This window comes from Strix aluco, chromosome 5, assembly GCF_031877795.1.
Source record: "Strix aluco isolate bStrAlu1 chromosome 5, bStrAlu1.hap1, whole genome shotgun sequence".
Lineage (NCBI taxonomy): Eukaryota > Metazoa > Chordata > Aves > Strigiformes > Strigidae > Strix > Strix aluco.
In genome coordinates, this window is record NC_133935.1 from 36,981,129 (window position 1) to 37,052,515 (window position 71,387).

Genomic DNA, 71,387 nt, shown 5'->3' on the forward strand with positions numbered 1-71,387 from the left:
TGGCACACGGGAAGATTAGCTGGTTCCCCTTCATTCCTGCTTGTCCAGAATGGATGGTAAGAAGAGAGGTAGAGAGAAAGGAAAAAAAAAAAGAACAAACTCAAAATGCCTGGAGCTGTGGCTTGTGGATAAAAACCAGCTGCACGCGATAAATAATTGATGTGGTTTTCAAGCTGCTACAGTTTGGAGAATAAAACACCAACTCACCCCTTACTTCCAGAAAGATGGCAGAACCTTTAAAAAGTATTGTTGAAAACAGGGTTCTGGGTTGGTTATTTTTAGCAGTGGATGCCCAGAAGCTAATGCACCTGGATCCAGCCCTGTGTGCTGCCAGGCAATCCCCTGAAGGCATTTTGGTGCTGTTAGTCAGGGAAGTGTAGCAACTATTGGACCTCCCGGACACCTGAACGAGCCATAACCCTCTTGTCCCTCCCATGAATCCCAAGAAAGGACTGTAAGTGGAAGCGATACCTGATTTCATGACCAGGTGATGAACCCTTGCTGGAGCACAGGGGCCCCTTTGAGTGGTGTGGGGAGACCCTTTTGTGTACTAAAAGGACCGATGCTATAACCAGAGGGAAAAGGATTCAAATCTTTACCAGCCTACATAGTAAATGGGTTTGTCTGTGCTCAATAAAGGGATTTATCATTATGTGCAATGTGCAGAAGTCTACCCAAAGACTGCAATGGTCTCAGCTTTGCCCCCATATAAAATGAATCACAGTGAGTAACCCCAGGGTTTCTTCTTCCTTTCTTTTCCAGGTTCCCTACCGACCTTTTGCATTTTTCCCTGTGGTGGGCAGAAATAAGGTCCTTTCCACCCTCATTACAGACTTCTGAAGAGCAGCGCTATCATTGCCATAATGCTTCCGTGACTTGACTTCCAATTACTAAATCCCATGAAAGGGCTCCCATTCTTGTATGCACACTGGTCCAGCATGCAAAATACTTGGCTCCAAAAAGTTGATCACTGACTACTGGGAAAAGTAAGGGCACTTTGGTTCCTTCATTTTCTCCAGTTGTCTGTAGGGTGATGCCTTATAACAGAACTCAGCTCTAACAAGAGCTTGAACAAGGAAATGTGAAGCTTTAATCAGTAATTATTGCTCCGGATTATCCTTTGGTTTATTTTCATACAGAAAACTTAGGAATCAAGCTGTTTCAAAATACAGTGAGTCAGGGAAATGTTTTCATTGCTCATTTGATGACGGTTGGAAGATTTTCAGTGATTTGCAGAAAAATGGAAAAGTGCAAGACTTAACAAGGGGTTTTAATAGAAAGGATTAAAGACGTACCAAAACAGACAAGAGGAAGGTGGCTTCAGACCCCATCCAAAATCCACTGATCAGATGTCAAGTGCCATTGACTTCGGTGCACTTTGAATCAAGACCATATTTTTTGTTGAAACAAATCTCTATTCCTTTCCACAAAGCCCCTTTAATGTGCTTAAATTTGTATCTGGTCCATTAACCTATGTTTGTGGCTGGAGGAGTGGGTTATCTTCTGAGAACACCCACCAAATTTTCTCTGAAGTCAAAAGGACACTTTCTGCTGATCCAGTAGACCCCTCGTAGACACAGTAGCATCACCATCTCCCACACGGTAGAGCAAAGGACCAGTACCATATCCCTTGATATTTTATGTTGATCACCCAAAATATTGGGAAAAAGCAAAATAGGTCAGTGAAAACAATACAGAGCAAGGCGCAGCTTCCATGGGGAAGGACTCTACACAGCACAACACAACACACTTTGCACTAGTGTGTGTGTGGGGGGATCGTTTTGTCCCCTGTCTCTCCCACCAGCAACCTACTGCTGAGCTGTGTGTGAGACACATCCAGTCCTGCCCAGAGGACACCTGAAAGGCCCCCTCAATAACTAACAAACTAAAAACAAGCGTCTCTAGAGCTAAAGCATGTAGGTAACTGTTCAGCTGGAATTGCTGCCCTGCAGTTATGCTGCTTGGCAGGGAGCGCTCCGATCTGGCCTCTCATCTTCCCACCAAAGTGTGATGCTCCATTTGGGTATCACCTCAGCTCCCCACACAGAACGAGCAGGCCATGCCCAGTCTGTGGAGGAGCAGTGAGCGCATGGGCAGGCGCAAGATGGCACATGTGACACCACTTAAAATAGTCAGCTGTGTCTGTAAGACTGCATCGGCCCCAAGGGCCTCCTGTTAAACTGTAACAGGAGTTCTGCATACTTAGACGGATGCCAATAGAGAAAACGGTGATCTTTGAACAAGCCTCTAGTTAAAAGTAAATCTGATCTTTTGAATTTTTGAGATTTTTATGACAAAAGTCTAAGCCACACGGCTCTGACTGGGTGGTAGGTGAGGTTTCCTTCTAAAATTAGCTTCACACACTGACTTGAAAATTTTATTCCCAACTCATCCCTACCCTTGGCAGGGGGCTTGGGAGAAGGGATTTGCAGAGGACCCCATCTGAAGGGCTTCTGCTGCCTCTCCCCAGGGACGGCATCACGCCCTTAGTGACCTCTGCCAAAGCAGCAGGCCCTGATCCAGGTTACCTCCTCAGAACCTCTGAGGCCATCGCCTGGGCCTGTCACCCCTGCTTATTCCCCTCTAACTTACTGGGACACATACATTCAGGGAACATCATCACTCTGTAAAGACTTCTTAAGTGTAATCAAGAAATGCAAACACCAGACAAAGACAGGTGATCTTCACATTTCTGGGCCTTTTCGTCTACCTGGCTACCTACAACCATTCTGCAGGAATGACAGCTGGAAGCATCTCTTGCTCTTCCTTAACCATCAGTACAGTATGAACCCAAAAGCCATTGATCCTGAAGAAAGTTTGGGGAGAGGTGAACACTCTCTTCCTCGTAACTACGTGATTTTCTCCTCCAGCACATCAAGAGGCAACGCTGACAGACAAAGAAAATAAAACTGTGCTGAAATGTCGCTCCATTTCCTACTCTCTGCTGAACTCCCACCAGCCCTGCGAAGCAGCAGGTAGCCACGCCTGTCATGGGAAGACACCCACAGCTTGTGGTCGTGCACAGCTCTGCAGGGAGTATTCACCGAGCCACTGCGTTGGGTGCACTCATGACTGCATGTCTGTGCAGGTCCCATGGGGCAGCCAAGAGCCAGGAAGGGGGTGTCAGGAGGATCTGAGCTACCCGTGGCCAGAGTGGCAGATTGTGTGGCCTCCAACAATTAAAACAAATTAATCTAGGAAGAGGAAACAGGTTTTATCAGGATGCAGAACTGCTAGGCAGGAAAGAAAATTAAACTCAATTATTTGTCTTACAAGGACCAAGGCATGTGAGCCAGCAGCATCTCGAAGAAGCAGGCTTATGCTACCAAGGTGAGGGCAGTTCATCAGCTCTCTCAAATTTTTGGATACTCAGGATAACTTTTAAATGTCCTACCTGGAGTTATCTGGAAATTGTCCTTTATTTTCTCCAGTTTCCTATGCAATGGATCAGTTTCAGCAATATCAGACCTTCTGCCCCTGTCACTGGTGTAAGTATGTCCTTTCCACACACTCTTTCTCTCTCTTATACCTGCCATTCCATACCCACTGTGGAACCTCCCTCCTCCCATTTTCCCTCGCTGGCCAGTGCTCTTCCCTCTCATTTCTAGCTCAAGCCTGAGCCTGGTTGCACTATCCCTCTCCAGCCATTGATACCACTGTCCATCTCCCTCAAGATTTTGTTCTGCAGTATTTCAGTTCAGATCATCTTCCCTCCTGCCCCAGGGATTTCTCCAGAGCCATCCTCTGCCCCAGTCTGCCCTGTCTTCTCCTTTCAGGACAATTAATTACTCCTCCTGCTCATGGACCTCAACCTGCCCTATGCTCCTGACGCCAAATGGGTTGACACAGTAGTGCGAGCTCTTGCTCAGGTCCGCCCAGATTTACCACCCTACAGCAGACTTATCACCTGGCAATTTTGACGTAGGAGGAACTATGAAGGATGAGTTACAATGGAGATAAATTCCTCACCTGTGGCTTGCACTTTTCCTTTCCCAGCCCTGCATGATGTGACTGCTGCAACCTGGCTGTAACACCACAAACCCCCATGTGATTCCTCAAAAACACATCACCCTTTAGCGAGACATGAAGCAGAAACCCTCCAGAACATCTTTTCCTCCACGGCCACCACCGTGAGGAGGCTCAGAAGGGTGCGTGCAGCCCTCGCCGTGACAGGCAGGCTGCAGGACAAGCCCCTGAGCAGCTCGCAAGCAGCCGGGGGGCAAACAGGTGCCCAGGGGCTGGAAGTCCCTGTCCAGATGCGCTCATCTGGAGGACAGAGAAAATGGCAGCGGCAACATGATCAAAATGCTTCTCTGTGGTATGTAAGTCAGAACTGAAAAATGAGAAAGATGACAAAGATCAGCCCACCTGTACCTTTTAAGGTATAGATACAGAGATAACACCGCCCCGTGAGTCAGATGTTTGACTGCGATCGGTCAATTAGGGACTAAATACCTCTCAGGGAGCATTTCTGGTGACGATATAACCCTGAGCAGTCCCAAATGTGCAGCATTTTTGGAACGCATTGCAGAAGGCAGGATGGTGGTCTTAAGATATCATCATGCTGGTTTTTAAAACAGAGTTGTTCTTAAGCTATCCAAGTTCAAAGTGCAGAGAAAGAAGTACGAAACATTTTGAAACGCTTGCAACACGCTCACCTCCAGGTTAGGTTCAGGTAAGTAAAAAAGTGATTGCTCAGAAGCGCTCTACCCTTGTTCTCCTAATGTCCCTCTGCTGGGACCCGAGAAGGTAATGGTCTGGGGGTGAAAAATAGATGGAACTGTGCCCTTTCCTATTTTCAGAGCCCGACACTTCTGTTGAGGTACGCTGGCCGGTGCTGTTGAACCGATCAGACTATATGGGACTTTACGGCTCTTTAAAACTGTGAGCTAAACCACGGATTGCCAAGTCCTGCGAAAGAAGGGAAAACCCCTTACGGTTACGTGGCTCCATCGCTCAGTCCTTCAGAGAAGAGCCCGTAAGCCAAGGAACGTCTCCAAAGTTTTGAGCCACTCGGGTTTAGTTCGCGGCGAGTTGGGTCGCTCCGTTACAATCGAGCCCGGCCGGCGGAGGGCTGGTGCCGCTCAGGGCTTAGCTCCCACCCGCCCCGCCCTGGCAGCGCGACCGGGCTCGGGAGCCGGCGCCCCCGGGGGCTGATGCGGGGCAGGGCCCTGCCCCGGGGCGCCGGTCGCTCTCCCGGGCACCGGCCCTCCCGCCTCGGGCTGCCGCGGCGGGGCTTGGGGGGTGCCCTCCGCTGCAGTACCGCGCCTCGCCGCGCACCGGCAACCGCCCCCCGCGGCGTGGGCCGCCCCGGCGGGAGGGGGGGCGGGGGGGGGCGCAGAGCGGCGGGACGGGGCGGGGCGCGGGGGGCGGGCGGCGGCGGGGCGCTGCGCGGCGCGGCGCGGGGCGGCGCGGGCGCGGCGGGCGGCGGGGCGGCGCGCGCCCGCCGGTGCCGCGCGGGGCGCTGATGCCGCGCGGGGCCGGTCGCGCCGCGGGGCGGCGGGGCGCGCCGGGCGGGCGGCGGGGCGCGCGGCCATGGGGCGCGGGATGCGGCTGGCGCCGCCGCTGCCGCTGCTGCCGCCGCTGCTGCCGCCGCTGCCGGTGCTGCTGGTGCTGCTGGTGCTGGGCGCCGCTGCCGCCGCAGGTGGGTCGCGCCCGCCCGGCGCTCGGCGCTCGCCGTCCTCCGCAGGCGTACGAGGTAGATACGGGGCCGTCTGCGCGTCCGGACGCGTGTGTGTACGTACCCGTGTGCCCGCGGGCGCGCGTGTGTACGCGGGCGCGCGCGTGCATCGGGCGTCCCGTCCGCGTGTGCGCGCTGTATACGGACGGCTGCGGCTGTGCATGCGCGTATATGTCTGCACGCACTTACGCACGTACATATGCGTGTATGTAGGTACGTGCTGTGCCCGCGTGTGTCCGCACACGCCGCGCGTGTGGGTACGGGGTGTGAGCGGAAGGGCAGGAGCGCTGGTAGGGGCCGGGGCTGCGCTCCCAGCCCCTCGCCGCAGACAAAGAGGGGTCCGGGCGCGCCGCGCTGCGCGGGGCCGCCTCTGCCCGCCGGGGCTCCGCCGGGGCCGGGCGGGCTCGGCCCGGGGGCTCGGCGCGGGGTGGGGGGGGGGGGGATGCCGCGGGAGCGGGGCCCGGCTGCGAGGGGCAGCGGCGGGACGCGGAGGAGAGAGAGGCTCTGGAATCCGTCGGCGCTTGCGGGCGGCGATGCCCCGAGCCGTCGGGGGGCGGGCAGGGTAGGCAAAGCGGGCAGCGCAGGTAAGGTGGGCAGCGCAGGCAAGGCGGGCAGGGTAGGCAAAGCGGGCAGCGCAGGCAAAGCGGGCAGCGCAGGCCAGGCGGGCGGGGTTTTCAAAGCCCCTTCCCGTAGCATAAACACTTTGCGCTCAGATCTGCCCGCAGCGGGGTCCTGCCGCGCCGCAGCAGAGACAATTGGGCATAAACAGTTTGCATAACGCTTCCTCGGCCGGTCGCAAGCCGAGTGCCAATTTTGTTCTTTAAAAAGAAGTAAAAGCCCCGATGGGAAACAAACATTTAATCAGGCACAAGATATAAATGAAACATCACAAGGCAAGTGTTGCTAAAATGCTTAAGCAGGAAGCATATGATTTTCCATGGATGTTTTACAGGTGAGTCATGGTATTCGCTGCATGCTCTTACTCAATTACTGAAGATCCCAGCCCGGTGGCATGTGCAGTATATAGAATGGGAGTATTTCCTTGGGCAGATGCATTAAATGCAAGAAAGGAAAAGCACCTTTTCCAGGGCTGTGGCAGAGCAGCCATGAGCTTGTGGCTGACAGCGTGGAAATCTTTATGCTCTCATTTGTCCTTTTACTGAATCCTTGTGGCAGCCAGCATTACACTAGAAAGCTGTCACTTTTCATAACATGCAGTGCTCCGCATCCGTCATGCAACGCTTTCCAATTCAAGTGAAAACAAACACCCTTTCAAAGGGGGTTTCCTCTCCCCCCTTCCCACCCCTGGGATGGGAAATGGGGTATGTGTGCCAGCAGCACTTCTCAAATCCTACTGAAGCCAAAGTCCCTGGCCCCAGGTGAGGAAAGGACCCTCCATGCCTGGCCCAAAGACAAATGCAGTCAGTGACCATCTGTGACCGGGACTGGAGCATACTAGGAGCTGAGAGCAACTGAATGCACTCAGCTCCCAGGGTCTCACATGGGAATTTGGTAGTCAACTCCTCCTGGCTAGGCTCAGGCAGAGCCTCCCCCCGCCCCAGGGACAGCTACGCAGAGCCCTGCCGTCACCACCACAGTCACCAGTCACTGGGAAACCTCCCACTGACCAGGTCCTCCTCCACTACCTCCCCGGGGACAGTAATTGGTGGTGCACAAAAAACAAAAGGACTTGATGAACACAGACAGTAATTTCGACCTGTCTCAGGGTGCTGACTGAGCCCCGCTCTTTTTACCTCTTCCCGAATCTGCTTTGAAATCCTGTAACTGAGGGAACCGCAGTAAATGTTCATCTATTTGTTTAGCGACTCACTGCACTGTGTTACATGTAGCCAAAGAATCCAGGAAAGCAGCCAAAGACATAAATTAGGCCAACTTGCGGCAAGCCTAACTGATAATATGATAATAGCAGTTACTTACCTACCCCTCAGGAGAGCTGTGTAGGTTAGTTAATGTTTATACAACGCTTTGAAAAGGATGTTCAGGAGACATAAGTGATATTACATTAATTTTACAGTGATATTTGTTTACTTTTCTAGAGTAAACGTGTTCTGCAGTTAGTATAGATCATCTCAGACACAGTTTTACCAGGTCCCTTGAGGAAGCTACTTGACTGAACATTTCTTTTCCACTAAAAATTTCCCAAGACTGTTTACCCCGTGAAATCCAGAGAGTACATTCAGAAGTGCTTTGTAAGGGGTGCATAACAAGCAGTCGTCCACATCTGTTCTGAATAATCGGTATAGAATACTTGCATAGACCTTTGGAGGTAGAAATTATTTCTTTCCAGGGGTGTTTCTTGAGGAGCAGGAGGAGTGGGGAACACTGTCAGGTTCTGAAGGCTCAGCCTCTGCTAGTGTGTAATATAGCTTAATTGCAACTATGATACTGTAGACAAAAGCTGAAAAAAACCCAGATAAAGGATTTATTGGATGCTAAGCTGGAACAAGCTTTGGACATAATGAAAATGCCAAGAATAAGCCATATTGGTGCACAACGCTGACTATGTATGACTGGCCTGGTGATAAAGATGTTTTGGCCTTCCCCCATCCAAGTCATCAGAGCTTTTTTTTTAATGTTAAACAGTTATGGTTCGTCAAATACAGCCTTGACCTACTGTTACATTTATTAATAAAGAGGTGGAGAGCCCCTAATCAAACATTCCTGCAGCAGGAGGGTTACATTGCAGATGGTTTCACACCAAACCCCATGGTGATTTTATTTTTCTTTGACACTTTAACTGTGGATTTTTAAATCGACAAGGCTTCCAGAGAAACTTGAACAAAAACCACAGAGCCTCAGCTGCGAGGCAGCTTGCCAGCATCATTTCAACCAAGTATTATTTATTTTTTTTCCCCCTTTACACACATCAGTGACAGCCTTCCCAAAATTAAGCATTGCTTTGATTGAACCCTGACCTCAGCAGTAGTTTGGGACTGTGGGGAGATCTGGGGTACGGATGGAGGGGTGGGAAAGGAGGTGAAGATTTGAGGTTACTGGTGGCAGGAGATATTCCTACCAGCTCTCACACCCCTGACACCCAATCTACCGCATGGTGATCTGGGATGCAGCGAGGCTGTCCCCTGTGGCCATCTAGCCTCCTGCCAACATGCCGCCTTGGCTGCCCAATGTCGACGGCAGCCCGTCTTTCTTGTGCTTTTCCCCCCTTCCCCAGGACCACCTGAATCCCCTTGGAGGCCTCAGGACAGGGGTGGCATGGCCACCATCACTGCCCCCTAAGCCTCAGTCCTCTCTGGCTCCCTCAGGGCTGGAGGGTGAGGTGGAGCCATCTCTCTGCCTGCCTGCTGCCTGCTCTGCTCTACAGCTCTTGGTAGGGATTTTCCCAAGTGCAGGGAAGCCCTGAGGGGTTTTTGGTGTGTTTTGCTCTTATAGACACACTGAGCTCCGTGGAGAGGAGCGCTGAGCATCACGCCGTGCTCTCCCTCGGCCCCTCTGGGGCTTGGCGGGTATCAGCAGCCCACGGTCTCGGCAGGGGCAGTGTCCCCAAAAAGCGTGTGCGAGCCACATCTGCTTCCGACAGGGTGGGGTGCACCCACCTCAGGAGCTGGCTTCATCTCCCCACTCTCTGCCTTACAGGTCTGGGCGGTGTGGTGGGAGCGGGCAGCCCCTGCGAAAAGGCCTGCAACCCCCGGATGGGCAACCTGGCGCACGGGCGGGTGCTGCGGACGGAGACGGCCTGTGGGCGCCATGTCACCGAGTCCTTCTGTGCCTACACCGAGGATGCCCAGCGCCGCTGCAAGCGCCCCGCCTGCGGCCAGTGCAGCGCAGCCCATGCGGGGCTGGCCCACCCCCCTGCCGCCATGGCCGACTCGCCGTTCCGCCTGCCCCGAACCTGGTGGCAGGCGGCCCAGGATGCCCCCCACGAGACCATCCAGCTGGACCTGGAAGCTGCCTTCTACTTCACTCACTTGATTTTGGTCTTCAAGTCACCCAGGCCAGCCGCCATGGTGCTGGAGCGCTCCCAGGACTTTGGCGAGACATGGAAGCCTTACAAATACTTTGCTGCTAACTGCTCAGCCACCTTTGGGCTGGAGGATGATGTGAGGCAGAGAGGAGCCATTTGCACTTCCAGATATTCAAGTCCCTTCCCCTGCACTGGAGGAGAGGTAGGTCTGCCAGGGTCAAGAAGAGAAAGCCCTCGCTCCAGCCCCCTTTCCCTCTGCAATCTCTGCTCCAGTGTTTATGCCTCTTATTTTACTGCACTGGCATCCCTTGCCATCACATTTATATCACAAGGTGAATTAACACAATTCATTCCTAGGTGATGTAGGCACCACCCTGCCCCTCTCTTTGCTGAGCTCGTAATCCCCCTCTTTTCCAAAAACTCCTCTTCCCTCACCCAGTGAAACACCCCTGCACAACTGCTGCTAATTCCTCAGGAAAACCAAAGGGAACATGGCTCTTGACGGTCTTCTCCAGATCTGGCAGTCGTGTGGTTTTGGGGTGATGCAAATCAGTCCAACTTAGACCAAAATGCAACTACATTAAAATTAATGGTCACCAAATTCACTTTTAATAGGGACCACCTTCACTGAGAAGTAAGCGTGTAACCATTCAAAATAGCTACACTGAAGTACTATTCCCATAGGCCGCATTAGCCAGGCAATTAAGAAACCTTATACGGCATCTTTTTTTCCTCTGTGCACACTTATTCTCATGTGAAATGAGCATGAAAAAATTAAGAAAAACATCACGTTTGCTAAGAAAAATATATGTGAACAATAGATGTGAAAAAGATTTTCAGTATCAGAAACAGCAGATCATGCACTTGGAGGTGCTACCAATAATACTCTTCCCTTTGGTGCCTAAGCCTGTCCCATTGCGCTGGAGACCCTCTGCTGGGAGCCACGGCTGCAGGGCTGCCTCCAGGGTCCCCACCCGTGGGGATGTGTCCCCAGTGGCCAGCTCTGGACTTTAAAGGCTGCTCCCTCTAGTGGCCTAATTTAATGAGCTTGCCTGAAAGTTTAATTAAAATTCCCCCTTGACCTAACACAGAGAAAGGAGCAAATCTGATTAGTGAATCAGAGGGTCAGTTATACCATTGTAGTTTCTGCTGAGAACTGACTTTGAGGTGAAAGCCTGGTCCTTGGAGACCAGCATTCATGTCAGAGAAGAATCACCTGTTCAGACCTCTTTGCAGTCATTCAGGGTCACCTCTAGCCATGCTCTGTCTAGGAAGCCACTCTCTGCAGAAATACCGAGAGCTGTTTGTTCACCAAAGTGCAACTCTTAGCTGTGTCTTGGGAGGCAGCCCGTGTCCTGCTCTAGGGGAAGCTGCTCCATGCTCTTGTCAGCTCAGAAGCAAGGATCTCCAGACCTGCCAGACAGACCCAGGATGGTTATTTCATTAGCCCAGCAAAGGGTTTAGCTCAGATGGCTGGTGAGAGAAACTGCTACCTTCCTCTCTTCTCCTGCCTTCCTTTGCTCATGCCCTCAAAAAGCTGCCTGAACTTCCTTTCACAGTGAAATATGTAAAGGGGCTTTTAAGAAAGATGGAGAAATACATTTCACCAGGGCCTGTTCTGACAGGACAAGCGGCAATGGTTTTAAACTGAAATTGATTTAGATTGGGTATAAGGAAGACATATTTTACAATGCAGGTGGTGAGACACTGGAACAGGTTGCCCAGAGAAGTTGTGGCTGCCCCCTCCCTGGAAGTGTTCAAGGCCAGGTTGGACAGGGCTTTGAGCAACCTGGTCTAGTGAAAGGTGTCCCTGCCCATGGCAGGGGAGTTGGAACTAGGTGATCTTTGAAAGTCTCTTCCAACCCAGACCATTCTGTGGTTCTGAATCAGGGCTAACTACAAGGTGGGACCTACAAAAGAAAGGATGGATGTACCCCACTGGGAATTTTCCAGGCCCTCAGCACTTCTGCCAGCCTCTGCGTCCCACTGCCTGAATCATAAAGGTATGCCAGCCTGTGATACAGGGCATGGACTGAAATCTGTAGCTCTCAGGCCAGCCAGCAGGACATGTCTGGGTACTCTGACTTGCGTGCTCCTTTTTCAGCTTTGCCAGGGATCGTTCTCGGGGATGAGAAATGCAGGGTGTCATTCGGGGCAGTATCTGCCCTGTTTGTGCTGTGTCCCATGTAGGTAGCACCCCGGTGCAGTTTTCACTGTGGTCATGCCAGTGATGCACCAGGGTGGGGGCTGTGCCTGGCGAGAACCTGTGCAAATCCCAACCTCGGGCCAGCTCCTCTGCAGGTTGGTGCAATGCGTGGGGACAGTAGGATCGAGGTCTTGTAGAAACCAATGCCCATCTCAAGAAGAAGAGGAATGTGGTGGTGTTTGATGCATCTGCAGTAGCATGCTGCAGAAACAGGCTATTTACTGAGCTTGCTCCTGTGGGATCTCTTCTTTTGGCATTGCTTCAGTCTGCGTTGTTGCAAAGAAGGTGTAAAAGTCAAGATCATCTAATTATTCCAGGGTTTAAACAAACGTTGAGTCCAAGGTGCTGGAGCTTATAAGATTTTATTTATATGGCAAACTTCAGTTCCCTGCACTTAAACACCACTTTTTACCTGCAAAGTAATAACAGCAGCTCTCTGGTGACCAGATGGCAAGTCTGCATGCTTAGCAAATATCACATTTAATTTATTACAGTGTGCTACATTCCAGCAATTACTTGTAACTGCCAATAGCAGCATGTATCTCACCTAAAGAAACATCAGAGTTTTGTGTTCTGTTTGGAGTTATGTTGTGCTTTACTCCACTTCTGGTAGCACCTAATTTCAGACATATGGAAACAGTAATTTCACTTGAAACAGTGGTTTCAAATATGCAGTCATCTGAAATGTCCAAGTCTGAAGGGTGTTATTTAATTGGAGCTCAGCTGCCGCAGTTTTCTTTAAAGCACAAACATAAATTCTGCGAGTGCTACTGGATTTCTTTTTTAACTTTTTAGAGTTTTTTAACTGCAGTGTAACAACTGTAACTGTAACAAACTGTGTATCAATCACACCGTCTGTATACCACTTTCTCCCACTTCAAACATTTCAAGGCCACATGTGCATTTCCAGACACAGTCAGGGCTTGCAGGATTTTGTGTGGAGTCTCTGCACACCGCTGGCAGCTCGGTCACTGCCGCCCATCCCCTTGGATAAGCAATTTGCCTCAGAGGAAGCCTCAAGAGATGGCAGCTCACACCAAACAGCATCGGAGCTTGTCACAGACCTGCGGCTGTTTGGGTTGGTGGTTTCTGGCTTTAGCCCTCTGCAAAGAGCAGGTGGTGCTGATCCACCTGCATTTCTGCTGATCGTTACGGTGCCTGCAAGCCCTGTTTCAAGGCACTGGCATACAGAAGCTCATAGTACTTAGGGGCTTATGGCCTCTTTTTAATAAAACACCTGTTTTAATTTGGAACAAAGGTGTATTTGCTTCAGTTTTTATTGAAAAGAAAGATAAATCTTTTTACATTTCTTCTGCCCTCATCATCATGAGTCATTCCTTAGATGCCTAGTTCAACTCTTGTGACAAAAATACTCCCTCATCACAACTTGCCATGATGTTGATCTTGAGAAGATTTATAATAGCACAGAAAGCAAGCTGCCAAGAATCTGGGTTCATTTCAAAGATCCAGAGCTCAGAGCTGCTGGAGAAATGAGAGATGCTGAAATGGCTCTGGGAGACGCCTTTCATCTTTCTTCTGTAGTAGAGCGGCTCTGGGCTTCCCTTTGGGGTGGTGGTACTGGACTGGTGGAGAGCACTGGGAGACCAATCTGTGCTCAGAGGGTGGCACCGTGCTGCAGTCACCCAAGCGGTGGGAGCCAGAACAGGTAATGTCACATGCCATGTGTGACACTTGGCAGGTCAACTGCTGGGTAGAGTCACCTCAGCAGGGACTTGGTATGTCTCTGCTCTTCTTTGCTACCAGTCCCTGATGCTGCAAAACCACCAGGTATGGTTATCCTCTGCTTTGGATGCATGAGTCCTCCCCTCTGAAGCAGGCATGAGCTGGAGGATCAACAGCCCAATGGTGGGATTAGGAAGGAAAGGACAGAACTAGACAAAACTGTAGAAGAAAGAGGTTGAAGGCTGCATGACATGGTAGTGATGCCAAGAACACTGCACTGATGCCCTGGGTTTAGTCTTAAAGACTTTCTTGGTGGAAGTAAGCATGAGTTCACAGGTCAGCACGTGCTCAGAGACTTTGCCCAGCTGAGCCCCATGCCGGAGCAGCCTGGCTGTAGTCTGGGCTCATGCAAAGAAGAACCACCCTTTCAGCAGCCAGGAAAGCAATGACTTATCTGCAAGGATCCAAGAGCCAAACAAAACAACTGAGCCCTTTCCCGGTAGGGAACAGAGGAAAAGAGGCAAGTGGTGGGTACCCACCTCCTGCCCTGGCACCCGCAGGCACTCACTGCATCCTGTGTAGAAATCCACCGGCAGGCTGGCACTGCTTTCAGGGTCCTAGGGCCAGGCTGTCCCCCATCATAGGGCCTGTCCAGTACAGGTGAAGGAGAAGTTGGAAGGAGGTGGAAGCCTCAGTACAACCAACCCGGATTTCCAGCAAGCTTCAAGCATCTGCCAATTTGAGGGGTTGGATTTGCAACACTGTGAAGGGGACAAGAAGCTCCTTCCCTGTCAGGGAATAATTTCAGATCAGCTGCAGGCAGAAGGGTCACAAAAGACTTTCCACATTCTTAATTTAGTGAATTAATTGTTTCACAGCAGCAGTTTATTTAGCATAGGCAGAAACCTCTAAATGCTGGCCTTATATCATCAGTGTTTTAAGAGAAAGGCTAAGGCCAAGTTTTAGCCTGGATCATACAAATGTGCTACAAATCCAGAGTATTTCCACTTTTTTCCAGGGTGTAACCCTTCAGCCACATTATTGCAAGGGAAATCAGAACTGGATTCACCAGCCAAATGTAATTCAATCTAAGTAAACAAGATGCAGAAATAAACTCTTTCAGCTTCATGCTCAGACAGGAATGCCAATTTTATTAGTATGCATAAAAGGCTATCTTCCCTCCCATAATTCAGATCATAATAATATTTCTTCTTTTACACTCTAATCTTAAAATTGTCCTCGGCTGGAGATCACTGTTAAGGGCTCATTGACACGGGGCCCTTAGCAGATGTTAATTCTTTAACTGTGAGTGAGAGTGACTGTCCACTCTGCAATGCCATTATGTCATTCACTTTACATTCCCATCTGTGGTCAATTCAGATTAGCTTACCTGAGTGTCCCCATTTAGACAAGCTCCAGGATAAAAGGACTTACTGAAGCAGAGTCTCCTTGACAAGATTTTAGTAAATTAGTAACTTATTTGAGTGTTCATCTCTTCAGAATACTGCTAATAAATCACTTGGACACCTCAGCTATTGTTGCTGCTTGCTATTAATAAGAGAGGCGTATTTGCAGCTTGACTATATTCCAGCAACAAATTCTAACGTGCTTTTAACTTTTGAAACATCACATACCACTGTTTTACTGTGGGGTGTGTGTCTTACTGAGCATTTTATTGATCTCATATGTCTTCTCTAGCAGAAGAACCTTCAAATGTTTGCCTTGCATGGTTACTGCAGCAGCCTGCCTCTGTTCCTTAAGGATTTGGACACCAGTCCTACTGGTTGTACCTGAAATTAGCAGTGTAGAGGAGAAGTAAGTTGTGTCCTGCTACTCACAAGTTTGGCCCTGATAAACAGTGAGGAATTGTAACACTTGCTGACATAAACAGGAGTTAAACATGCTCAGTGATTTTTGTCTTGGAGCCCTAATTTTGAGTTGTAGAAACACTCTGTTGCAGCCTAGAAGATTTTGCCCACTTTTTGCCTGACTTTTAGGCCTCAACAAGCTTAGTTTTTAAGCTTATCATTGCTGTCCTTAACAGAAGCTACATCTTTATTGCTCCAAGATCCTCCAAAGACCTTGTGGGTTAGGGGAGATTTGAGTTGCAGGACTTGGGATTCTGCTAAGAACCTGGGCAAATATGTAAGAAAAACCTCAAAACAACCTGGGACATGAGCCCATTAGAGAGGTGCAAATGGCTTTTTTAATTGTCCTGTGCCACTGATGTCTGCACAGAGAGAAAACAAAGGCCCAAACTGACCAGAAGGAAAGAGAGATTCTGGCTGGTGTTCAGCAGTGCTCAGGACATGTGAGGACATGGCTAGGGAAGTATGTCTTCAAGTCCCATCTTAACACTTTGTAGAAGTGCATTTTGTAGAACAAAAACCTCTTTAACAGCATCTTCCTGATCATTCTGTCTTTGGGAAAATGCAAACTGTCAGGCTCTGTACAGAAATACCACATGCAAAGGAGGGTCTGTTCAGCTAGGGGACAGGGGTGATGGGGGTGATGGCCAAATCCAGCCCAGCTCTTTGCATTGTATCAGTGAATTTAGCAAGACATGGGGGGCATTATTTCATGAGCACAAGAATAATGATTTCTAGGGGAATAGTTAATGAGATGAAGTAAATGAAGTCAGGCTGGTGACAATGAAATTATGTAGAAACGTAGAAATCCCAGGCTGTGGCAGATGGCCATTCAGCGTGGGGTGGCTGGGGAGGGTTTATGAGAGCCAAGGGGGATGCGTGCCTGCCGGCCAGTGCGCACAGGCAATGATGGCAGCAGTGGCACACCAGTGGGACACCATCCCCCCACTGGCCATCTTGCTGACAGCTGTGGTGAGGTGCATGTCTTGGCTTTGCCCCTGAGCTTTCCCTCCTGTCAGGGAAGCCCATCTTCCCAAGCCCTGTGTGGGGTTTCCACTGGTTTTAACATAGTGGGGTAGGGGGAAGCTTCTCCCTTTAAATAATGGGGCAGCAAAAAGAGGATTCAGGGAAAAAGGGGAAACCCGTGCTGATTTTTTAGCTGTGCCTGGGAGGACAGCAGATGAGAGCTGTTCTGGGCACATGCGGAGACAAACCTTTGGTCTCCAAAGAATTTTACCATGAAAGATACTTTCCCTCTAGAGTTCAGTCACCATCAGGGCTGAGCAATAGAACCGCTGTTTTCTGGGCACCGGGACCTGTTTTTTAAGTTTTCCGTACGTGGAGTACCAGCGATGATACTGCCAGATCTCTGGGCCTGATTGTGACTAATCCCTCCCTCTCTCCTGCGGGCAGTCCTGGAGGAGTGACGTGTCCCTTTGCTGGGCCTCCCAGGTGCTCAGCATCTCTGGAGGACCAGGGCAAGTGAGGAGTAAGATGCTTCTCCAACCTGCCTGGTGATCCTCCACATGATTTCCCCCATTGCAGCTAGCCCACAGAAAGGCCTCATCGTCTCCTTTTCTCCCTGGCTTTCCCAGTGCTTTTGGCACTTGGAGGTTAGCCCTCTGCTTGGCCAGCTCTTGAAATGCAGCCGCCTCTGGGATGGAGCATAGCCAGTGTTTAACTGTGCGTATCGACAGTCCCCCATTTAGAACAGCAAGTTTCTAACAACTGTGGATCAGGGCTTCTGGAGTGGCCTCCAGTTATGGCTAAAACAAATTATTCCTCAGAGGGAGCTTGACCAGTGTGTGAAAGGAGGTATATTGTAGGCTGCCAACAACTGGAGGGAAGGGGTCCCAGGGCTCCAGGAGACCCTTTCCAAACTTCTTATGTAGGAAGTGAAGAGCACTGTATCCACATGAAACAAGAGGAATTTGGGTAGGCAGAATTTAATTCTCTAAATTGGCATCTGGCCTTGTTAGTGGGACTATTGCTTCCCTTGAGAAAAGTGCCACAGCATTTTAGTGGTGCAGCCAGAGCCTCTCTTCAGGCACTGCACCCCACTGCTTCATTTCACAGTTCATTTCTGGCATGAAGGGAGGACTGGCTCACTTATTCAGCTCCCAGTTCACTGTCTGGAAAGTAGGGCTGCCATGTTCTCTTTGGGATTCCTGGATACAACCAGTTACACGGGAAGTGTGTAACCTAAAGCAGTGAATTGACACATCTCAGAACTTTTGTATCAAAAGCTCATGGGGACTTAATCTGAGATTAATCTCCATGCACAATGGGTGTCAGTGTGAGATATCCAGTCTACCAGCATTCAAAATCCTACACAAATGGTGAAGTCCTCAAATTCTCCCTGGGCAACATTTCCAGGAAGAAAAGAAGTTAATGTCCAAAAACAAACTTACTAGACACAAATGCCATTCCTCTCTATCACTAGTCTCTCTGCAGTGTCCCTCATTGCTGTGGTCAAAATCTATAGCCATGGTTTGAAAGGGTGGTGCTGTTTCTCATGACCTTTTGACGGTGCGTATTTGCATATAATTCAGACAGGTGTTCTTTTTCCTAAAATTAAGTTTAGCTCGTGGTAACTAGATGGTTTAAGCAGGCAGTTCTATAGACACAAAGCCTTTTCACTATAGACAACTGAAAAATATTCATGAAATCGGGTTACTCTTAGGCTGAAAGAAATCCCCTTGATCCTTAGTACTGTTGCAGTTACTGAAATGCTAACCTGCTGCCTTGCAGGCTTTTGCAGTGGTGCGTCGCACTCAGAAACTGTGAAAGGGGTTATTCTGCAGCTCTGGGGAGTGAGCCAGCTTTTCTTACAGCCCTGCCTATGAACAAGCAAGTCCAGTTCTCTGTCTGGCTCTTTGGAGGTAGCTCCAGGTTTTCTTGGTCTTCCATACGCACAACAGGTACTGCCATCAGGCCAGGGCTGAGAACATAAATCTTTGTGGGGATAGGGAAAGGAGGGAAATTGCTGGAGGGAAGAGTATTTAAATACCATCTTTCTTGCTGATGGGTCAAAGGACATCATATCATCAGCTGAAATGTGTTGGTTCATTTTCCTACGCAGGATAGCACAGCCTGGGAAATGTGATTCTGAAGATGAGAAAAAAACAGTAATTATTTTCCTTGATAGTGCATAGCTGTTGATATTATGCATCTGGATGATGCTTTGTGAGCCAAGAAACGATGTTTCCATCTATTTGATGAGTGAAAGTAGTGATTAGGCAAAAGAAAGCCATTGTGGAATAAACTATCTATTCTTGGAGGAGCACTGTTAGCTGGAGGTGAAGAAATCCAAATGCTTTGAGCTGTTTTGAACTGGAGAGAAATTTTTCTGGTAAGAATATTAATTCTGTGATCATTGTCTGCATGAAGGCGGGCATGACCTAGCAGTGTTTCATTTTCATCTAATGAAATTGTGAGGCAGAATGTTGAAGGGAAGCTGAGAAGATGGCTCTTGTCTGATTGATTATTGCCAGAGATGTCAAGGATCCTGGAGAAATCCTGAGGCTCTTGCCTAGCTTTCCTCGTGCCTTTTCCAGCCCACCACCAGCCAGCTGCTTCATGTGAGTAGGAGTGCTTCCCATATACTTCTTGCTTTTGAGAATGGCAGAATGCCATGAGTTTCCCAAAAGATAAAAGTTGTCCTGGTATAAATTAATTTGCCAAGGCCCCCGCAAGGGCCAATTATTTGAAATAGCTGGATTTTCCTCCTGAAATCTTTGTAAGACTGTGTAACTTGTGGATGGTGAGACAAGACACTGTGGCATGTTGACATTATAGATAGTCCCAGTGGGCACACACTGTTGCATCATTATTATTATTTTTTCGTTTACTCATTTCTACAAATCAGCCTTATTGCCCCCTGTGAGCTTTCTGTAATGCTTACCAAGTGAAATTACTACTTTTGACTTTTACATCTACTGAGAAGGAAAGCTTAATTGGCCTAATAAAATTTCCCAGCTAAGATTCTCTGAACAAGACCAACCAAGGCTGAAAGCAGTTGCCACTTTTGGGTAGTCCCTATGGGAGAGGGCCTGGGCTGTTGGACAGGCTGGGCTGGCTATGGAGGGAGGCATGGAGGAATGGGGCACAGGCATGCAGTGGCTGGGGGTGGCAGAGGTGTACTGGGCAGCAGATATAGCACCAAGCACCTCAGCTTCCTCTGCAGCTGTGTGCAGCTGTGAGCAACAGCTGGAGCCTGTGGGCACAAGCAGATGTGCTAGGTGATGCTGGGCACACAGCTGGAAATCCCGGAGCTGGGAAGTGGGAGACGAGGGCTCCCCTTCACCTTAGCTCCAGTGCCAGGCAGGCAGTGCCTAACCTTGGTTGCTTGCTGGGCTCAAGGGGAATTTTTCAGGAGGCAAAGGGATGAGGTCCTGGATGTGCTGGCAGAGCTCCACCACCGCCTTAACTGACTACATTTTCAGAGCATTGTCCAGGCACTAAATAAACCAGATCGCTTCCAGTGATGTGGAGATTCAGCAGGGCCCCATAATACAGGCCAATTAGCCACATTTATTTAGTGCCTGCATACCAAGAGACACTGCAGACTCCTAGTGCAAACCTTAAATTTTTGTTAAACACTTACCTAGACATCACATGCCCTTTTGTAAGGTGGTGCATGTACCCTGTTGCTTTCGCTGTCTCTCTATTTGGAGAAGACAGCAAACCTTACATTCTTTTTATTCTTATTTTTTCCTGTGTTCCTGTAAAATACATTGAAAGGAATAAAATCACCAGCAAAAACCAAATAAATCAGTACTGAATTTATGAAATGCCCATAAGCCGAACAGGTGAATCACTAATACGGATAGGTCATTATTCTAGAGTGCTTATAGATAGATTTTCATGCATCCAGGTTGAATGATTCAGGTAAAGTCCATCAATCTCTTTTGGAAAGAAACCACAGACCACTTCATGCAGTGTTACCATCTTGGTTTTCATTTACAACCCAATAAAAATGTAGTTATGTTTTTAATATTTGTTTATTGCTTTTATTTCTGCTGTATTCCCATTTGTTGGCTTGTTCCCATGTGTATACACTTCTTGAGTCTCCCATACATTTATTCCCTCTGTTTATAATTTTCTGGTGTTGTCATTTTGTGAACCATCTTCTAATGCCTTCCAGTCTCAGGGAGAGAAACTCTGGCTGAGGCCAGGCTCCCCGTTGGAGGTTGGAGCATGTCACCTCTAGCCGGGTGTGGGGACCCAGGGAAGGGTCACATGCATGGGAGCTGCGGGTCCCTGTCCATGGCCTCTGTAGCTGTGCCTATTTCTGAAGGTCTGTGAGGCAGAAGCTTTTTGTAGATCAAGCATGTCTCTTCAATGTCATGGGCATTTGCATCCCAAAGGGCACCATTTTATTGCTGTTGACACTTGTATCTTGACAAAGGTCCGGGCCCTTACAGCTGTGGTGAGTGGAGGCTGCAGTGGTCCAAGATGCACCATGAGTCATTGAGAAGGCTTTGCTGGTGGCAAATCTTTCACTGGTTTTGTTGACTTCCTCAGGCAACTTTGACTTCAGAGCCTATTTTGTTGCTCTCAGCATCATTCATTAGCATTTTCCTTCCTACTGTGGAGATATATATAAAGATGTCCTTTCACTGCCTCTTGCGTGTAAACATACTAGGGTACTTCTTGCAAAGGGACTTTTATGTATTTATAAATTGAGGTCATTGTGGTGCAGGCGGTTACTTGAGTGCACCATGTTCATGGCTGCTGCTTTATTTATATACAGGGCTACATTACTGCATCTGCGGAATGGCAAGTAGCTGAGGCTTCTTGTGCCGCTAAGACAAAAAACATGTGAAGTAATCAGCAGAGCAAGAGTTGCTCATGGCAGCCCATAAGGAAATAGAAATGCTGTGGAAATTTATTAGAGGGTGTCTATGTAATTATGTGCCCAAACTGCAGACATCCAGAGCGGTTTGGCTGAAGAGCAGAGTATTTTTACCCCATGGCATGTGCAAGGCATTGCAGAGCAGCTTCTCCACTCCTGCACCCCTGGGAGCAGAGTGGGCTCCCTCCTGCCACTGCCAGGCATCCCACTGGGAGGATCAGGTGAACCCAACCCTCTCAAGGCATAGCAGTGACATTCCTCACTCAGGGATTGCAGTCTACAGTTCCTATTTGGCTGTGTAGGGAGACTTCTCCCCCACCAAAAAAAAAATCCCTGTGCAACTTTTAAGTCACTCCTCTATTGATATTGCTTCATGCAAATGTTGCATTTATAGGACATTGGATCCAATAGCATAATTCCCTGTGACATGGAAGGAACATTACCCCAAATACTAGACATTTTGTTTTAAAGACAGAGGTTCTTTTTATTTGCCTCTTGGTTAGTCACATTTGCTGCTCAGATATGAGATATTGCTAGATACTTAGTTTTAAAAGGAAGCTGAGATAAAGATTCAGTTCCTGGGACTGTGTTTAAGAAGAATCCTAAATATCATAAAATTTATAGTGAGCTAGCAACACTGGGAATGGAAACATCTTTCTGATAGGATATATTATGGCATGTCTAGCATAGAAGTGCCATGGGTTTTCAATTTATTACTTCCTACTTGTTCTACAAAATAGAAAATTTGGATTAGTGCATGCACTAAAGAGCTGCTGATGTAAAGATCCAGGCCTCCCACTCTTTGCTGTCATACATGGTGCTGACTACTGGGGAAGTCACATTGTCTGCCCAACACTGTATCTCTGGGTTTTGACATATTGTCAGTGAGACGCCTCCGTGCAGACAGACGAGTGGGAAAGCCAGAGGTCTGGTCACTGTGGTGTGCTTTCTGGTGAGTCTCGCTGCAGGAGAAATGGCCAGATTTTGCTGCCGTTGCTCCTTTACCAAGGGGCTGGGTGCATTCCTCTGCATGTGGTGGAGCTTTCTCCTGGCAGAGGCCATGCTCTGTGAAAACAGAAACGGCATCATCCATCAAAAAGTATGTTCTCCCTTACCTCACATTTATCTCCCTTGTGTAATGACAACACAGCTCTCTTTGGCAGGACCCTTGGGCACGATTTCTTCCAGTGTTTTTGGGATAGGAAGACTAACGGTCTTGATTGCTCTGCAGGCAGCGATTTCTCTGGGGGCTGGGAGGGAACAGCCATCCGCCAGTTGTGTCTGGCAGAGGGACTGCCCCAACAGCTAGAAAGCTGACATGACATATGCCCGTGTCAGCCAAGACCATGACTGTGGTGGCAGAGCCACCGGGGAGAGTTTCTGTCCCTGAGTTGAGCCAGGCATGCATGTTTTCTATGTGGCTTTAGCAGGATAAACCTGGAGGGCTACCGGAATCTGTTGGGAAGAGAAAATGATGGCTGTGGATTGGGCACATCACCATGAGTGTCCCAGGGTGGCTGGGGAGCACTGGTTCAACAAAGGCCATCAGAGGAGCCAGCAGCGCCCAGCTGGGCAGTGGGACTGAAGTCCTGCTTGTTGACATCAGGGAGATGACGGGCTTGCAAAATCCCATCGTCAGATACACGCATGTATGTTGGCAGTACATACTTCTCAAATCCTGCCTACGTGCTTGCCCTACGCCGTTAAAACTAAACAATATTTTGGTTGAGGAGACCTCTGCAGTGGCTGGGGGCTGCCACCAGAACTGTATGTGTGAAAATCCAATCAGGTTTGCTGTGCAAACCATGGTCTGTTTGTAGATGGGATGCTGGAAACTGGGGCTGGTCCTATCAGTGGAGTTTGCACAGAAAAGTCCAAAGAGAGGTAAAAGCAGGAAATCTGGCACCCGTTCATGTGTGTATGTGGGGCTGGGGTGCTAGACAGCACAGGGGTGCAGACCCATAACAGCTGTATGAGGGCAGTGTGGCCCCAGTGATGTGCTGACTCCCGAGATGGGCTGGGATAAACCAATGAGGTTAATGACTGAACAGGGAAATCCTGCTGGGAAACATGCCCTTGACCTTATTAAACAGCCTCTGGGGGCTCCAGCTCAATCTGCTGGGGCAGAGCAGAGAATTGCTATTTGTATGGTGTCCTACATGTTATAATGACTGGTTTGTATTTTATTAAAGTAGAGCTACTAGCATCTGGGACGGAGGGATGAGGGTGTTTACTGTCTTGGCAGCGCTGAGACCAGGCTCACCCCGTTACGTTGCACTGCTGCAGGGTGCAGCGCGGCTCTGAAACAGGGACGGGGGCTGCTGGGCACAGCCAGAGCAATATGGGGCAGCCGGGGAGGGCAGCTGAGAGCCTGCAGCCCCGGGGAATTACAGATAGGGCTCATGTTTAGCATCACTGTTCTCAAGTAGCCATAAAAATAAATGTTTGTAAAGTTTTAGGGCCTGAGCAGGAATATTGGCTCCATTGAAATCAGCAGCATAACTCCCCCTGAATTCCACACAGGCAAGATTTAACTCTCTCAGCATGAAGGCTCTCAGGGTTATTGATTTCCTTGCTGCAACTGTCTTTACTAGAACTACGAGCATCAGTCATGTGCATTAAATGGGGGTAGATAAACAAGAAAAACTGAAAATGATGAGAAGAAAGTCTGCAGCTGCATCTAGCATACATTTTTTCCATTTATTTCCTTCGCTACTCTCATCTGAATCAGGACAAACAAAGAATTGTCTGAGATGCAATTTATGTAATCACAAGGAACCCAAAATGCTAGTTTTTATTGAAAATTCTCAGCCCAGTGTTTTCCATCATCTCCACTAAAAGGAAATTGATATCTCCAATTTGGATGTTTCCCAAGGAATTTTCTTTCCATATCTGAAAGCATCTTGTGTTCACAAAGCCACTAATGAGTAAACATGATCAGAATGACATTGATTTAAATTTGGATAAATAAAAAACCTTGGGGGGAGGTGCAGGGCCTGATAGTTGGGTCCACTTGGGTTTCTGTTCATATCTGCTTGATATTTTTATTTTAGGAAAGCAGAAGAAAACTCCGTATGTTCATGAAAGAGATAGGGAACAAAACACCACTTCTGAAATGTGTTGATATTTATTAATATCCCTCATCAGACTCAACACTTCCGCACAAGGGGTGCCCTTGCCCTCTGACCACGTCTCCTGGTTGACCTTCTCCCTTACTGATGTCTTTCTGGCAGAAGATGCTGGAATACCTTTGGGAGGGAGCATCTTCAGGGCGGTGGCGCGGGGCTGCAGCCATGACGTGCTTGACAGCACGCAGCACCTGGCACCAGCATGCCAGAGCCCCGCTGTCACCGGCACGTTGGTTGCAACCATGCTTGGCAGGCCAGCGGCCATTCAGCTCCTAAATGAGCTCTAAATCTCCTTCCAGACCAGAACAAAGCTTATTCCGGCTGGATCCTGGCAGCTCTGGAGAAACACCAGGTCCCAGCCAGGAGCGGTGCCAGCAGTGGTGGGGCTGGTGGAGGCGGCAGCCGGCAGCCAAAGCCTGTGGGCAGGGGAGCTGGCAAGACCAGGGTCATTATTTCCAGGATCTGTGAATCCTGGTGAAATAAAAGGAAGCCTTCATCAGCTGAAGTGCATCAGCTGCATCCTTTGGGAGGAGAGGATTTAGGGAGAGGAGGCTGTGATGACCGTTAAGTGCTGCTGGCAGGCTCATACACTGCCTCTTGCCTGGCACCCTGCAGCACCTCCTGGCAAAAAAAGATGGTCTCCCGTCACTGCCACATACTTCCTTGCTGTCTATAGCAGGCTGGCTGGTGTTTTGGGTGGCATGGGTGGTTATAAGCGGGGCAGCAGGGTGGTTTGAGGAGGTTTTAAGCCACTGTTGGGAGTAGTGCATCGAGATGTGAGGCTGCATCACACCCTCAAACACTCGTCAAGTGACAGATTGAGTGGTGCTTATAAATACTGTAGTTCATTAAGCCTTCAGTGGCTATTCAGTGAAGAAAGGGTCGCTGTCAGTTGAATGTACCAGTAACTAATACATGTGTCATAAATGTGTCATTTTATGCCAATGGTAGTTATATGAAGTATATGCTGTTTCTGATGTCTCACTGTGGGCAGCTAGACCAACAACCTTAAAATAAACCTCTTCAAGAAAATTGGTTATTTTTATTTAGCGCTCTCAATTTTCAGCTTGAGCCAATATTTACCTATTCAGTTGGACCAAAGTTAAAATAAAGACTGACTGATAAGTATTTGTTTAAACTTCAGAAGCCCCCACTTTTCTTTCTTTCTTATCTCAGTTTTCTTGCCTATCAGCTTGCTGTCACTAATTGCCACACCTAATCACTTTTCCACTAGGAAACAGCCTGGGACTGATAGGAGCCAAATATTTGGAAATCTGAGCTTTATTTGTTAAAAAATACACCCATTCTGGGGGAGGGAAGGTTAATGAAGAGTCCTCCACCTGAGCATCACCTGCAGGACTGCTGATCCCTGTGCTGGGCCACGCTGCGTACCAGCAGCACCGACCTCTGCTTTAAGATAACAGTGAAATGTCACTTGACACCCCTAGGGTCTGGGCTTTGTGTGGAAAGGGACATAGGGGATCACAGGGGAGTCACTTTGCACACACCAGGGTCGAGGTGGATTTGCTACTCCCACCGCTTGCAGAGAGGAAGAGCATCACGAGAGCCTGGTGCATGCTCCCAGAGGATGCTCCCGTTGCCATCCCACCCCCTGGCCCACTGTGGGGCTGACTGACATCCTCCTTTCTGCTTCCCTTGCCATGTTTCTCTACCCAGGTGATATACCGAGCCCTGTCGCCGCCTTACACCACAGAGGACCCATACAGCGCGGAAGCCCAGGCGCAGCTGAAGATCACCAACCTGCGGGTGCAGCTGCTGGAGCGGCAGAGCTGCCCCTGCCTTCCGGCCAGCCCAGCCCCCTGGCCCCCGCAGCCCCCGCCGCCCCTGCACTACGCTGTCTACGACTTCATTGTGAAGGGCAGCTGCTTCTGCAACGGCCATGCCGACCACTGCATCCCTGTCAACGGATTCAAGCCTATCAAGGCGGCTGGCATTTTCCACGTGGTATGTACATGCACCCAACAACGTCTGCACTGCAGGAAAAGAGAGTTTTAAAAGTAGTAGGGATGGTATGGAGTATGGTATAGGTCCAAGTATGTGGTATTTGACATGTGATGTGAATTCCAAACACAGTAAGCAAAAGTGCTCTTTACAAAGGAGGTAGTCTCCGTGTCAGGCTGAAAGGCTGGGCTTTCCTTGTGCCTTGGTGTGGGGTCCGCCAGCACTCTCATCCTTCAAGGGTGCTCCACAGTAATTTATTTGTTTATTTCAGGTGGATCCTTAAAAAAACCTGACATTGCTGACTCCCTTCTTCCCCGAAATGCTAATTTGCAGTAACACAATATCTAAAAGATAATAAATGCAGGGTATTCTGATGACAAAGAAGGACGAGAGCTTCTCTGAAGGTACTAGACATCTTGTGATTGCCATTGCTTCTGGAGGATCCTCAGATATCGAATTGGGTCCTGAACTGAGGAGCCAGAGAACTGGGTTTTGGGTCCCACGCCCAGGCTTTCCATTGCACTTTGCAATGTCTTTCTCTGGATAAAAACCCTGTGCTCCTGTTTCAAGAGGACTTCCATCACAAGAGCTCTGAGTTCAAATCCCTTGGGACCCACAAAGACCTAAAACCCAGTGCTCCCGTGTCCCAGAGAAGCGAGAGCCATTAACCTGTTGGGGAGGTGATGGGCACAGCAGTGGCCGACGCGTTGAATGCCTGCCAGTCCAGGGACACTGACTGCCCCCAACACATCCTGGCCTTTCTGCCCATCTTGGATGGCTCTGAAAGTCCTAGCTTTGCTGGCAGAGGAGCAGTAGGGAAAGCCAGGGCAGTCAAATATATTGTGCTGGATAATGTTAGAAAGGGAAAGATCATAAAAAACGCATAAGGCAGTTTCTAGAGGTAAGGAGGTCTAGCATCTGTCCAGCTCTTCAGGGAACTCTCATTTCACTTAAATTATGGTCTCAGACATGAAGCAGACAGCAAGTTTTCCTTCTAATAGAGGTAGTCTTGCAACATCTTGAAAATATACCAGTTTGAAGGCATGCAGTGCTACGATTGATAAGGGTGTTTCAAGTAGCACTGCTTTGCTTTCCACAGATGTTCCCTGAGCGAAAGTCTTAGAAAGGCTCAGGATTATTTATGTGGGATACAATTGCATGGGAGCGTGCCCCAGCACACAGCTGAGAGTTGTAACAGAGCTTGCAGGCAAATACCCTTCTGATGCGGCTGTAGCCTATGGAAACCATAGTGTGCAGGTAACAGGCAGTGCTGTGGGAAGAATCAAGTGCCAAAATCACACTGGAAACCAAAGCAAGAAATAGCAACAAGCCCCTGCGCTGGCCCCGAGGGGACTGGAAATTCAACTCCAGTTTTAAGTGTGTATGTGGCAGGAGTCCCAAAGGTGACGTTTCTGTCTCATTTTACTATGCCTTACAGCTTATTCCGCGTGTCTCATAAGGGATGTGCCACTGTAGGGGTGACATAGCCCCATGGTTTGCAGGGAGAGGCAGGGAGTGGTAAGATGTTTCCTGTCCCAATACCACATTTTCCATCATGGCACAGGGGCAGCTGGGGCCGAGCCCAGTCTGTGCCAGGCTCCTGCCTGGCGTGAGGCTGCTGCGATTCAGGGACTGCACTGGCACCCCACTCATGCACACAAGGCTGGAGTTTGCTAGTCCGTTGCTTCAAGGTGGGAAGAGAGGATTATATCCAAGATGATAGCAAGAGACGTGTCTGTGAATGAACAGAAAAAGGACAAAAGATTGTGGGGTCTGTGGCTGCTTAGCTGGGAGATGTCAGAGAAACTTCTGAAAAGAGAGTAGGATTTCAGAGAGGGAGCATTTTGTACATTTCACCTGAAAAAGTCATATAAAAGATAATTCTGAAAAATTACCATCAGTCGTTCAAGTGTGAGATGGGGATTTCAGTCTTGTCTTTTTGTAACATTATCTATATATGGTTTTAGCAGAACCTTCACTGTAAAACTGAGGAAGGCAAAAGCCAGGAAGCACATTACCATTTTACAATATGATCATAAAATCTGTCTCTGGTTTTATGCTTGTTTAGACCAGAGCACTCCTGAAGAATATCCCCTAAGTTAGAGAGTTAACATCAAAATTTAAGCAAGTTTAAGATCCTTTAAAAAAAACAAAACTTTTCTGAAAAATGCATGTGCAAGTTTTCTTAAACCCCTACTTGGTCTCAGCCCACAGGCAAAATCCTAACTGCAGGCTTAGTTTTACTCCCTGCTTGGCCAGTGGAAGACCCGGACGTGATATATTTGTTTTTCTCTTGGGCTGCTCTGGGCAGTAAGCTGGGGTGTCCTGGCAGCAGTGGGCATAGCTGCTGGGTCTTGGGCAGATCTCACAAAGCAACCAGAAGCATTTTTGGCCATCTCACCCAGAGAGGATCTGGCAAAGCCACACAGGGATGCTGGTGGCTGCTGCGCAAACAGGTGTGGTGCAGGGACCTGACCCAGGGGGCAGGATGCTGCATTCAGCTTGGGACATCAGCCCAGCTCACTGCTGTGGGATTCCTCCCGTCAGATGCATTTTTTCTCAAGGGCTGGGCTATCATGTGCTGGGAAGCTGACAGTTTTGAAGGTAAAGATTCTGAGTAGCTGAAGGGAGGCTAGAAGTCCAGCTGAAGGGAGGCTAGAAATCCAGCTTGGCCACACTGACCTGGGACATCCTCAGGGCATGGGGGTGGGACGTGAACAGGGTAGCTTCATGGATGAAGAGGGGCTCCTTCCACCCCAGCAGAAGCAGCTCTAGTTCTGTTCACTGGGGTGGGATAACCTCCTTCTGCAATCCCTCTGAATAGAGTCAAAGCAAAGGTGGACTTCACAGTGTCCAAACATTCACTGTGAGAAAAAATATTTCACATTACCCTCAAACAGCAAAAAGCAATACCCTGATAAGAGAAGGGGTTTGTTTCTGTGCCCTCACCAGCATCCAGCTGTGAAACTCTCTGTGATGCTCCTCTCTGTGGCAGTCACTCCTAAAGGAGAAGGGATTTATGTAGGAAATCTCTGGGTTTGTTTGAGCATCAGAATGCCATGCCAGCCTTTAGGTGAATTCTGAGTATACCAGTAGGGCTCATGCTCTAGGGGAGAGTATGAGCTGCAGGGGAAGACTACAAAGAAGACCTGGCTGTCTTTCAATGATGGCAAGGGTGGCTCCTCGTGGGTAGTATGATCCTGACTGTCCCTTGTTATACACTTGCATACAGCAGGCAGCTTTCCGGGTGATACAGATACACTTCCTTCTCTTCCCTGGTCTTCCCAAATTTATTCAAAGGGTCACTACCCAAATCCCATCAACAACAGCCCAATGCATGCCTAGGAAAAAAATGTGCATGGAAAAACGCACCTCATGCCATACCATGCAAAGCAGTTGGATCAGTCTGTGAGCTGCATTACATGGCAAACCACCAATGCGAGTAGAGAAATAGATTCACGTACACAGGAGATCCCTCCTGATCTTCAGTGGCCATGAAAGGACTGTTTTTTCAGCTGATCTGTAGCATAGGAACCTCTCACCCCTTGCCAGTACCTCTGCACATGGAGCGATTGCAGTGCATACTCGTCCCCTTACAAGCTAACGCATCCCCATGGCCTGCTTGCAACTATGGCAAGGGTTGTGAAAGAGATCAGCCTGGAGATAAGTAGAATCTTGCAATTTAGTACTCCAAAGTGGGGAAGGCAAACCCGGCGATATCTCACCTGGGCTGTGCAGTTCTGTCTCATGGTGAGAGTTCATCCATCTCAGAGACACCTTGGCCCTCCCTGACTGCAGTATCCTGCAACAGCTAAGTGGTTTTCACAGTTGGCCTGAGCTATCAGTCTTAGAGGTCTGTGTCCTTGCTGGGGTTTCCCTGCTTTTACTCCTATGAGATGAGATCCCACTGTCAACTGATGACTTCATTGTATCATTGATAATCCAATATTATCAACTATCTAATGTTTCCCACTCTGTTTGTCCTTTCCTCTCCTGCACTCCTGCTAGTGCAGCCCTGTCTGCACATCTTTCATGTGCATTGAACAGAGTGAGAACAAATGAAGCAGTCTGGTTTTGTTCATCCTCTTGTTTTCTTTTTCCCTTAATGACAGTTTTAATAACATGATACAGCAGCTATCTTTGCTCTGAAGAAAGGAAGTGGGAAACTAGAACTTAGGGATGAAGAAGCTTCAGTGGACTTAAGACATGTGCCCAAAGCAGTTTGGTGTGGTGCTGCTGCCATACCAAAATAGTACTGCTGCAATTATGCTTATACACTTCTTTAGTAGTCCAAGGTGCTGCATCAGTGTGAGTCAATGACTTTTCCAGGAACTGTGCTTTAATTTCTAGACTGAACAAACCAACCAGTTCGGGAACCTGATCAGTGAATGCATCTGAACTTGCTTTCTGGCAGCTGCCCAACAACTAGGCACCAAACCCCAGATATACCTCACCTAATTTTAGGCATGCATTTGATGTACCCGGGTTAGCCAGCTGATCTCTCCAGGTTCCTTCCACAGTTATGAAGGGGTGGGGGGATACAGTATGGTTGAGGTCCTGGGTAGACTGAGCTACTGTGCTAAAGCACTTCTGTATAGTTGGGCAGGGTGAATATTCCTCCCCCTTCCCATGTAGCCAACCCCGTGGCTGTTATAAATTGTTACCGTGCTGCTGACATCAAAAGATGCAGAAGGTCTTCTCCAGCAGCACTGACAGAAGCCTATTGTACAAGGAATTACAAAAACCCACCAGACAGCCCCCACGCCCTGGACAACAAGCTTTGTTTTCTTTCACAAGAATGAGATAGGATATGAGAATTTTCTCATGCATAAATTTGGTTGTCTGGTGCTTTGGGAAAGAATACCTCCCCGCGTGCTGACAGCAGCCAGTAGGCATCAGTTCTAAAATTGGCACAGTGGCTCAAGCACAACACAGTGTAAAAGCTGTGGTTACAGACTCAGCGTGAATGCCGTGATTTTCCTTTAGGCTGATATCATAACTGTTTTCCATGAAAGTAAAAAAAAAAATAAATAGAGAAAATACAATTTTAGCAGTTCCAAGAAAGAAACTCTATTAAAGGCAGTTGTCCCTCCCAGCTATTTAGCCTATTACTCTGTCTTTGGAACACTGATTTTCTTTTAGTGTGCATTTGTGTTGGACTCTATATAGTGGGTGAGTTCTTGCAATATAAATCAATTCATAACAGGGGACTGAAAGCATTTTTCCCTCAACACAGCATTTCTTTCTCACTGCCCAACATTTTAGAACATGATAAATAGGGGGAAAAGTATTTTATAGGATTCAACTAAAGAAAAAACCCTATGTATTTGCAATCTGAAAGGAAGTGCTGGAAGGTTATAATTCAGCAACAAAAGGCTCTGGAAGGAAGCATGCCCTAGCAACTGTCTTTGTATAGAGAAATCAGTCGCTCGTTTATCTTACAGAAGTCAACTTTTGTAACACTGTTTGCATTGTGCCCTCTAATGACTGACGTTGCGACGGGGCTGTCGAGCTAAGAAGGGAAACAGTGTGAAAGTGAACTGGGATGTAAAGACCCCATGACAAAATGAAAAATGGTGTGAGAAGGCTTTGCTGCTTAAATGAATCAAGAGCCGTGTGAATGCTTAAAGGAGTGAGACGTACTGGGAATTGTGTTTGTGTACTTAGCAATGCTCCAGAATGACCCAAGTGGATACGCCTTACAGTTAAATGTAAATCAAGGTGAATGAAAAGCGAGGAAAAAAATGTCCCCTTTCCCCTATTGATGTGGGGGGGTCACATCCTGCCTTCAGAAAGGTGCTGAGATGCTGAAGAAATCCCCGTGGCTGGGTACATAATTTCCCCACTCTACCTGGGGTTCCAGCAGAGATGCTGGACTGGTTTCTCAGCCCTGGCTCCCAGCCGCTCTGTGGCATGATGGGGAGTTTACAGGGCACAGCAGTCTTGCATCTGGCCCTCCTACAGCTCTTAGAGGCATTAATTTTGCACGGTGTAGACCGTCTGTTGGCTGTTTTTCACCTGTCACCACTTCTCTTTTCCTTCTGTTACCTCTTCTTGTCCTGTCTTTCTCCTGTTTTCAGCTGTCATGGTATTTCTTTATAACTAAAAAAAATACCTGTCTGCTTATGGGCTGCAAGAAAGGGCTTGCTAATATTCACCTTCTTTTGTTGTTTCCAACACGTAAAAATCTTTTCTGTCATGATGGAATTATGTAGAAGAAAAAAGAGATTTTCTTCAATGGGATAAAGCTAGGATGGAGAGATTTTTTAAAGCAGAGCTGTTCTGGGGGGTAATCATTATAATGCAATTGAAAGAGAATAGATACATCAGCCTGAGGCAAGTTTTTTGAAGCACTTAGATCTGACTTTCATTACATTTCTGGAAAAAAGGAATTTGGAAAAAAAGGTATTACCTAAGTGGTTGCACTGAGAAACAAGTTATTAAAGACCCCGTTTCCCTTCCCTCACTCGGTTGAGACTGGCCATTTAGTTGTTCAGCTTGTTCATTAGAGGGTCTGCACCCTGCTCTGCCTGGCCGAGAGGCATCAGGGCCACCATGGGACCTGGGGGTACCTCGGAGAGGCAGAGTTTTCTCAAAGTCCAGCCTGTTTGCTGTAAAGGCTTGACACCGTGGGAATTGGGAAGCTTGCTGCCTTCTCCAAAGCTTGCCCTGAAGACCGGCACCCGAGTGGCTGCATCTGATGCAGAAGCAGAGCCAGCTGGACCATCACATCCCGTGCCTCTGTGGGTGCTCACCCAGATGTGAATGCCATTGAGATTACGAGTCCCTGGCCCTGCAACAAGCAGGGGTGCACAGGTTTGCAAAGCGTGCATGGCAGGCTGGGCTACTGAATGGCCATCCCAGCCCATGCTGAGGTGAGCAGAGGGAGCACAGGATCCAACAGTGCGATCTGGGCTCAGGAGAGAGCATCTGATGAAGACGCTAACACATCTGATTGTGATAAACCCGGGAGGAAAGGGGACTGCAAAGCAGCACTCTTATGATAAGAACAGGGAACATGTGGTTCCTCCTGACCCAGGCTGCAACAGCACCCACCAAGTCTGGAGCACATGTCTTATGAGGAGCGGCTGAGGGAACTGTGGTTGTTTAGTGTGGAGAAGAGGAGGCTGAGGGGAGACCTCATCGCCCTCTACAACTACCTGAAAGGAGGTTGCAGAGAGATGGGTGTGGAGGTTTGAACTCACCTCCCCCTCCCGGCTCTGGTGAAATAGGGGAGGGACAAAAGAAGAGAATTCGTAGGTTGAATAAAAAGAAAGAATTTACTAACTATAACAAGAGAACAACAGTAACAATAGTGAGTCCAAAAAGAAAATGGGTAAAATGCAGCAGTGGCTTACCTAGCACTGCGATGAGAAGAGAGAGAGAGAGAGCGCCCGCCCACCTAAATCCCTGGGCATGACATCCCATGGTATGAAATACTCCAATGAAAATTAACTCCATCCTGGTCAAAACCAGGACAATGGGGATGAGTCTCTTTAACAAAGTAACAAGCAATAGAACAAGAGGTAATGGCCTCAGGTTGCACCAGGGAAGGTTTAGACTGGATATTAGGAAGCATTTCTTTACAGAACGGGTTATTAGGCAGTGGAATGGATTGCCCAGGGAGGTGGTGGAGTCCCCATCCCTGGAGGTGTTTAAGAGTCGGATTGACATAGCGCTGAGGGATATGGTGTAGTTGAGAATGGTCAGTGTTAGGTTAATGGTTGGACTGGATGATCTTCAAGGTCTTTTCAAACCTAGATGATTCTGTGATTCTGAGTCAGCTGGGGAGTCCAAACCTATGGACCTCTGTGCTGGTCCTGCACTTGCCTTTACACAGAAGTCAGAATCATGCTATTCTGTTATTTTTTAAGCTTTTCAGCCAGACCATTTGTTTCCTTCTCCACCAGGTGCATCATACCTTTACAAGCAATTAATACCAAGAGCAGCATGCCCTGCTCTGCCTCGATGTCTATCTAAATACCATCTGGCTTGATTTTCACCATCTCCAAATTAGACTCTTTTGTAGCGCTGCTTGCCACAGCATCTGAGAGCCCACAAGCCTGCCATTGGTGCAGCAGTTTTTTAAGTATATAAAACCTTTCTTCAGAGTTCATATACAGATTAATAAATTGGCTATTCAGTGGTTTACTTATTAGCTCTGTGTGCCAAATTAATGGCTGCACATCAGGTTCTTGGGATACCCGTCCTCTTCTGATTTATTTTCACCCACCTCCCCCTATTCTGGCAACGTGGCATGCTCTGTTATACAGTACTTGGGCTTTCAGAAAATGCAGGCTCTTAAGCCTTGGGACTATGAATGCTCCTCAGTGGGGAGTTTTGCCTCACTCTCTGCTGGTGTCTTGGGATGCTTAATCCTTTGAGGGTTTCTTAGGTGCTGCTGAGTTTTGAAGTCATACATTATTAATGCTGAGCAGCCACGGACTGTTTGACTGAGTCCCCACTGATTCTTTGTGTGGCTTTGGCAAGGGGGGAGCTGAATTTGAGGGTGAGGCTGCAGACTGCGGGCACAGGCAGAGGGAGCACGCATCCTTGCAGTAATCCCAAGAGTCCCTGTGTCTGAAACATATCCCTGTTTGCAAGTCTTCTTCCATGTTCTTCTTACTTTGACATCATGATCACCAAAGCACTAGGGGACCACCTGGTTTTGACCATGACACTGTCTGGCTCCCTTAGGTTGCCTTCCCCTCCTGATCACACATGTCCCAGGTCTGGTGGGTCCCTCTACCCTAACAGCTGTGACAGTCTGTGAGGAACAAGCTGAAGGATTTCACTGCCCACAGATGTGGTTCAGGCTACTACAACCTGTTTAGCCCTCTCCACTCGATGGCCAAAGGGCTTGCAAGAAACCCCTACCAAAAATGGCGTCAAAGAGTTAGGGCTCCATCAAAACCACCAGAAGATGACCACATGACCAATACAGGTTTAACTAATTTCTGCTTCCATGCAGATGGATGCTTTTAAATGTGTGTGAAGTAACTCCGTAACACTGGTTTGTTTGTGTGTGGACTTTGCCTAAAAAAATGTATGAGAAAGAGATATTTTATTGAAGAGTGATAATTTAGGAAAGTGAGGCATCTGAGACCTTGAAGAACATTTTCCAGTTGGTAGCAAAAATTAAATTATGAAAACACGAGACACAGTTTGAGAACTAGATATTCCCTCTGCAAATTTGGTTTGTTTCTTTTCTGTATTTGCTTCTCATTCTTTTCAAACATTAGCACACATTTAAGCATATATCAATACGATAAGCCAGACAGACCAACTAGTATCTGCAGTGAGACCAACTGATATCTGCGACGAGGCCTAATAGCACAGAAAGCGATGTTATCTTAGTATTTGCACTTTAGCTTAGATGCTTGCGCATTCTGTCTGACTCTGTCTGTATCTGTCCATTGCTTACACAGTCCAGTCACTGTACTGTATTTTTCTTATTCCTGCTTTCATGATCCAGTCATTTTAATAAGGCAGGAAAGGATCACTTGAAAACTTTTTGAGAGATTTTGCTATTTACATTGCTGCTGAAAAGTCTTTTAAGGACTTTCAAGGTAATTTTTGAAGTTTTATCTGTTCAGGTTACATCTGACCCCTGTGAGATAGCAGCTGAAATCTGTTCATTAAAAATAAGTAAATCAGAAAGTCATCATTAGCCAGGAGTGTGTGTGGTGTGTGTGTGTACCTACGTAACAAGCAGGAGCTGTTTACAACGTGTTCAAGGTCCTCCTCTGTTTTGTTTACTCTTCGGATTTTTCACAGGAACCTTTTTCGTGGCAGGTCTCAGCAGCAAGTCATACAGTTAGGATCAGCACTCTTGTAAAACCACAAGTTAAACAGAGTGGACGGCGGCATCTTCCAGTAGCAGTTAAAGCCATGCCCCAGCACTGGGCTGGATCACCATGCACCCCAACCTCCCTGTGTCACTCCTGATGCCAAAAGCAGCCATCGGCTGGTGCAGCTCCCCAGCTCCATTGGTTTTATGGTCAGCCTGTGGCATGAGTGTGGGGCCACGCTGGCAGGGCAGGCTGAGGTCTCCGGCTCATTACTGAGCAGCAGGAGAAGCCGAAGCATGCTCAGTTTATTGCCTTCCTTTCTCTATCACTTTCCTGGCGACTGATGAAGGAAGGGGCACCAGGGTGGTGAGGCACCGCTCAGCTCATGTTTCAGCAAACACAGGATGCTGATGGTGCCTTGAGCCTGGCCACACATCAGACATCTGGAGAGACTTGCGCTGAAATGCTCTTAGTAAAACTGTATTTAAAAGCAAAATGTCGAGCAGAGTAAAGCTGCAAACACAGGCAGCCACCAAAATAGCTACGGTAGGTAGCTGCCTGACACAGTCCATGGGAAGAGGCAGGGCCTTCAGCCTTGCCGGCAGAGCTGTGCTGCTTCAGAGCTTGATTTCATTGCATCTAGGGGCTGCCGGGCTGCTCTTGCCCTCTGGCTATGTCTTGTTTTCTTTGCATTTGCCAACAGTGTGAGTAATGCCAGCAGCTGGCACCAAGCGTGCTACGCTGGCTTTTCATCTTTAATTACCCCTTTACACTAGGCTGTCTAGATGTTAAATTACCTATTTGTCATGAACATATCTGAGTACAGTCACTCATGGTCCTTGTGCTATTCTTGGTTCTTCCTTTGTGGGGCAAAATTTCTTCCTAGGATGAATAGATATCTATGTTTCAGGGGTTTGAATTTCTTTTTTTCTCATTTATGTTGGTGATGGCTGTGCACAGAGTTGGGTGCTGAGGTTGTGTTCCTGCAGTACTGCAAAGGTGTATTCACGTCTGGGAGGGAGAAAAAGACAAAGGTTTTACAGTGTTTCCCAAAGATGCTTTGAATGTTGGCTTTCATTAATCTCTCCTGGAGATTCATGCTGCAGCTGGAATCTCTCTGCTAAAGATCCTTTTAGATCTCAAAAAAATAAAAAAGTTATAATTATACAATACCATGACATGCAGATTCACAAATACTAATCTAATTGAAAGTGTAACTGCAGAATATTTGCCTTTGACTGAACTGGACATCAAGGCAGACATCATGCTAGCCCTCTTTCTAGTCCATGTAATACCGTCTAGCTGTCACGATATCTTCTGTACATGGGCATTGCTTGTGCTCCAGAGACTCTCTGGGCTTTGCTGTGGGTGATCCTTGCTCTCTTTCCCCTGCTAGGTCCATGGGAAATGCATGTGCAAGCACAACACAGCAGGGTCCCACTGCCAGCACTGCGCCCCGCTCTACAACAACCAGCCTTGGCAGGCTGCCGACGGCAAAACCGGAGCCCCCAGGGAGTGTCAGTGTAAGTAGCCAGCCGGGAACAGTGTCTCCAGAGCCTCTGCTGGAGCAAAATGCTTCCTCCTTTTGTGCCTTTCTCCTGTGTTTCTAAGAGGCAGCAGATACTGGGCTGGTGGGCAGGTGCTTGTGGAGCAGCTCAATGCGTGGAGAGCCAGTGCCACGCTCCTGCCCAGTGCCCACCGCATGTGTGTATGGTGGGGATGGCCCTTTTTGCACAGCCCCTCACTTGGAAATCCTCACAAAACTGTGTTGTCTGTTGGTTTGGCCTTTCTGTGGGACACAAGCGCATCTCCTTGAGATATGGTTTTCTTCTGCAGGCAGACTGCAGTCTGCCAGGGTGCCTTGGAAGTGACGAGGGGGCCAGCATTGTCACCTCCATGGGCACCACTGACAAACACGTTTGCAGAAGGTATGGTCTTCTGCTGCTGGACGTGGTCTCTGCTCACCCCCTGGGCGCTGGGGACAAGAGGAGCCGCGGGTTCCTCCCAGGAGGTTTGGGGATTACTTCTGTGGTGCTGGGGAGGGATGCTCGGGGTGAGTGCAGGCTGCAGGGGACTACAGAGGTCATGGGACAATCTTTTTCAGTAACAGCAGCAGTCTAGCCAGAAGGGCACTGAGGATTAACTGCACCACACCAGGAAGGTTTCCAGCATGCTGAGTGCCATCCTGCCATGGCTATGATGCTATCAACACTTAAGCTAGCATCAGCCTGCCTGTGTGGGCTGCAGTCACACTCACTGCAGTATGGATATTCTCCAAAGGAATGACAGTGAATCCCTGTTTCCACCAGCAGCATTTGATGAGCAGGGATTGGAATAGATCTCACTTGGCTACTGATTTCAGGCCTGTGGGCATCCAGACTTCCTCCACTGCCAACGCAGGGAAAGGGGGATGCTCGCCCTCTCTCACACACCTCCCTTCCACCTGTCTTTTCCCTCCATCAGACACAAGGAGCATCCTGGCAGCACCCACGTGGCAGATGCAGTATGGGGCACTGCTGATTCCTAAACAGGGAGGGAAGGATCCTGCCCCACCAGGACCAGTGAATGGGGGAGCTCTCCCTATGCCGGCCTGACGATGTTACTGTCCTTGTACTGGGAAACCCATACTGGAAATAAAAGAGTTGCTAGATGTCACCTCTAGAGGTTGGGAAGCATGGATGAAAATGTGATACTTCATGCGTTTGAATGAATAATGGGTTCCATAGGTCAGGTCTCCCATTCCAAAACCTGGTTTGGGGTTTTGTGTCTCTTTTCTATAAATCAACATCTTTCACTGCCTTAATGAGTTTTTCTGTTCCCTTTGGCTTCATCTCAGCATGCAAGTGTAATGGGCATGCTGACACTTGTCATTTTGACATGGATGCGTGGCTGGCGTCGGGCAATCGCAGCGGCGGTGTCTGCGACAACTGTCAGCACAACACGGAAGGGCAGCACTGCCAGCGCTGCAAGCCAGGCTTCTACCGGGACCTCAGGAAGCCCTTCTCTGCCCCAGACGCCTGCAAACGTAAGTCAGCAACCTTTTACTTCTCAAGTGGGAGGGTGTCAAAGAAAGGGTGAGATCCTTTGCCCCTCCTTGGAGCAATCTTCTTGCTTCAGTGAAGGACGGGAAGCTCTTCTGAATTCCCTTTTTGATGCTGTTTGCAAAAAGCAGGGTAAAAGCCTGCAGATGCTGTTGACAAATCTGTCCCAAGGATCCCTGTAGCCTGGGGGTAGGAGAAGGGAGATGATTCATTGACTTTCTCCTGCTATTTTTGGAGAGCAAAAGCTGCATCATGTTTTCATGTTCTCCTTGTTTGGTGATTGTCACAACCTCAGAAGCGGGGTGCCTCAGCCAACAGGGCTGCAGCTGATAAATAGCATCGCCCACCAGTGCATGTTTGCAGCAGCGTATGGAGTGAGAGACTGGAACACGAGTTAAGTGATATTCCAGAAGGTGTGACACCGAGGAGGTCAGGCCAAAGTCAATGACTCAGCCACATGTGAAGTTAAATATTTCCCAAGCAAAAGCAGCGATCCAAAAGCCATGCTCCCCAGGGACCACTGTGAGGATGGTGACTCACCGTGGGGGACTCCGGATCCCCAAATAATGCTGAGCACATTACACTGGTCAGCTAAATATAGGGTGCAGGAATGCTCTCCGCTCTGCACCTATGGCCACCCACTGGCTTCACCAGATTTCTCCTCACTGATCCAAATCTGGAGGAGGACCTCCATGGGTGGCAGAAAAAAATCTGACTGACACCCTGCTTCTGTCATTTGAGAGGACAGTGAGCACATCTCCCTCCTCCAAAGGAGAGGTACCTGTTTTTAAAGGAATAGAAGCCCTTCTGGGGTGGGGAGCTGCACCCCAGCCTGGGAGGGTTGTGCGGTTTCACTTTCATCTGCAGGGTCGGGCGGGGAACAACCGCTTTCATCCTGCTCCTTCACTGCGCATCATCCTCATGAGACTCTCAGCAGCCTCACCAGCCTGTCGCAGAAGTCCTTCTTCTCTCCACCTTTCACTTGTTGCAAGGAGGAGCAGCAACAGCTGAACCGCCTGTTTTACAACTCTAATTCTCCTTACAAAAACAGAATTGACCACAGTTCTCCATTACTTGTGTAAATAATTATTTCACTGCTGTAGTATGTACACAAATTTGGTTTTTTAAACAGTGTATTTAATGACTTTTTAAAGTTCCTTTACCTACTTGTGTACATTGAAGTTCCAAGTCTACTTCTCTGAAACATCAGATACTTTCCCTCCATAATTATTGCCAGAACCTAGGCAACAAACTTTAGTTTTGGAGTCTCATGAGTAAAAAGACAGGTTTAAATATTGCGCTTAGACCCAAAGCAGGGGCTTCAGGGTTTTTTCCTAACTCATAGATTCAGGCTTGCTGATTAAAAAACCCAAACAATTGGATTAATTGGTAGATTGGTAGATAACAGAGGATGAAAGACTGCAGCAAATTCTGTATGGGACCCTCAAGCTCCAAAATGTGCTTTTACTGGAATTGTGCTACCTTCACTAGGATTGTAATTCCTGATGCTTTTTACATGCTAGCTCCCATCAGGGAAGAGCACACACTTTTCCAAGGCCATTGAAGCCGAGTCAAGCTTTGTCACTGATTTGAGTGCGGGCTTCTGGAACCTAAAAATATTGCCCTTCACCTTGAAGGTGGTAGGAGTGGCTGCCATCTCCTGTGACATCTCATGCAGCTCATTGAGGAGATGGAATTTCACAAGAGACCCATCGTAGGGTTTTCCTGGTGCCAAAACGCCCAGTCAAAATCCTGTGGCTGTTTGGAGTGTCCAGGAGGAAGTCAAATGGCACCTCCTGGGCTGGCCAGCATGGACCCTGCTTCCTCGCAAACCCGGATGGAAATAGAGGTCTCGGGACATACTGCTGCAAAACAGCCACAGCTCAAAGGGAAGGCTGCCAACAGTGTGCGTGTGCCTGTGCGCAAGTTAGACCAGCGCTAATGAATTCAGGCATTATATCACGTCATTAGCTATATGTTAGCCAAATCCCAAGAGACTCGATTAAAAAGTTTCTCCCAGCCCTTCTAGGCAGGAGAAAGCTGTGGAGATGAGGTGATTAATGGGTATTTTTGTTGACATATGCTGGTGCTCAGTTCTCTCAGCTTTCTGCATTCATCTCTAAATCGCTGGCCTCTGGCATTCCACTTTCCACATTTTTTCCCCCCCCAAAAAGTGTGCCTGGTATAAAGTCTATAAATTTGTTTCTGTTACTCTTTAATGCAACAATTCAACCTCTTTACGGACCACTATGTATTCATGAGCCCTGGTATTTAAAGACCAAAGATAACATATATTTGGCAAGAACTGTAAGATAGCTTTGAGTACAGTGAGAAGTCTACATTTATTTATCTTCTGCATTAAGTACATCTACTTTGTTGCTTTTTTTGTTTTTTTGTATTTATGAATACTGAGCATGAAGTACTCAAGTATCTCAGGGACACAACTTTCGCCGGCATAAACTGGGTTCCACAAAAGTGTAGGGATTATCTGAGTGGTTTCCTTTCAGAGACCCTATTGCTACAAACACACAGATTATTTCTCTCTGAGCTTTTCAAACCCTCCCTCAGACCCCTTCACCATTTCCTTTCTGATCTCTGGCTGCAGGGGCTGCTCACTGCACCTGGGGACTCCAAATCTCACGGGGGAGCCCAGCAGCTTGCAGGGCTGTAGCAAATGACTAATGACTGCTAAGTTAAATTATATAAGATGAATTGCAGCCTATGCCTGGCACATTTCCAAGGACCGTGCCACAGTCTTCAGTAACAAGGGACACGTGTGTAATGCCCAGCTATTCCTTCAGGGAAGGCCACAGCATTGCCTGCTTGCTTCTGGCTCAAGGCACTGCAATTGCTCAACCATGGGATAGCATTGAAAATTTAAAAATACCAAGGTCAAAGTAAATAAAGGAGTTGTTAAGCCATAATCTTTAAGGATACTTTAAAGATTCTTGTAGGCAAAAAGTGTATATAATATTTGCTCAGGAGTAGGTGTGTACCCAATAAAACGAGACGTTCTGCTGTTTAAAACAGCAATCTGATGACTCTTTCCCCCCACCATACCAATCGGTCCTTTTCTTTACATCCCTCATGAATTTTTAAGCCTCAGCTACAGTATAATTGCAGACAATAAATTGGGTTTTATAATTGCTGAGTTTATTTTTGCTCTTCAACTGTAGGTTTTTGAGGGTAAATATTTGTCATTTCCAAAGGTTGGCTGGCAGCTGAAGAAACCACAACAGTATCACCAATCAAGGGCAGAGAAATTCAGCTCCACTGGAGTCCCACTTACTGGGTTTCGATCCCAATCAGCACATGCAACACTGGGACAGGCGGCTGTTGATTCATGTGTGCGTGGAAGTCATGCGCAAAATATTGCTATGTAGTACAGGGTGGTAAACTGGCATTTTAATGATGCTGCTTACAAATTGAAAAGAACGAAAAAAGATCAAGCTTGCAGAAAGTTTCTCTTGATCCCAAGCTAGTGGTGCCCAGCCAGCCCTTCTCTCACTGGAGCTCCCTTGGCTGTGGAAACGCCCGGCCTCCCCGGTGGGGTGCCCATGCCACATGAGACAGGCACTGTCCCGAAGCCTCGCGCTGAGAGTCTCACACTCTGCGCCCCTGTATCCACCACGAAGTGCCATCCAAACACTGTCTATACCTGCTTTATCTGCTGCTTGGCTGCTCCTCTCACCTTCCTGGAGGAGACTCCCCTACTACCTGTGCTACAGTGAGGTGCAGATTGGGTGGAAGGAGGAAAATGGGGTCTAAACCCAACACTCAGTGCAGCAGCAGCCCATGAGGGAGCAGTAGCTGCAGCTGCCAAACATTGTATAATCAGTCCTGCAGTCCTTTTGTTCCTGCCATTGCCATAGTATGGACTCACTTGGTCCTATTTTTGTGCATTTCTTTAAAAATTGGTACAACATGCTCACATTTAAGCTCCAGTCTCATTTCTGTGCTTGGTGCATAGTGATGGGCTGCACTTTATGTCTCTGTATTGCTCAGCGTATTCCCACTGCAGCGCTTCTCTTTGCAGTGTTCATTGAAAAGTGTAGCCAACTACGTTCTCATTTTTAATTGCCATTTTAATTGCCTGTCAGTTTACTGCTCTATTTTTTGTAACACCCTCTGTAAATTTAATATTCTTGCCTCACCATGGTGTTGCCACTGCTATTAAATTTCCATTAGGAAAAAAATTGTGCAAAAGCTTTGTCTAAAACATAAAAAGCTCCAATGCCAGTAGGGTTGGGTGTAAAACTCAGCTGAAACCCAACCGAAACAGGACTCTCTCTGAGCAGTGGGTTTAGCTCACTGACTGAGAGGAGGATAGAAGAGCTTTAAGTGCTTGATATTTCCCCTGAAGGGGCTGAGGAATGCCAGAAATACCCACCACATCTAGTTGGAAAAGAGAGCATTTGGCTACATGTGTCAGGTGTAAAACACTTCACAGACTTCAGGAGAAAGGTATGCGAGTCTGTGAGCGCTGTTGAAAACTATGCTATTAAAGGTACCAGAGTTCACTGCCTGCAGCTAGTTATGCAGCTTGTGGAGAGCCTTTCTAATCTTTTAATTTTATTTAATTATATTTGTTTGGGAATGGAAAGGGTGGGGAAAATTTGGGGATTACTTTGGCAAAGGTTTTGGAATCATAGTCGCCTCTAAGTTACCTGCCAATATTAATCTATCCTTTACTATTTTGAAATTACATTCCAGGTATGTCAAATCCCTGAAACCACAAAAATGTTGTCAGAGCAAACTTAAATATATGTGCACAGCAATAAGCATTTTAAGAGAAAGAAAGGTTTTGTTGCATGCAGTGTTTTTTCTGCTTTATTGCCTTTATGGTTGCAAAATAAAAATACTTATATTAGAATTTGGTGAAAATTTTCCCTCCAAACAAAATTTTCTCAGGAAATCCATTTTTTATGTAAATGGAATTTTAGACAAAAGTCTTTCAGCAGAGAATTTTTTACCATCATTCACAAGGCTGACTGTAACATGTCCTGGTCAGAAAACCAAACCCTGAGGGAAGGAGTGCACAAGTCACCCAACTACTGGTCCTGTGGGGCACCGTGTTGCCTTCTGACCAGGCCAAATGGTCAGAGGTTTGGCTCACACTTTTGATAACTGTATTTCTGATCTTTGAAAAGATTAAAATCTTTTGGGGAAAAAAGATCTAGTCTTGCAACAGACACAAATTACAGTTATGCAAAAAAAACCTCCTAAGAAGCAGGCAAGGAAAACTTCACCTATATTAGGGCACCCTTTCTGATTTTTGAGAAAATGACTATTTCTCCCATTGTGTCCCAGTATGCTTCCAGTGCATCATTCTGCTGCAACAGGCTGTGGGAGAGGAAGAAAGAGCAGCCAGTGTTTCTAACATGCACTCTGCAAAGCTGTGTCCCAGTCTATATGCAAAAGCATATATCTGAGCTGTCCAGGTCCTCATTCTTTTTTTTAATGTTTTGAAATGATGGCTTTAAAAGAAAGTCAGACAGAGATAGAGAGGTACTTTTTGCTCAGCCTCCACTTTAATTAAAATGACTATTCTGAGGGGTTTTTTTAGTCTCCTGGATGCAAGACAGTTGTTATTACTTTAGAAACCAATTATGCTCTGATTCGTTTTTGCAGTGAAGCACCCACAGCTGCTTAAAGATCACTGTGAGCCAGGCACATCCCTGGGTACTTTGCTGGATTGGAGTCCAGATGCTGTAAGGAAAGCAATAAAGGCCTGTTTGACAAAACAAAACACAACACCAGAGTAGGTTGACTAATTAAGATAGCTCACAAAAGTTAAAATCATACAGAGTCCAAAGGGAGACTCTGCTCAGATTTATATGGGTGAGGAAAAAAAAGCCCAGAAACCCCACCGGTGTCCCTAGGCAGAGTGGCGGTTTCACAGGCATCTCCTGCACCTTTGTCCCGAAGAGCTTTTTCACTCACAGATGCTCTCTCTCCTGCCACGGTATCTCCCGCAGCTTGCTCCTGCCACCCCCTGGGATCGGCTGCGCTCCCCCTGGGCCCCCACACCTTCTGTGACCCCAGCACCGGTGACTGCCCCTGCAAGCCCGGCGTGGCAGGGCCCCACTGCGACCACTGCCTCCCTGGCTACTGGGGCTTCGGTGCCTACGGCTGCCGCCCCTGCGACTGCGCCCGCAGCTGTGACCCCCGCACCGGCGACTGCCACAGCAGCAGGTGAGTTGGGAGGTCCTGGCCACCCTCTCCCAGCCTCACCATACCCCCGCAGTCTCCATCCTAGGGAAGGCACTGCACCGACCTTATTTATGCATGGTGTGCAGGCTGAAAAATACCCATTATATAAAATATTTGGGGTATGGTCAAGAACTGGACTTAGAGTGGGAGCTGAGGCTGTGGTTCACCTGGGTGCCTGGCACACCGCGGTAGGGCACTGGTGATGTTGGATTATTGGCTCTCGGTGCTGGTGTTAATGTATCAGGTTTTTTCCATAACCTTCACAGTTGCTTCTTCTTCACAAGCAAAATATGGGCCTCAGGGCATCTGAGTGAGAGGAGACCAAACTCAGCTTGCATTGACTGTGTTGGACTTAGAGTCAAGCTCTGACTTTTAGAAGACAGCACATTTTAATAATATCCCACTATCTGGATCTTATATTTTTTTTTACCACACTGGGGATATTCATAGCATATAAATCCCTATAATGTATTTTAAACCCCAAATGGATTCATGACCCACTCTGACAACACTCAACCCGTTCACTTTCCAAAACTGCCCCTCGCATTGAACATCACCAAGATGTGCAGTCACATTGCACCCAGACGACAGGTTGGTATTGGCCCGGCTTTCCGCTGGCTCCAGGAGGAAGGCTGACCGTCTCCCTTTCCCCCCAACAGCTCTGACGTGACCTGGCACAACGAAGCACCTCCTTTCCAGGTGGTGTTCAATGAGAGCGAGCCCGCCTGGGGCTGGGAGGACGAGCAGGGTTTCTCGGCGCTCCGGCACTCTGGTAGGATGGCGGCTTCACACGTGTTTCCCTGCTCCATCCCTCCTGCCAGCAGCCCGTATGGATACAGTCTTCTGCACTGGCTTGTAATTAGCGGCCTGGCAGTTGCGGGAGGGGATGGACATTCCCCCATTAACGTCCTGTGTGACCAGCTCCTTCCCCTTCATGAGACAGAGGAGCCTTATGGCTCGTCCCATCAATGTGAGGACATGCAAACCCTTTAGGCAGGTGCTCCACAATGAAAGCCTGCACCCAGCATTTAGCTGTCAGCAAGGCAAGAGTTGCCTGCCTGAATTTGCAGTCCCAGCTCTGAATGTCAAGGCTAAATACTCTTATGTTATACTTGGCCATCATGTTTTGAATGTGTCTTTGTATTCACTAGAACTACTACATGTTGGACAAACCAGCAACATTATTTAGAGGGTGGGGTTTGCCACTTCATTGGCAAGTAACTAGGAAATTTCTCGGAATTTATTTCCCCAATACCCACAACAATTTTAGCATCAATTGCAGCTTATGATGCGATTCAAGATGGCCTAGCATTTCAGCTATGACTTCAGCTGGTGAAGTTATTTCCCTCCTGTCCCTCCGGTCTGGAGGAATTGGGTGCAGTGTGATGTTGCTGCGAGACAGGTTGGCCCCACAGTGCAGTATCGAGCTGTCCTCCCTTGCAATCACTGCATGCAAGCAGGCATGCGTCATTTCCTCCATTTTCAGAAAGCAGCATGATAAAATCTCGAAGATACAATAATTGAGTTAATTGAAGGGAAAGCTCCATCATTTGTCTGGGCAACTTCATTTTAAACGTAAATAAGTATATCATGTTATTCTTTGTTCTAAGATCACGGAAGTCATTAATCTGCCTTAACCTCTGCAACGTTTCCTTTTAAAATTTTGTCTGGTACATTACAGTGTGGAAAATACCACAGAGAAAGACATGCGTGTTATTTGCATCCCAAGGCAAGATAATAAGGCCTTTGTTTCCCCTCTCTTCAAATTGTAAACAAGGAATAATTTCCCTTGGACTAAGATTGCATATTCAGCCTGGATCTGAAAATAGGGCTTTTTTCGCATGGGGCTTGTGGACCATGTGAAAACCTCTGGCAGGTCCTGGGCTCTGCCAGCAAATGCTCCTGTCTTTTAAGTACAATCCACAGCCGTTTGCTTCCTTCTCTTTCCCCAGGTAAATGCGAATGTAAAGAGCAAGTTTTAGGGAATCCCAAGGTCTTCTGTGGGATGAAGTACACCTATGGTGAGTTGCGGGTGAGGTGGCAGGTGTGTAAAGGGAGGTGCTGTGAGGTGGTGCAAGAGTGTAAAGCATGAGAGGTGCTCCTGTGTGCACTGCTCCGTCCCAGCAAACCCATGGGCTGCTTAGTCTGAGGGCAGATCTTTGACTTTTCGAAAATGTATAGATATCATGGTGCCAAAAGGTGGGTGAAGCATCTTGCTCTGTTACCCACCTGTCTCAGTACCAAAATACCTTTGTGCCAAAATCGTGGGAGGACAAGAGCTGGAAGTGTCCCTGAGAGGTTGTCTAGGTCCAAGACAGACAGTTAAGCACTGTTACCAAAAATGGGTCACCAAAACTGTCTGTAGACCAGGGGCCCCAAGCACAGTCTAGAAATCACTAAATCTGAATTATGCTGAATGTAAGGAGGGACGGTGATGACCACAAGAGACACTACATGGAGAAAACAGCTCCAGCAGCCACCAGGAACTTCCCCCTGTCAACAAAGTTCAGCTGTTGCAATGGGGTGATGTATATTGTCTATGTGTCTGTTGGATTTAAATGAATGAGAGGAGGCACTTTGTTTCCCAAGACCTCTCTGGTGTGTGCCAGTGAAATGCCTCCTTCATACCGCAGCAGAGCAAGGAATGCTCTGTGTAGCACTCCCTTCCTTCACAGTCTTCCAGGGGTCTCCTACACCTGTTTCATCTCACACTGAAATTGAAAATGCACAGAGGGAGAACCAATACTTCTACAGGCTGTGGAGCAACCCACAAAGGGAAGTTCAAGGGGCCACCAGCTATTGAAATATAGCTCTGGCTTAGCGACATTAGGAAAAAATCTGCTTCTACTTTGCTTTGCTCCCTGGCTGCGATAGTGACTGTGTTTAATCTTGCCAAAGATAAGAAATTTTTTAAAAAGTCACAAAACCACCAAGTTCAGAAATCTTATCTAAAGTGCACTCAGGCTTCCCACCCTTTCATCACTCAACATGAAAGGTGTCAGCTGAACTGGAGAGACAGATGAATTGTGAGGCTCATCATGAGCTTCAGGAGGCCATACTGTAGGAGGAGAGGTTTCCCTGAGCTTCCTAACATGCAGTGCTGAATAAAACACCACCATATGGTGCTATGTACCAGTGTAGGCATCAGCACAGTACAGGGGAGGTTCATGCATGAGACTTGAGCCCTGAACCTCCACATGCAGACGCTCAGCAGGTGGGATACCAGGTGGCAGGAGTGTGGGTATCTATGAGCTCAAAACACTCTGTGATTTGCCTCAGTTCCCAACAACGTTTTTGGATTTGGCAGTTCTGCAAAGTGGGAGGACCAGCAGCAGGAGTGTTCACCAGGGTGGTATGAGGGCAGCTCCTCATGCCCCTGCCTGCTGCCTGGGCTGAGGCCAGCAAAGCCCCCAGGTCAATCCCTAAAACCGAGGCTTTCCACTTGATTTCCAAAAATGCTAAGAGAGACAAAGTCTTTGCTGATGTCTGGGGGAAAATAGGGCCCTCACAAGTTTTGAAAATCAGGTCACTGGACCTCTCCTGCTGCCCACGTGGCAGGTCCAGGGGCTGTGGCCAAACAAACCGGCAGCATTCCTGCCCACAGATATGGGGACACAGGCACTCCCCCACCAGCTGCGCTGACTCCAGGCTCCCCAGCAAGAAGCATCAGGCTAACTCCACTGTAACAAAGTAATTGTCCTCACTGCTTCACCCAGACACTTGAATTAGACCAACAAAAAAAGAAAAAGCGAGCACTGTAAATAGTTTATATATTCCTGGTCTTGAATTCATGTCTTCCCAGTGATCAAGACAAAGATCTTGTCAGCTCATGACAAAGGCTCCCATGCAGAAGTCAATGTGAAGATCAAGAAAGTCTTGAAATCTACAAAGCTGAAGGTCCTCCGGGGCAAGAGGACACTCTACCCTGAATCCTGGACTAACAGAGGCTGCACTTGTCCCATCCTCAATCCCGGTAGGTTTGACTCCCTGAGCAGTACATCCCCAACACATTTACACAGATTTCCTTCCCACTCCTCTGTCCCCTCATGCCAGTGAGCTGAGATTGCAGCCCAGTGTTGATACAGCATTTGGAGTCCAACAGCAATCTCCATCAAATTTGGATTTTGTAGAGGAAAAACTCTGTTCATTCTATAGACTTTCAAACGTACAATTCTCTTTATGAAGCATAGTAACAGTCTTACAGCTTTACCAATTTCAGTCTGTTCCCAGAGGGAGGGAGGTGCACATCATGCCATGATTACATGACATATTTTTTCAAAACTAATGCTAATTTGAATCCATAAAAACACATTTAAATCTAATTTCACTCATGATATTGTACTGAAGTTCTAATCTAAACTCAAGGGAAGATATCTCTTTGAAAGTAACACTAATTTGCATCTACATGATTTGGAAGAGATTCTCTTACACAGTGAGAGGAGAGCTTTGACTTCCCAGGTTTTTCTCATCATCTTTCACTGAAATGGAGTATAACCAGTGGTGGCTAATCAGTGCATGCAGTCTCCGGTATGGATAAGGAGATGCAGACTCTGGATTTTCTTCAATAGAGCAAAACTAATCTGCAGCTGACACACCTTTCTTTACAACTCCAAGATAAACCAACAGTTACCAACTAATTCAGATGAAGGATTTTCTTTCCATAAGGCACACACATCACTTGGAAATCACCAATGAAAATGTTGACTTCAGTGCTGAGACATCCCTTGTGCGTGCAGCACTAGGAACTTCCTTTGGGGGAAAGGGCTGTCTGTGAGGCTGGATCATGCAGAAAGGTTATTCATTGATGAGGTGTTTGCAGTTGTCTTTCATCTCCACCAAAGTGAGTGTCTTTGGCTTTGAAGGCAAGCTGCCATGATAGCACAGCTGTAGTCAGGAAGTCTTGTCAGGTGCAAGGGTCAGATGAATCAGCAGCATTAGGCAGGACTTTACTGTTTAAGTGCAGTAAGACTTTGGATATTGGTAAAACACCATAAATCTATAAATAAATAGATACAGCTGTTTTATTTTTCCATATGCAATGCAAATGCAAGCAAGAAAGCCCAGATGTGTCTGCCTTAATATAAACCTGGAGGAATGCCATGGAAGCTGTCAGACACTGAGTGTGGCAGGGCAGCCTCGCACCTGACACCCAGCTTTGTGACTCCACTAATTTCAGAGGCGCTTCACTGATTTTTCCCCAGCAGAGGAGAAGACAGCAGTAATCACATAATCAATGAAGATCACTTGGACACCAGCAGAAGGGTGGAGGTGAAATTGTCTTTAGAGACAATCCAGGTGTCTGACACGTCAGGTATTACTCCCTTGCCAGCTCTCATGATTTACACTGCAAAGTTTAGTATTGTCTTGAAATGCAACTGCTGGCATCCCATGAGTATAAATTAATCTCAGCTTTCATGTTAGAAAGAAGTTGTAAAGTTTGGTCCTAATGAAAAACTTGAAAACATCAACAGAACACATCTTTAAGATTCAATCTTAAAAAAGGATTCCAGATATTTTTTTAAATCTCATGATTTTCTTTAGCTACCACATTCATTTCTGAATGGTTGTCAATGCTATATTAGCAGATTCAACCCTCTCTCGGGGTAAGAGTTTCTGATCTCCAGATGTATAAACCAAAAACAGCTGGATAAAAAGACAAGTTGACATAAAACAAATTCCTGAAATATGGCTGTAATGGAGATCACATCTCCCAAAACCATAGAGGAGATCAAAGATAAAAATAGAAGAAATAAAGACATATTTTTATTCTGTTTCACAGTGCTAAAGAGATACCAAAAGGAGAGTGGGCTCTTAAAGGCTCTGACAAGAAATAAAAATTCCAACCATTTGTCAAATATCCATGGGCTGTTTTCAGATAATAAATGTGCTTAAATTCCTATGAGAGGATATTCGCTACCTTTGCACGCCTTCCACACACCCCCACACAGGCAGGTTGGACTTCTGGGGGGACACTGAGCTGAAAGGTTTAAAGGTCTCAGCTGTTCACAGGGGAACAGGAGCCCCTTCCCCTCCTTGGCTCTGCCAAGCATAGACACAAATAAGCATGGAGCTGCCTGCCAGCAACACAGGGCAAAACGCACAGCCTCAAGTCCTGGCTGGTGGCATCTCAGTCATCTGATTCATTTTAATTTTACACTTCTGTAACATCAGGTTGAAAATCTAGAAAGCCCTACCAAATCATCAACCATGGCAATATTTGTTTGCTTTCTGAGGGTGCATGCCATGTTTTTCTCTCAAGAGAGAGAGTTTTAGAAGCCCTTGAAAAGTGATGTTTATAACAGCAGGATTGACATGGCAAAAATTATTGTCTTGCAAAGGGTGATATTGCCATACGCATATCCTGTGTTTACTTGGCAGAAGAGAGGGGGGGTGTGCCCAAAAACTCAGATGAAGTAGATAACAAATTGTATTGAATTAAAGAAAAACATGCTTGACCTTTAACTAGGGGACAGTCTCCCTTTATTCTGAACTACAAAATGAAAACCCAAGAAAACACGAGCAGACTCCCTGCTGTGGCCAGGATGGAGCCAGACCACTGAGAGCACTGGGAGAGACTGATCTCCGATCTCCCCCAGGCTAGTTTGTACCACCACGTGGTGCTCCCCAGACTGGTGCAAGGAGGAGAGGGTACAGGCGGGGCCTCAGGCTTGCCGTACCCGAGATGTGCTGCAGCAGGATGCTGGCCCTGGCAGGGAGCTCCTCCTGCCATGGGAGGAATGATCCTCCTTGTTATCCCCATTCATGGCATATTCGTAGCCCATTTAGGCTGTTGGGATCTGTGGCAGTGTTTCTTTAGCTAATTCAAAGCAAATGCTTCACTCCATCCCCTCGCTTAGCAGTTATTGCCTGGCTCCAAGCGCTCGTTGAGTCGTGCCCTGAAAGCCAAGCGCAGACCCAGATGCCCAGGGTGAGCCCTGTGGCAGGGCACTGCAGGGCCGTGCTCCAGCCCTTTCTGGCAGCTTCTGGACACCAGGCAAGGCTTTGCCAGATGCTGCTGTCATGTCTCTAAACATCTGGCAGAGGCAGAAATTAATGCAGCTCATTTCAGTGTGACTGCCACCCCCTCAGGCTCTTCTGGGGTGCTCATGCCAGCAAATCTAGTATTGCCTCTCATCAGGGTCTGGCATGCCTTTGCCTGCAAGGGGGCACTGGGCATTTTGAGCAAGACACCAGCACTGGGCCCTCCTGCACTGTCACTACTGGAATGCAACTGATTTCTGGGCCCAGGTGTATTCAGGGAGGGGTGAGGCCAGTGGCTGTCAAATGAAGGTAATAGCAGTTCCCAAACAAGGTATAAAAACTTGCAATGCAGTCCCCAGGGTTCAGCTTCCATTTATATTTAGAAGCTAGCAAAATCAAAGCTAGTATACTGCATCTCACTGACAGATGCGCCACAGGGGTCTTTTTTCCATAGGTATAGATAGAGGTATAGATATACAGATATATGAGAGAAACAATATGTATAAATATTTCTTTGTATAAGTGCTTTTTGACATGGGACTAGATATCCAGGCTGACTTTGCAGTGTCAATAGGCCTCTTATGTGTAGTGCTGTGAAGTCCCTGACAGCTTTGCTGGTTTGCAGGCTTGGAGTACCTCGTGGCAGGACACGAGGACATCCGAACGGGCAGACTCATAGTCAACATGAAAAGTTTTGTCCATCAGTGGAAGTCGGCTCTTGGAAGAAAGGTCCTTGAGATTTTGAAAAGAGACTGCAACTAGAGGTACATGACTGCCTAGGGCATTTCTTCATGCACAAAATGCAACAGCCTTCACAGAGAGAAGACCTCTAGGATGAAAACTGGAATGTAAGGAAATAGTGCCAAAATGTGTAGCGAGACATTCAGAGTTGTAGGCGCTGTCTAATTTAACCCTTCCTGGTCAACGTTCATTCACTCCCCTGTAGCTTCCTTGCCAGGGGCTCACCTGAGCCCAGCTCATCATTATGTTGAGGGAAACAAAGGGGCAGACGCTTGTCTCACTCCAGTGTGATGTTAGAGCAACTCCTATGAAGCCACTGATCACCCCAGATGAAATTGTCACCCTAGAGAGGGAAAGCATGTCCATGAGCTACAGCTGAGAAGCAAAACACCACTGCCAGTGCTGCCAGCATGGATCCTGAGTGACTTCCAGAGGCTCCCAGAGAATGCTGTGGGGAAGGCGGTGGCTGCAGCAGAGGGCAGGCGCTGACAGCAGCATGGCAGTGACAACTGCTCTTTAGAAACACCCCCTCGGGTTAAGACACGGCATCCGTCAAAGAGAATAAGATACCGCTTACTTTTAACCTGGTCACCCCACTGAAGGTTTCGGGGGCTAAATTCTCTGCTGGTGCTGGCGAGGACAGAGCTGCCAGAGTGAATCAAACCCTTCTGCCTTGACACAAGCGCAACGCAGGGCCGGGGCCAGCTGTCCACCCACCACACAGCTGCAGAGAAGAGCCAGCTCCAGAGGGTGCAGCGTCTCTGAGCTTTTGTCCTTGAAGTGTTAAAAAACGAACCTAGCCCTAGTGTAAATATTTCATTGTATAAAGCACTTTACTACCTGCCACTTCACGGTGCGGGAAGTCTAATTGTGTTGGGGAAAGAAGAGGTTGAAGATGGAATATGAAAAGAACTCACTGAAACAGAAGCACTCCTGAAGATCCCCCCAGTTGGACGGCGTTAACGGTATAAAGGGAATGGCCAGCCTGGCACTGGCCACTCAGAGTATCTGAGGATGCAATTTGAAAGAGAAAGTATTTGCACTGAAGTCCCAGCTTCAGACCAGCACTTGGACCCCGTGGGCAGGACTCCAGCGAGACTTCGCAAACAGTGCGAGAAGAAGAGACTTTGAGATAAAAAATGCAATTGCCAGAGGAGAAAAACTCTGCCTGCAGGAAGAGGAGTGGATGCAGAGAACAGAGAGGACTCGCATTCGCATGTCATAACCCAGCGATTCATGGTGGGCCTGGAGTTTATTTTATTTTTATGTTAGTATTTAAAACTGAACATTTTATTTGTTTTCCTCTGTGTTATTGTTTGCAATATATACTGCCATTATACTTCCTCATTAACACCAGTATGGAATATAGCACAGTTTACTGCAGTTTTCAGCACTAAAATATATCTTTTCTATAAAGCATCTTTAAACCACATTGCATAGAGTGTATTTTGTTCATGAGTGTGAGGGGAAAGAAAAGGAAGACATGCAACACCAGAAAAGTCACGAGTCTACCAATCTGCTTTACTTATGTATTTTTCTTTCAAGGTCCTGTGGACTCACAAAAAAAAGATACTATTTTGGTAATTTGTTTTTATATCTCATGTATGTAATAAATATAATATGATCTCAACATCTTCATCTCCTGTTACTGCTTACACCACTGGCAATATGGTCTTCGTGCCTGTGCTAAAGAGTGCAGTGAAGATGGCTCTGGGTGCAGAGAAGCTGCCATGGGGGCTATTTTCCTCTCTGGGGAAGGTAGCATTCACCATGTGGTAAAAAGCCAAGCAGCATGGATGGCTCACAGAAATCCCGTTTCACCTCTATTTTGGGAGGCTTATAAGCTCTTCTCATAAGGGGAATTGTACCTAAGTATTTTCAAAGCTGTCCAGATCCTTGTATCCACAGAGGCCTGATGGCTGAGCTGCAGAGCAGTTACCCATAAAAAGCAAGCCAGGGACGGCAGAAATCAGGGCCTACATTTGAAACATTTGAAACTGTAAAGGGGGAAAAATAGGCTGTGGGAAATGAGCACTGTGGCAAAAGGTCTATAAAAACACTGCAGAGTGAAGTCAAGCATCAGAAATGAGTGGCCAGGGGGCCAAGGCGTAACCTGCGGCGTGGGCAGCAGCACCCGAGGCGGGCGGTTAATCAGTAGCTGCCAGGGCACCACGCTGCAGCAGCACCCATCTCCCCGGCAGAGGAGACTCCTCCTGTGGAGACACTTGGAGACTAAGAGCCTCCAACATCTCTCTTCTGATTTAAAACTTTGCTGTTTTACCTGCCTGACATATTTTTAGCCTTACTTTATTTTAATGCCATTAAAACTATGTCTGCAACGGCTGACTGATTAACGTGAAAGCTGGAGGGTGTGAGCAGAGAGTCCCACAGTCGCAGCCGGCTAGAGCACTGCAGGGAATCGGGACAGCTCTGGCGGCAGACACTGCTTATGGCACCTTGTCTGACCCCCGCCTAGCCTTGGATCTGGACACTGATGGTTTTATGAAGGAAAGGGATTAGCTTCCATAGGGCAAATCTGTCCATGAGAGATTTCTGTGAGGGGAATTTTGGCTGGAAGGAGAAGTGTCCCTTTACCAAGAGCAGGAGAGCTGGATATCATTCTGTCCATATGAGATCACCTCACAGTGATGAAGTGGCCAGCTAAATCCTTCTCAGTGAGAAAAGTTTGTTTGGACAGTAAATCTTTGCAACTGAATGAGTTCATGGAAGCAGCCTGCCTGGTTTATCTATTTAATCCCATCTGTTACATATACTAGTAGTTTCCTTCGGGATGGTTCTGACATACTCTCTCCATTTCTGACAGAGTTGTAGGTTGATAATTCTTCGGATTTGCAGAAGTGGTGCAAGATGTGTGAGCAGCAGAAGCAGGGAGGTTATAGTCCCCCTGTACTCTGCACTGGTGAGGCCACAGCTGGAGTATTGTGTCCAGTTTTGGGCACCTCGATACGAGAGAGGTATCGAGGTGCTGGAGTGAGTGCAGAGGAGGGCAATGAAGCTGGTGAAGGGCCTGGAGAACAGATCCTATGAGGAGCGATTGAAGGAGCTGGGACTGTTTAGTTTGAGGAGGAGAAGGCTGAGGGGAGACCTCATCACTCTCTACAGCTACCTGAAAGGACATTGTAGAGAGGTTGGTGCTGGTCTCTTCTCACAGGGAATTAGTGATAGAACAAGAGGGAATGGCTTTAAACTGCAACAGGAGAGGTTTAGACTGGACATTAGGAAAAAAATTTTCACAGAAAGAGTGGTCAGACAGTGGAATAGGCTGCCCAGGGAGGTGGTGGAGTCACCATCCCTGGATGTGGGAGTCATTTAGATGAGATGTCGGGGGATATGGTGTAGGGGAGAACTTTGTAGAGTAGGGCTGATGGTTGGACTTGATGATCCCAAGGGTCTTTTCCAACCTGAATGATTCTGTGATTCTGTGATTCTGTGATACGAGAACAGGATGCCTGTCCCTGCCCACCTGAAGAGTAGATTTATTGCTTGACGACTCCAGGAGTAGCAATGCGTTGACCAGTCCTGCTGTGTGACAAAAATCAGCAGCAGGAAAACCAGCCCAGTCATAATCAGAGTTGGCAGCAGCATCCACAAAAGGGCCTTTTCTTCCAGAAACACCCTTCTGGCCTTACAGACAAGAGCTGCTGATGCAGGCAAAACTGGCAGCTTCCCAGAGGCCAAGCTGCCCCTCTCTGGACTGTGCTGCTCCTGGCAAGAGGAGAGCAGAGGTGAGTGCCAGGGTTTCAGGGACCAAAGTGGTGACAGTGGCACCGGGAACTGCAGCAGCTCTCCCTAGAGCATCCCCATGCTGTACTCATGCCTCACCTGCACCTAAAGAGCAAGTACCCCCCTGCCACTGAAGGAAACATGGTGAACTCTTCATCCATCCCTGTTTCCAATGTAGGAGGCTAGATGTAAGCATTGGCCAGGGATCAGTGATAGGTGCTAGGGCTGGCTGCCAGAGACCCCATGCTCCTCTCTGTCGGCATTGCAAGTGTGACTCTCAGTTGGTGATAGGAACTTGGGTTGGAGGAGGTAAAGCGGGTGTGTTGGAGCCAGCTGCCACCACAACACAGACTCTTAAGTATACATGGCAATACAGCCCCTCCAGTGTATCTACATATGTTCCAAACCTGTATTCTCCCGAAGCACTCACAGGAGACCTCTTTCACTCTTTCTGGTGGATTTGCACACGAGGTCTCAGCAGATGCTTTGGCGCAGAGGAAGGAACACCCAGCCCCAACAACAAGTTTTCAGTCCCTCCTTGACTCTCCAAGCCATATCATGTGCCATAAGAGTTGTCAGGATCAGGCACTAAGCCAAATACATACACTGCTGTGCAAGTGTTTCTTCACTGTCCTCTGCCATCACTGCTACTTGTGGAAGAAAGCAGGACAAGCCACCTGGATCTACCCAATAATTTTCACTTACCTGAAGCCAGGTGCTTGGAGGAGCCTGTACTCAGAAATGTCCCACATCCTCCTTCAGAGATGTCACCTTACACATCTGACAGCTCACTAGTAAACATCTGCAAATGGGGTGAGCACTCTCCAGCTCTGCAGGGCCTGCAGGATGGGTACCTCTGCCCAGCCCATTCATCTGGAAGCAGGAGGTGACCGAACAGAGGTGTTTAGGTGAAACATCTGCTTTTATTCTGTTAAAGAGCATTTTTCTCTTTGGACCACCTCAACAGACACCAACCATGCCTACAGGCTATGAGTGCAAGGAGGGACAGGGGAGAAGCTCCTTCAGCCTCAGCCACATCCTTCCCCACAGCAGCAGCTGGCTGTAGGGCAGCTGGTCAGCCCATGGACCCCAGCAGCATGTCTCCCACCTCCCAGGATGTGCTACTGATGGGCTCTCCTCCATCCTCAACACCTCCCAGACCAAGCCCCAGCCAGCTGCAGAACTGGTGTCCCCTCCTGTCACGGCGAGAGCCTGGAGAGGGCTCAGGGCTGTGCCAGCTACACACGCGTGGAGCCTGTCTGGCCAGCCATTGCTTGCCCCAGAGGAATGTGATCTTCCAGTCACAGTGGAAAATTACAGGCATGTTTAATATAGTTGCTCTGGACAGCTAAATCTTCTGGGATATGACTCTGTTGCTGAAAATGACTGAACATCTGGTACTAGTGGCCTGCCTAAATGGAAAGCTGAGATGGTATGGGTAAACATAACAACTTGGGAACAAATATCTGCAGTGTATTTCATTTTTTTTTTAATCTTTATTTTTAGTTATTGTATTGACTTCAGTATCAACACTGGCTAGAATAAACATCTCAAAAATGTCCGGTGGCTGCTGCCCCAGCATCCAGAGGAGCCCTCTCTCTGATAAGGCAGGAGAAGATCGGCTGCCTGTGGGCCTTCTGGGCTGATGTGTTGATGTTTCGATGACGGTGTTTCCAAAGCATGCCCTTGCCCAGGGGTCACAGCTTCTTTTCCCACAGTTCAGCACAGAAACATCACGAATGCCTTTTATTGCTTCAAGGGAAGGCAATGAGCCTTCAGCAAGGCTCACAAGCTGGGAAATATACTATATATGGGAAACTTGTTGGCATGTTGAAAATGTTAGCATGGCCTAGAGGCCAACATGCTGTGGCAGGCATCAGGAGAGCCGCTCTCTGTGCTCAGCCCAGCTCCAGGCTGTGCCCATCTCCTCACTTCTCCATCGCTCCAGTGGGTCCTTTGGAGCAAAAATAATTCTGGGCTGCTTGCAGATGTGATGTGCTCATGGTTGTGATGTGCTCACAGGTGTGATGCGCTCATGGATATACTTAAGCCCAACTGATGCACGTAGCCCAGGGAAAATTTTATCATGCCCAAGCCTTGATCTCTGCAATGCAATCTGCAGTTCAAGGCATCTCCAAGCTCTGCCTGGACACTTTCTCAGCAGTAGAAGATGTGTAAAAAAAGTTTATCAGGCTACTGGGAGGTCTAGGGGGGTGTAGGTGTGGGTGCGAGTGCAGGTGAGGGTGTGTGTATGTGCATCCCGACGGGACTGCTCGCTGCTTCATTTCCCAGATGGTGTTTTCTCTGCTCACGTCTCTGAGCTCCCCCTGACCGGACAGGTTTCTCACACTGCCGGAATTTCTTTTTTGGCCTCTTCTCACAGTCTTGTACATAGAAGTTACATATACTTATTCAGCACAGGACATGGATTTTAAGCCATCTGGAAATCAGGGCTGGCAAAAGGCCCTCAGATCTGTATGAAAATTGCTGAGAAGAATAAAATTGCTTCCTAAACCCAATGTTAGTGAGGTTCCCTGAACTGATTGGCTGTGGGCATGGATATGCACCCCTTCCAGCAGGTGCAAAATGCAGTTCAGTTCCAGGCTCAGGACACACGCTGAGGTACTGAAAGACAGGAAAAACAGATCAAAACCAAGCAACTGTCCATTAGGCTGGAATTAACCTGGAGTAATGAACATTCCTCATTGTATTTCCCATGCCTGATTCACACACATCATCCCTACCTGGTTCAGTAGAAGATATTTCTGACATTATAACCTTAAAACATATACCTATAAAAAATGCAGTTGCTCTCTGTCTCTGCTTTTCATCAGAGCTCTCCTTTGTTTGCATCAGGTGCAATTCACATCTGGACCTTGAGCATTTGTGCAGCCTCTGTATCTGAATAAAACCTGTAGTAGATAAGGAAACATTATTTCAGGTACACAAACAAGGACTGGAGATTCACCCCACCTAATGTGAGGGGTTGGTGGCAGGTGGCAGTTGTGCAAGGATCCCTGATTCCCTCAGGGATGCAGAAGAGACCCAGGAGCACTCCAAGAGGGCCATTACAGCTTGTCAACTGCCCCTTGGGGGCAGGTCAGGGGGCAGGAAGATGCACAGGTACTTCTGTACATCAAAGAGCATCACCAAGATGCTCTTGGCAGAAGAGCAGGGGATTAAACCCACCCTCCACAGGGGCAGGGAAGTTACACAGAGCAGAGGTCCAAGCAGGGACACCACCTCTGTAGCTGTGAGCAAATGCAGGGACAAGGGACCCCAGCCCCAGGGTGGGAGACAGGGAAGCCTCAGCCATCGCTGCCATCGCCCCTTGTTTGGCATGGCTGCCCCGACCTGATCAGCTCCTTCCCCCAGAGAGATGCAGCAGGGGGTTGTTTCTTGACCTGTAAATCAGGTCCTTGAAAAGGCCCCCAAAGCCACTGGGGTGACTGGAACAGGGAGGAAGATTCAAGGGACCCCAAGCCTGGTCACTGCAACGCATGCAGCTGGCAGCCACCTAGGGAGTTTGAAAATGCTCACACAGAGCTGTGTGTGCAAAGTAAACATGCCCAGAGCTGCTCTGCAGTGCAAACAACCCGTGCCTGCGCCATCAAACACCTCCGAAACAGACATTTCGGGAGAGATGCTGGCCCTTGGCAGCGCCAGGGCCAGGGGGTTGGCAGGGGATGAAGTGGCGCAGGACAGAGCTGGGCCAGGAGCCGTGCTAACAACTTGGTGGTACAGAGAATCACCTTCCAGTGCCCAGAAAAGTTCCTGAAAACTATGTAATTTATTCACATGTCTGTACCTCCAGAGAAGCAGCACATCCTGCCCTGTGACTTGTCCCCGGCTGCAGCCAACAGCTACAAAGGCAGGAGGAAAAAACCAACAAGAAAACAGAAGCCAAGTTATGCAGCAGAGGGGGAAAAAAATATTTTCCTGGTCACAGCGGGTGACCGGCAGAAACCCCGAAACGCACTGTAAATACAATGCAATGCAGCACGGACAAACAGCCCAGGCCTCGACACTCTGGGGAGCCTGACACTCCACAACAATGCCCTGGGGACTGGTGACCATGATGGTGCCGGTGGGACAAGCCAGAACTCACAGTCCTGCTCAGGGACGTAAACAGGACGTCCCACCCCGGGCTGATACCGATCAGCTGGACAGGGCAGAAGAGGGAAGAGGCCGGGCCCCTGCTGCACCCTGGTCACCTCTGAAATGACAAAGCAAAATTGCAAATGACAAAATACAAACAATATTGCAAAGAGCTTCAAGACAGATGGTTGAGAGGCGGAGACGGCCCGGGGCACTTCTGCCACAGACTGCAGCAGGGTCTGCTCCCTTGCCTGAGCTCTGTGCTGGTGACTATTTAACTTTGACACATTAAAAACGATAACGACCAAATTCTTCTGAGCAAAAAAGCACTTATAATTGGATAATGACCACTGAGCATCAGTAGCTGGGTTGCCTAATGCCTGAAGGAAAGCAGGAGAATTTTTTTTCCATCCACAGACCTATTATGAAGCTGACAGGGTCCTGCTCTCTGCAATTCCCATTAATTTTACTGCTGGCCTTCAAGATTTATGACAGCTTCGTCTGACATTCATGGAGCAGACAGGTATTGTTACGTGCCGACATAACCCAGGTAGCAGCCACGGGTTGTTCACAAATGACTGCACTCCAGTCAACTTTGGAAAACTCCTGGCTTTTGTTCAGGGAAATAGTAAATAAATGAGAATCACTTTAAATTCCAGTCTCCCTTTCCACCCTCAGGGAAGTCCTACACATGCCAGAGAGCAGGGATCACTGCTCATCCTGTATTCAACCAGCAGGCAAGCTTAAATCCTTAGAAATCCTTGAATACCTGGCAGATGATGACATACACTGAGGACATACCATACCTGTCATTTAAACCCTCTGTGATTTGGAAAAAATCAAACATATGGCAGTTATATTAGCCAGGAACAAAGGAGGCGTGACCAGCTGGCATCCTCATTCTTCTCCTTCCTGGACCCCATTTTCTCTAGCTGTGCAGATTCTTTTTTTTTGTATATATATTGTCCAAAATAGAGAGAAAACAAATAGAACTAAAATAGCACCAGTACAAGAGAAAATACTATCAGGAGTTCCTGTTCACAAGGCTATCCTGGCATTTATCTGGTACTGTTGACATATTTAATAGCCATCCAGTCTCTGCCAGCTGGATGCCAGCTTCAAGCTCGAATCCGCAACTGAGATAATAACTTCTTGCTTCATGCTACAATTTCTGCAATGTTATTCTTCCTGTAATGTGAGTTAGCAGTGTAGCATATTCTGGGGGACAGCTTATCTGAAGGCATAAAATAAAATTAAAAAAATATATCTCCATGGCCGATCCCCAAATTTCCCTGACCTGGGGAAAAAAGGATTTTGCTTTCATGTTATGTTAAGGATGTGTTTTTTCTCAGTGAATTGCAATGAAGAAAGCCTGTTGCTTTGCTGATAAAGGACTGTGAGTGCTACCATGATTTTAGTATAGTTTCTGAAATCTTCTGAATATTTCTTCAGTATGATGAAGTATAATGAATCTTTAGTATAATGAGTTCTTCAGTATAATCAATCATTTTAATTATCTGTAGTCCATGGAGATACATCCACGGAAAAAAGCTAGGGAGTAACCGGGCTCCCAATTCCCCCTCCCCAGTCGGTGCAGCAATTGCACCCAACTTGTTGGAGGCTGGTGCCAGGTTATACTAGGTGCTGCCCAGAGAGGTTTTCCCCCAAAGACTGAAAGGTCTGAGGGCTCCAGGGAGACCAGGGCTTGGGGAAGAAGTGTTGTCCCCCTTGTCTTGCTTGGAGGATTTTGTTTTCCTTCCTTGGCATTACTCAGGAGTGGAACTGGGTTGAGCTTTTACGACCGGCAGCGTTCTCATGGTGAGAGCACCACCACTCTCACTTGCTGCAGTCCCGACACAGAATTTGCAGAAGGTCAGACATCCCATCCCCTCCACCAGCAGGCCACCATCACCATCAAGCAGCAGACACCACAGGGGCAGAGGCAGAGCCCACCATGTGGCTGCAGGAACCCAGGTCCTGGGGAGCACGTGTGCTAGCACCCAGCTTGCTGGTGGCAGCTTAGCTGCTGTGAAACAAGCCTTCTAAGAACCAGTGATATATGGTAGTAAAGCACTTCAAACTCTACGGTTTTTAAATCCACCCACCTCCTGTTTTCCAGAGCAGATGAAAGCCATGATAAATCGTAGTGTGGATTTGGAGCCCACCACAGACCACTTCTTGGAGGTCTGGGGCAGGGTGGATCCCTCACTGAGACAGCATGAGGGTCTGAGAGCCAGAAAGAGTCACCTATTGCAAACCAGAGGTGCTATGGGTCTTATTCACTGCAGCTGAGTGGGTTTCTCCTAATGACTTGCAAGCTGCTGAGCACTGACCTTCAGTCCAATTGTCTCCTTGTCCCTCCTTTAATAAACACTATTTTAATAATAATGAGCCATAAAGGTTACTGACTCATCCTTTCTCTTCCAGTTAAGGAAATGAATTGGTCAATTATCTTAAGCATAACATAACTCAAAAAAACAGATTCCTGTCAAGGGATCCAATGTGCTGCCCATTATAAACTGAGAAACAACCTTCAGGTATCAGTTCCCAGCCAACACAACATTAGTATGTGTTATAATTAGATATTGGTTTTGTTGCTGCACAGTCCTGTGGTTACAGTGCTTTTCACTGTAAACCCACTCGAACTGTGTGACTTGGCCAATGACTCTGACCTTTTCTCATCAATGAAATACACGTTCTTTTTGAGAGACCTAGTGCCTCTGCATACTTTTTTCCCTTGTTACTGTCATGCAACCATGATTGCTTTACTAAGCAGAGGGGGAAATAACAACAGTAACTTATATACTGGAAATTTTTTTTTTTTTTAATGCAAGTGGTACACAATAAAATCCATTTTGAATCTGTATCATGTTATGTGACAGCAAGAGAGTGAACAAACAGAGATAGCTCCCCTTCTTCCCGTGCAAACAGACACAAAATAATACAGTTAATTAAATTTTTCCTTGACTTTGCCTCCCTCACACTCACAACCTTGGAGCCCTCCAGTATCGTCAGATGCTAATATGGTGGCAGCTCTGACTGGAACAATGTTGAATTGTGGGTCCCTGTGCCATGCCCATCCCTTCAACGCTCACTGCCCTGGGAAGGTCCCTCCTGGCACTGGCTGCTGTCACATTCTTCACGCAGGAGCACCACAGCAGGTCCTTAGAGCTGGTTATCTGCCACATTCACAGCAGCACAGCACACAATTCAAGGCACCCTCGCAGGGGTAGCAGCCCTGCTGGGGGACATCCCTGCAGGCAGCAGGGGCTGCTGGCACCCACAGTCCTTGAGTGCAAGGGCATTGCTGGTGCTGAGGGTGAGCATGGTATGTTCTGCTTTTGCTGGGTGTTGGGGTGCGGGGCACTTCTCTAAACCTGTGACGCCAAGAAACAGACAGGGAAGGAGATGAAGTGATAACAATGTCCAAATGGGACAGACCTGACTGCTGTAGGCAGAAGTGCCCCCACTATGCATGAGTACCATGCATGGACATTGTGAACTTCTCAGAAGAGAACATCTAAAAATATGCTTTTAAAAAGAGAAGAAAAGTGGAAGACATTGGTTGGTGGTAAGGAAGAACATATAGGAAGACATCAAGTACGGCAAAAAACCTGGAAATGGGCAGAAAAGACAACTGCTCAAAAGCCCACTTCTAATAACCTAGCAGGAGCTGGTACCCAAGGGCTTGAACACTTAAAAGAGCTGAATATCTCTAAGTCTAAGTTTTGCTTTCCATTGCAAATCATCCAGTCACATTACAAAATGGTAAAATCTTGCAGTTCATGTTTAGTAAGCACTTTCTTTGGCTTGAGAGGTGCACATACATAGGGAAAACTCTGAGCAGCAGATACTTGTCTTTTTTTTCAGCTATCCCTCCTGGTTTAGTAAAAAGGGTCACTCCTGGATGTGTACCTTCATTCACCTCTTCCCTTGGACCATCACAGACACAACGTTGACATGACAGCACTCCAAACCACAGCTCCCCAAAGGTAGAAGTGGTTTTGCCCCCACCACAGTCTGACCCTGCTTGGGTCAGGGGCCGGCTCCTGCCTGCAGCCAGCCGGGTGCCAGCTGGGAGCGATGCCCACAGTGGGAACAGTGGCCTGGTTGGCATCTCACTGGCCTTGCTCCCGGGCAGCCGAGGGCAGAGCTCAGCTCCTTGGGTTGAGTGCCACACTGAAGGTCTGCAGGGCAAATTACACCACGCTACCTGGCGCTCAGCAGGAGGCACAGATGTGCAGCCGTGGGCCCGCAATTTACATTTAAAGAATTAATAAAAATTCCAGGCCAGAGAGCTTCTGTGGGGTTTATAACCTTGACATTTTTTATCACCCCCTGGCTTGTTTCTTTTTCCCTTTATAACCAAACAAACCCATACAAATTAGTATTTGAAAGTATGCAATTAGCAAGCTGCTCCTGCAGCTATGCAGTACTCCTGCCACCCAGTTTCCCAATGGGGGGAAATCAACAATAAAGAACAAAGAAAAGAATTTGCTGCCTCATATTAATGACTGCTGTTTGAGGACAGCATTTGTATTTTAAATGAATAGCTTACTGAGGACAAAAAGGTCAGAACTGCATTTTATGGTAGCAGTAGAATAGCAGGAGGACAGAAGAAAGGCAAAAGCTGCGAGCAGACAGGCGGAACAACACACTCTGCTTGCTGGAGAGGCTGGGACCAGCGCCTGGCCAAGCTGAGGCCACACATTCAGGAGTCAAAATACGGGCATGGTCCTGCAAGGTGGTGAGGACAGCGGTGGGAAGGGAGAACACTCACTTCCCAGCCAAGTCAATGAGCTCTGTGGCACACAGCGTGGTTCGGGAACCATCAGCTCAGCCCAGTGATCCTCCCCAAAATCCTTCCCTTCTGCAAAGTCATATGGATCCATCTCCTTGCACATGGAATATTTTTCATCAGCGCTGATGCCCTAAGTGTGCTCTGTCCCCCAAGATGCTGCCTGTGGATATGCAGTAAAACCCTGCCAACACCCAGCAAGAAAGCCTGTGCCTACCTGTTGAGCACGGTTACCTGGGAATGTGCCCTTTGTTACCTTAATGTCTTCAAATTGCCTAAAGTTAAATCTAAATTGAGAAGCCCAAATGAAACCTGATGCTGTTTCAAGTTATACTGCAAAACTCCAGCCCTTATCCATGGATATTGATCAATACCTTCAGGAGAACTCAGGCTGCTGGCTCTCTGAGGCTTCAAGATAAAGATGAACCAATATGGGATTGTTTTAACCAATAATGTGCGATGAGAATGAACTAAATGCACCACAAGTGATGATAAAGCTAGTCAGAAAGGAAAGCCAATGTCTCCAAAAGGGCCCTGGGACCCCTGAGGTGCACACCCTGTCAGGGTATTACCTGAGCTGAGCAGAACAGCCAGCTTATAGCCAACTTCTGCAAAGCTGTTGGAAGAAGTAAAAGGCTTCTCCAAGCACAAAGGCTTGTGCCACTAACTTTTCCTGGTGTGAAGCAGGCCCATGACCCCCCTGTGCCACATGGACTGATTGGATCCCCCCAGGGATGTGTCTGTGAGGTATGGCTCACTGTCAGGGTGCCAGACCGCTGGGCAAGACCTGCCATGCCCGGCACCCGCACACCATCTTCCCTCCCATGCATGTTTTGCTGCTGGGCTTCACCCAAGGACACCTCCCGGAAAGCTTCCTCTTTGGTTTGGACTGCATCACTGGGTCTGTGCAGCTTTAGTAAGCACCAGGCCATCGGCAAAATCATGCTGATACACTGCCAGCGAGGGGGAAAAATGTGGTGCCTTGCCCCCACCATCCCTTTCTATTCCCAGAGGTTTTACTCCTGGCACTCTTCAGTGCCCTCTCCTCCTCCTTCTTGGGCTCCTTCCCATTGCTACTGTCACCTCCTGCTCTCTTCAAATCTCCTGGCTGCTTTCCCAGGTGCTCACAGCAGCAGGTGGGGTCCTGGCATGTTTACACCCATTTAGGGCCTTCCTTGGAGGACAGATGTCCCTCTTGCCCCAGCCTTGCCACAGCTCTGACTTCAGGGCAAAGCTTTTGAGGAAAAAGTAGGACACATTGAAGCTGAGTGACTGCTGAGCTCTCGTATTGACTATAATAAGACAGAGAATAACATTTTATTAAGTGCATGTTTCTGCCAGCGTAACAAGCCCTTACCTGCAATCGTGTGTGAAGCACAAATGGCCTAAAGGCATCACACCTGAAGAAAAAATTCCAGTCCCTTCAATAATGTATTAACATTTTTAGCATACATTCAAAATGTTTACTGCAGTAGGAAAAACATATGTTCTTGTCTTGGCGCCCTTGATAATCCATAAGAGACAAGAAGGAAAGCTGCAGGTTTCCAGCAGCGACTTCCTGGCGTGCATCCTTTTTTGAAATGTTCAAGCCAGGACAGAAATCAGAAAATCAGCTGGAAAACAAGGATGGCCGAGCAAAGAAATGCACCTTTTGAACCAGAGTAGTTCTGAACGCATTTCTGGAAAGAGTGACTGTAAATCTGTGAGCCAGATAAAACCAGTCCTCTGCCACCCCAACCCCCACACCCCAGTGCTTCTGCTACAGCCGAATTACCCAGTAGCTCAGAGATGCTTGAGAATTACTCCTGGCTTCTCTCCAGGCACTTCAACTATGAAAAGGAGTAGTTAAAAAAGTATCTCTTTAAATAGGTGTTCCCATGTTACAGGTTAGTCCTTGTGTTGAGCAGAGCCAGCAAATAACCCTGCTTCCAGCAGGGTGGGGTGGGAAAAGGTGTTATTTCAAGAATCCTCATCCAGTAGGACTGGCAGGCTGTTAATAGTGGATATTCAGCTATGACAGAGCTGGAGGGAAAGGGGTGATGATGTTGGACAGGGTGCAGGAGCAAGAAAGGTGATGGTCCTTTACTGCTTTGTCCTCCCACGGTGGCAATCAACGTGTTGTGCAGAGTCCTGACTCGAGTGTCCTCAGCACCAGTGGCCGAGCACAGCTCGAATACCTTGCTCTGGGCCTCCACACAGACCAGCACTGGCTGCGTGGAGCACTAAATGCACCTGCAGGAGCAGGTGAATAGCTGTCACAGCTTCAGCAGCATTTTCTGGGTGTCCCCAGGTGCTGGGGGGAACCAGTGGCAGCCAGGCATGACCTGTGTGCAGGGTCCCCATGTCCCTTCCGGCTGCTGGAGCCACCATGAGAATAGGTGGCATCCTGTCATGCAGCACTCCTGTCCTCCCCAGCCCTGCCACGGGCTTCTAGAAGCAGAACAGCTATTTTGGCCTTGATTTTTCAGTTCTTCTTATCTTAAAATCCCAATTCGTTTCTGACTTACAAGGTGCATGGGTACAGTTAAACCACTTCAGGGATGCAACTTGCAAAGATGACTTATGTTTTTGTCTTTTGCTGTGCTTGTACCAAGGTTTGAGCAACCTACAAACCAAAAGTCTGCCTGTAACACCTTGAAATATTCTACATAAATTGTGCCAAAGTTCAGCAAAACCAATCTGCCTGGCACAAACAAGAGACTGGAAGCAGGAAATCTTGAAAAATGCTAATAATGTCTCAAAGTTGAACTATTTTTCCCTTAGCTGGGAAATCATTCTGCTTAAAATAGAAGCAGCAGAGAGATGATAGAGAGCTTTTTTTGCAGTCCCTGAGCCACAGGGCATGAATGAATTTTGTTTTGTTTTGGGGTGGCTTAGAAAACCCTTTCAGCCCTTGTGCGTAGGTGAGCTTTCCATTTTGCTGAAGGAAAAATACAAAGATTGCTGGCCTGTGGTTGCACTTTCAGCCTCTGTACTGCTGTGGAGAGAGACACAGGATTTGCATCCATTTTCCCCACTTTGCATTAATGTGAATTAAGTACATTCGCAGTGTGTAAATAGTGAACTTAGCACAGCAGCCCTGCTTGCATGAATAAGTCTTTTAAGCTCCTCTGCCCTTTATGCCCCACAGCTACATATATAAATAAAGAAAAGGCCTTATTACATTTGTCGTGGCTAAAATTAAAGGTCTGTGCTAAACCAAGTAAACTAAGGCTTCACACTTGTCCCCTATCACTTGCTGCTCCTTAAATCCCTTGGCTTAGTTTGTTTTGCTCTATAACCTGGTGGAGAACACTATTCTGGGAGAGTGTTAAAGCTGGAGATGTGGTTACATACTGACAACAGCAGGGTCTTTACTAGATACGAAGCCCAAACTCTCACAGTTGATGTGCTGCAGCCCCCTCATTTGTATAAATAGACAGAGTGCCCGTTATCCAGGTTGTTTTTTTTTTTTATAGCTGCTGAGATGTTGTTAAAAGGGACAGAGAGTCTGTGACAAATTTTCACACTTGAAAGCTCGTCTGGTTTGAACATGGTCAGTTGGGATATAATTGTTTGAGGGGTAATCCTGGAAGAGGACAAACCAGTCACCCCTTGCCCATTATCCCTCCATCTCTCCATTCCTCCGCCCCTCCCTCCCTCCAGGTGAGGGTTGCATGTTTTTTGAAAAGAAAAAAAGAGAGGAGAGGGGGAGGAAAGACTACTCAGACCCAACACCACCTTGTTCCTCCTGAATCCTACATCCTTCTTGCCCCAAAGTGCCTGGTCCCCATCCTGCATGCTGCAGAGCTCAAGCTTGCCCCTCACATGCATCTCCATTTTCTCCAAGGTATCATCCCAGTCTTGTCCACAGCCACCAGTGTTTCCCAGCTAGGGCACTGCACTGTGCACTTCCCCCTTTCCCAGAACCCTCCCATGTCCTGCATCCATGTTGGAGCTACCCTCCACCCCAGAGTTCCCCACCACCCTCAGGTCCCAGTAGTCACTCCCCGTTCTCCCCTCAAGCCCCTTCAGTCCTCCTGCCCTCTCTCCCAGCCCAGCTCCCCAGGCATTTGAGGAGCATGGCTGTTGTCCCCTCCCTCCCTTGTTGTCCCCTAATCCCATTCCCTCCATGGCTGGTAGAGTCACCTGACCTCTCCCTTGGTGGGCTCACAGATCTGTGTCACTGGGTGATACCCCAATCTATGGCACCGTGCATCCTTCAGGCAGCTCCACAAGACCATGGTCTCACCTAAGTGAAGTCAGAGTTTCCAGGGGACACAGAACTGGAGCTGGGATGTCAAAACTCCCAAATCGCTAACACCTGCCTACATGAGAGACCTTGCCTCTCACTTGTCCTGGTCTCTCCACCACTGTCTGGACTCCTTTGCGCTATACTGGTCCTCTCCTCAGAAAAGCGTTTTTCTTTTCTGTAAGGAGTGGGAGAAACTGCAGGTCCCAGACCTCCAGCCCTGTGCCCTCAGCCACCCGTAAAGTGTTTAGGAGTCAAAATTAGGGACTGAAAGGCACAGCGGAGAAGGTGCTGGGGATCGGTGTGATGAGCACCCTCAGCGTTCCTCAGAAACTGAGAAACATGCATCCCCAGGATGCTTCAAATGCCACTATTCAAAGAGATTTAGATACCTAACGGCTAAATCCAGCTCTTGATGATTTTGGCAGTCCGGTGCCACCCCCAGGTAGCAATCAGCATCTTCTCACTCCTGGTGCTTTTCAGTTTAGTGCCTGGTCCTGGCAAATCCTCCCACCTGGCAAACCTTTGGTTTTGTAGACTCAGAGCAACTAAAATTTACTGTTCACACCTGGCTTGTACCACGCTCATCCTCGCAGAAATAGCCCTGTGGCCACAAGCCTTACCACGCCTGCAAGGTGCTCGGCTCCCCATCAGACTAGAGCGTGCAGCACAAAATATATTCAGTCTGGTTTTTTATATCATTCCAGTAATTCTTTAGAGGATGAGACTGTCTAAGTGTGCGGGCAGACAAAGAACCATCACTAATGCAGGACTTCATCCTTTCCGCTCTCACTGTCCTTACAACAGAAATATTCCCACTGTGCTAATGGGATTAAAAAGATGAGTATCCAGGCACTAAGAATTAAGAGAACTTGGGTTCAAAATGCCATTGAGTTTTCTTTTGCAATGGCTATATAAACACATGAATGATTAGCAGATAGAGATCAAAACTTCCACATTAGTAAACACAAAAATGGACTTGGCACTTTTTCTTAAACTAAAATGTTATGAATGTAGTGAAGTTTATTTGTAGACCAAAGCATTATCATAACGAATATAAACTTTTAGGGCAGCCAGTTATCTGGCATAATAATTCTGTCTTTACTCATTAACAAACAGCAAATCTGTGCTGTAGACACCAATATTGGGAAGTGTCGGGTACAGTGGCTTCTTTGTGAATGAACGGTCTTTCTCTGACAACTGGACCGCCAGTAATTAATTATCTCAATGTCTTTGATCTATTTACTTTGCACATATTTCATCTGTTTTGGTTTGTTACTTGCATTTCAATGATCTCTCACATTACGGAGCAATTCCTTTGGTTGGGAAAATTGCCTTTTCCTTTCCCATGGGAGCATAGCAGTGGACTAACTACTCCTCAGAGATGACAGGTCCATTTTTTACTTCTGTGAGCACGACTGC

The 71,387-nt window shown here is 47.8% G+C and overlaps 1 protein-coding gene across 2 annotated transcripts; it reads left to right on the forward strand.

Moving 5' to 3' along the window:
• The first annotated feature begins 5,511 nt into the window (after positions 1-5,511).
• On the forward strand, positions 5,512-54,724 carry NTN4 (netrin 4). 2 transcript variants are annotated; one of them, XM_074827021.1, is made up of 10 exons: positions 5,512-5,644; positions 9,296-9,825; positions 26,043-26,330; positions 37,515-37,641; positions 38,955-39,143; positions 45,138-45,354; positions 46,032-46,144; positions 47,325-47,393; positions 49,175-49,345; positions 52,979-54,724. In XM_074827021.1, the coding sequence occupies exons 1-10, from the start codon at positions 5,536-5,538 to the stop codon at positions 53,113-53,115; spliced, it is 1,950 nt and encodes a 649-aa protein (XP_074683122.1). In that variant the 5' UTR covers positions 5,512-5,535; the 3' UTR covers positions 53,116-54,724. The 2 variants fall into 2 exon arrangements, with proteins under 2 accessions (XP_074683122.1, XP_074683121.1); XM_074827020.1 differs by having other exon boundaries at positions 5,520-5,698.
• Positions 54,725-71,387: the final 16,663 nt, after the last annotated feature.

Bases quoted from the DNA above. Each gene is read 5' to 3' on its own strand.
- NTN4 (XM_074827020.1), top strand. From the start codon at position 5,536: ATGGGGCGCGGGATGCGGCTGGCGCCGCCGCTGCCGCTGCTGCCGCCG. The intron at 5,699-9,295 runs GTAGATACGGGG...TCTGCCTTACAG, and splicing joins GTCCTCCGCAGGCGTACGAG to GTCTGGGCGGTGTGGTGGGA. The intron at 39,144-45,137 runs GTAAGTCAGCAA...TATCTCCCGCAG, and splicing joins TGCCCCAGACGCCTGCAAAC to CTTGCTCCTGCCACCCCCTG.